The sequence below is a fragment of the Diadema antillarum genome, unplaced genomic scaffold (assembly GCF_040938485.1).
Source record: "Diadema antillarum isolate AM-2024a unplaced genomic scaffold, OU_Dant_1.0 seq00002269_RagTag, whole genome shotgun sequence".
Lineage (NCBI taxonomy): Eukaryota > Metazoa > Echinodermata > Echinoidea > Diadematoida > Diadematidae > Diadema > Diadema antillarum.
Genome location: NW_027272897.1, coordinates 210,656 through 271,920, shown reverse-complemented (window position 1 = coordinate 271,920; position 61,265 = coordinate 210,656). Strand labels below are relative to the sequence as shown.

Here is a 61,265-nt window from a genome sequence, read left to right as displayed (position 1 = left end):
GGTGAGTCATCCAAACCCTCCGAAGCTGTATTTTTCATCAACCTTCAGGAATTTGGTGTGCATGAGGGAGCAAACAGCAATGATATATCGCAGGCCATTGTTGGGGCCTTGGAGGATACTGTGAAAGCTGTAATACCATCAATAGTGGCAGCCGTCAAGGATGCCTGCATCCAGGCAGTGACAGTAGTTGAATCCGACTCTCCTAAAAAATCAGAATAGGCAGGATCAATGACCTCAACCAGCACATGCAGAGGGAGAACCTGCAGATAACCCACCTTAATAAGGGCAGGGGGGGGGGGGGGGGGGGGGGGGGGTAGGGAGAAGAGACCGAAGATATGCTGGTCAACAAAGTGTGCACACTAGCCAAGGAGGTGGGGGTTGAAATCCCCCCCCCCCCCAAAAAAAAAAAAAAAAAAAAAAAAAAAATCATCGCCTCGTGCTATCGTATTGGGAGAAAAGGGTCCTGGAGGAAAGGCCTGTCAGTCTGTTATGTGTTTTACCACCAGGAGTATGTGCAATGAGTGTAGTACTAGTACCTTGACTCCAAGAATATGGACTCACAGCTAACAGGAGATATTGTGAATTTGGAGTTGACCAAATTGCATTCTTCATTATGGTCTTCACAGAAGACAATATTTCTCTGGATCCAAAGAAAGTGGACACTGTCCAGAAATGCACTCCCATCCACAAACGCCCTCAATTCCTTGGTTTCTATGAATGCTGACATATAGTGCATGCTTTATCAAAGACCTTACCAAGATCAGTGCACCCCTACACCATCTCACAACCAATTGCAAGGATGTTGAGTGGAAGTGGGGAAAAGAACAAGATCGCACCTACAACACCCTCAAGGGAAGCCTCACCAGTGACACAACCATAGCGAACTATGATCCGAAAGCGGCACCAGAAATCCTGACTGATACTAGCTCTGTCGGTCTGGGTGCCATCCTTGCCCAGAATAACAGGGTTGTGGCTTATGCAAGCCAGACACTTACGAGTGTGGAGTGTATAGCCAAACAGAAAGAGAAGCCCTGGCGTCATGTGAACATATTGTATATGTACATTCAAAGTGCACCAAGCTTCACTGTACCCATGATCACAAACCCTAGTTAGCATATAGGAAAAGCCCAGACCTCCTCTTGGAATCTAGCCCCGACAGTTCACCAAATCAGCAATCTCCTGTTGTTTCAGCCAGAATTTGTCGCGATAAAGCGGTTTATGGTTCCAATCAAGCGGTAGTAGAGAAGATGATTTTATTACAGCTTTACAGTGTATGCAATTTCAACAACTTATTGAGGCTCTGACAAGGGTGAATGACTTATCAAGTTTTTTGCTTGATTGTGTTTACGCAAATATCTCTTCTAAATGTGTTCATACTGGTACAATATATACTGATATGTTTGATCATTTTCCATTCATGCTATATTTGAGGATGAATTGAAGAAATAAAGTTATAAACAGAATTGAAAAGAAATCAGAAATGATATAATGGATTTAACTTTTGCAAGAAGCTTTCTGATCAAGACGGGAGAAATACAAAAAATGGGACCAATGTAAATGATGTTTATAATCCTTTTTTACATACTTTTGGAACCATTTATTATGAGCATGCTCCAATTTTGAAATGTTTTGTGAAGCAGAAAGGGGCAAGGAATCCATGGATAACAACAGCTATATCAAAGTCAATTAGAATGAAACATATCAAAGCTTGTTTAAGTACTTCTTACCTCCCTCACTTACGATATATCAATTAAATTTCAAAATGTCATTTTTCATCTAATTGCAACAAACACAGTGCAGCCATATGAGTTATTCTTCTCTTCTGCACAAAAAAAAACACATTTTCTTTTAAAAATCTTCTCAACATTGTTGATCAGATAATTGGGTACTCTGCTGTACATTTACATGCGTGCAACATAAAAGCACATCTATCATTTTGGGACCATTTCGATCTGCAGTACCACGGATACGAAGACTTCAATGTTGAAAAGGACATCGTTGAAAAGTAAATGGCATTGACTTCGTGAGGAAAATCTGCCAAAATAAGGCAATATTTTGTTCAGAATACTCTGTGAAATGGCAATGCATCATTCGATCGCGAAAAGATGATTTTACCATGAGGTGTCAAGTGTGGTCATGCGACTTCAGCATTGCCCACGGGGAAGCGTACGACATACAAGCCCACAGAAAGAAACACATTGAAATGGCCAAACGGACTGGGAGTAGCCATGACATTGGGCAGTATTTTCAACACAGAACTTATTACTCTGTAATTAGAGCCGAGACTCTAATGGCTAATTTTCTAATCGAACACAATATTTCAATGGCTGCATCTGATCATCTGAATGACCTAGTAAAAGTGAGTTGGCTTGAACATTCAAGGTATTGGAGTTCATTGGTAACTTTGAGGAAAGTGTCACTAGTAACGACAGTTTCCTCCTATGCATTTCTTTATTTTATTTTTGTGATATGACTTCGCTAAATAACATGCTATGGTGCAAATTCAGACTGCAATCTAGTTCGATACAATCGATGAACAAATCAAGGTACATGCATACAACTCATTTTTATGATACAGGAATTTTTCACTCCAACTACTCTTGCTTACTTAAAAAGCTTTTGTATTTCTCTGAAAAATAATAATAGTAGACATTTTTAGAGCGCCTTTTCCGCTGGATACAAAGCGTGATGAGATGTCATCCCTGGTCGCCACATGAGATAAAATAATATACAAATTACCAGGCAGCGACATTACAAGTCCATTGCACATAAAGGGACATCAAAATAAGTAGGTCTTCAAGTTTTGTCTGAAGTGATCCAGTGTTGGTGATGATTTTATATTTTTGTTCATTTCAAATATAATGAAAATGTTCGAACACAAAACATACAGAGTAATATTTCCTCTGTCATTTGATGTAATATGGAAGAGATTTGTGGAAAATGAGGCACATCATTTTAAGATGAAAACACTACCTTTTTTCATGGCTTTACGATTTACGTTTTTTTTTATAGGCCATATATGGGCCTGTCGTCTCAGCGAGTTACTACCCAGTGGACCATATTTTGGCCTGTTGCAGCAGAAGCGTTTAAGTGTGCTGAGAATGTTCCCTTTAGCATCGGAATAACATTTCTATGTAAATATATTTGAATATGCTCATTAATCTGATGAAGTGTATGCAAGAACACTTCCACCTCAATTAGCCATGAAGAAAACTTTTTCATGAAGAAAACTTTTTCATGACACAGTAATGAACACAGGTAATGCGATTGTTAACTTTGCTGCCGCACATGCATGTGGGAGATGTTTGTCATTTTTGTAAATGGCACTGTGCACAACATTACTGATTTTGACTTCAAATTACTGCTTTTTAGCTTTAGCAATACTGATATGAGGTCTGAGAGGTTGGCATCTCTGCGTAGAGTATCATGCTCTTCACTGTCCAGGGAATTTCACTGTTCAGGGAATCCCGCCATGACAGTCTTGTAGTCCAGGAGACAGGAATCCCTGGAGTAGCTTCCTCTCTCATGATGAGTGGACACTGGACACATGTCCTGGAGGCACCATCTGTGAGTACAAAAAGAGAATCACAATGACATCAGCTCAAAGAAGGTCCTCAAGGAAACTTCTTCCTGGGTTTGTTCGGGGAGGAGTGGGTTACTCAGAATAATCCTGTCATTGGAAATGAACAAGAAAATTAGTATTGCATAAGACAGATATGCCGACTGTTACTTTTTAGCAGTAAAATTTTTGGTAACATTTTGCTTGATTTTTTTTTAAAACAAGTAATGCACTGTGCAGGTTTTGTGGAAAATACCCCAGTACTGTTTTTCCAAAATTGTATAACGACACATATCTATCATAGGAAAGAAGAAAATGCTGGGGTTGTTTTTCTACCAAATATACACTTTTTCAGTCCTCAGACTACTACAATGCTGTTTACAAGGCTAGAATCTCTGACAAGAAGTACAAGGGGGTACACAACTTGGGAAATGTCAAGCAATGTTTTCTGGAGGGGAGAGGGGTGCTAAGATGGAAAATGAAAACTTGTGGAAACCGGACCTGGAAAGGTAAGGAACTATTTCTACTCCATGAAAGAGCAAACATTAAGAAAGCTATTGACAACCCTTTTCAACCATACAGGCCTTTCTTATAGGCCTTGGAATTTAGCATGAAGAACGCTGAAACCTTTCATTCACTGAATTAAAAAAAACACTACAGCGATCACTCCCTACATACCACTAGGTGCCTAACCATCAGACTTTTGCTTGAAAAAAAAACACACACACACACACACACACAAAATCAGGTATATTCATTCATACCTCCACTGACTGTAACACTGAAATTATCAACACTACCGTCATTGCTTATACCCATGCAATAACAAAAACCAAAGATAAAAAAGTAACGAATAGCAAAGTGCTGTAACCAAGCTTCTACTTTGATTTATGACTGGGTGCAACTAGGTAATGCAAAAATTAGGTTAACAATTACAATAACTGTGCATTGATACACGTTGTTACAGGATACTTTGATAGAGACAGAAATGGCCAGATTGGCTGCCATTGGTGTGCCATGATGTATTGCTGCTGATAAGCCAAATTTACCTCCTTGCAACAGCAACATCCTCTTCTGTGGCATGTTCCCATCCAGCTTGCTCCAACAGTAACAGACCAATGTAAATTCTGCTGATACTGAAGGCAAAGTCTCTGGCAGCGACATTAATGTAAGCTTCATCCTGATTGGCTGACTCTGATAAAAATCCCTGCAGAGCATGACAGGCTTGTCCAATGGCATCAGCCGTTGCATGGAGGTCCTGATTGGCAGCATCCACATATGGGGCAATGCGTGTCTGGACCTGACTGACAAATGTCTCCATGGTTTGACCTTTGCTCTTCAGAATTGACCTCAAGACATCCAGGGATAGGATATTGGTGGTTCCTTCCCAGATTGGTAGCACCTAGATGACAGTGTGCAAAGAGAGAAGAAGAGAACATTCAGGACACTGTTTCTTTAAAGTTGTCAGCCCTGACAAGGAGCCAGTATCTGACAATCACCATTGTATCAGTCAGCAACCAGCAAACCGATATCCAGAATTTTACTCAAATTGTCCAAACTGACAGCTTGTCAGGGCTGACAACTTTTATGAAACAGTGTCCAGACAGCAGGCACTTCTACAGAGTGTACATAGGAACAACCAGGTCTTGAATCCAGTACCTGGTAATCCTGGCACTGAATATCAACTCCTCACAATCATGAATTCAGGCTGACCAATCAGTAACCATATAGATACAGTTTGTCACTGGTTGCCTGCTTTCACATGATTACATCACATTATATCAAAACAAGGTCCACAGATATTGATACTTCAAATTTCACACAGTACCAGCACCTTACATCAGCAAATTACAGTCATTCTTACAATCCATCTCTGTGGAATTTCCAATATCACATCTTCAAAGCAGTGGAAGGGTTCAACATGATTATATGTCTCTCTTTAATAATGGGAATTTCTCATTGTTTCTTGAGAGCTTAACCCTATTCTAACTGGGGGGGGGGGGGGGGGGTCAAATTGACCCCCCCTCGACGTTTCGCGCCACGATTCCGCAACGCGCAAAGATTTTGCCGCGTCGTTTCACGACTTTTTTCATTGAAGTCTCCAGCAAATTTTGAGACCAAATTTGCGACGTCCGAGGACACCGTTCTGAAGTCACGTAATGTTTTGCATATGCATGTCAACCCAAAAACAGCTCAAATTCATGATATCGTGTGCAAATCCAATGCAAATTGTGTTTTTTGGTTCAATTGATATAAATTAGATTATTTGAACTTTTAACCATTGAAATAAATCAATTCTAGTGTAGATAAGCTTAAAAAAGTGCCTGCAACAAATTTTGGCAAAAAAACAATAGAAAACAAAACGACGAAAAAACAATAAAATACATAAGAAATCAACAAAACAATAAAAAACAAAAGAAATTGATTTTGATTGCGCTATTTTTTTTACATGAAAATTGTTTGATATGTCTTGAGGAATTCTGACACAAAATTTAGCAATCCTTCAGTCTTTTTGATGGAGTATTAGGTGAAAATATGATTTCATGCACAAATTTGCATAATTTATTGAAAATAGAAAGGAAATATTTTTCTATTGTATGACCATGTAATCTTGTAGTTGACATCCAGCTCTATCTTTAGGCAAAATTAAGCGGCTATCGTGCGATCGGCGGCCGAGATCTGAAGGGGAGGTCAAATTGACCCCCCCCAGTAAAAACTTGGTCTCAAATAGCCCAGTTAGAATAGGGTTAAAGGCAAACTTCACTCCATTTTCAAATGCACTTATGACAGGCTTGTGAGGCTGAAAAATTCTAAAACTGTTAAGTTCCATTGTTCTCATATTTTGTTTGCTATTAACCATCACTGATCTGTTTGGTTTTACTCGGCCAAGATCCCTCATGATGTCTTACTCTCAAAAGCTATGACAGTATTTGTAATACAATGTGATATTTCAGTATGAGTCAAACCATTCTGTATGAGAGCAGATACGATACATCAAAAAACCATAAGGAGAAGTTTGCAGATAACTGTGGTATCCAACTTACCTGGGCATCTCGGAGGAAGACAGGCAAGCCTGTATCTTCAATGTAGCCCTGGCCCCCAAAGCTCTCTAGTCCTTCAGAACACACACTAACAGCCTTGGGTACGGATTGGACATGGAAGGAAAACAGCATTTTAAAGTTTATGGTACAGATTGATGTTATAAGTACCCAATGGTTGACTGGGTCCATTTATCAGCCAAAATAGAGTTTCTGAAAATCTATTGAAGACAACTAGGTATAGCATAAAATTGAGACATAACATTTACCTATTTCAAGTGTAGATAAATACTGGTAGAAAAAAAAAGACTTTAAAATAGGCAATGAAGATTTTTAAACACAATGATCAAAGCTACCACAATGGATCCATTAATGTATTTGTCTACAAATTTTTAGTACATTGTACCAATGATATTCAGTGAATTCTGTGATTTCATATCCAGTTCAAACAAATGCCTGGTAAAGCATGGTATTTTGCAAATCCAATCATTAAGACTAAGGTTAGTCAATATCTTACATAAAAGGTGTTCCACTCTGATTTTCTATTTAAATCTGGGCCATTTTGCATGAGACTGATCTTTATGGAGGCAGATAATGTTAATTTATTCATTCACAATTGTATAAAAACTGTGGAGGCAATATTCATGTTGCTAAGCAACAGATAGATCTTTGTAAGCATTTTGGCAAAGGCTAGCAGACAGCAACCTCTGCCTTTCACTGTAACATCAACCTTTACCCAGATTACACCAATGGCAACAGACAGGAAAGCATCATTACACCCCTCACCTGTTTCCCTGTGTACAGTTTGAAGATGGGCGTGGCAAGCCTGAGCAGGTTGGTATCTTCTTCCGTTGCCAGGCCATTCTCCTGCCTGCCCAGGAGACGAGCAGACTCCATGAGAAGTGCTAGGGCTCCTCGTGACTCAACCTTGGAAGGAAAAGTTGGACTCTATCTCATTGCAGTCTAAATTTAGACACACTTGTACTTTGCAGTCTAATAGGAAACAAACGCATACAACTGTTTTTGTTTGTCTACGTGATGAATACTAAATGTTCCACAAAAGAAACACAACAAATGAGAGAAAAAAAAGACTTTATAGGCCATTGATTGTAGGGCTCCATTACAGAACCCCAGCTATTTTGAGTGAAAACAACTCAAAGACAAATCAAGACACAAAAAATGCATCACTCATACATCCTTTTGACTGCAAGTATTTTATTCTTTTGTTTTGTTGTTTTTTGTTGTTGCTTCTTTTTTTAAAGAAAACATGTACTACAGGGACATAATGCTTGCAAAATTGTGTGACAGAAACATTTTCTTAAAATGGGTCAGGAGAAAAACAGGAGAGAGAGAGAGAGAGAGAGAGAGAGAAAGGAGAGATGGAGAGAGAGAGGGGAGGGAATGGGGAAAAAAGAGAGAGAAAAAGACGGAGAGAGAGACAGAGATGGAAAGAGGGAGAGAATAAGACTTAAAAGCACTCAAGGACCACCAACCTCCATCCGGCTCAAAGTTTGCATGTGAAGTGGCCAGTCCTTTATCAACCTTCCAAAGGCTCTTCTTCTCTGGGAATAGTCCCTGGCATAGTGTACTATCCTGGGTGTGAATCACAAGAACCACAATAGCAATAAATATGCTGTCATATTCAAAATATTTCTCTCAGTTACATAGGAAGTACATTAAGTGCAATGGTTACCTAAAGGCTGAAGGTTTGGGATCTAGTTTGCAATCCATCTTGGCCCTATAAAGAAATTCTGTTTCATTCGGATTTGTGGCAGAGCATTCTCTCCCAAGCTGCAAATGTGGCAAAGAAGTATCTCTTGCCATTTCTTTTCTTGCTTGACAAAATGTTATCAGCATCTTCGTTTTTTGAGAGGCTTCAGACAAGCATATCTATTCTTCAAGGACATGCATAAGTGTAGCAGCCTCTTTCATTTACCCTCACCATCATCAGATTGTGCTTTTGTCTGGTACCCTTTAGATGTTTGTTAGAAACAGGTCCATTACTTCTATACACTCTTTTACTGCTAAAAGACACTGATGTTTTTGACTAAAAGGATGGGTATGAACATTGCACTATGATGAGATCACAGACTGGTTTTAATACCTCCTCATTAAACTGGCAGCAAAGGCCCCTGTGTGGTAGCGTGAGAGTGTCAGCATGGGTACAATGGATCTGATACCTTCTCCTTCCTCCGAGATCTGAAACAAAAACCAAAAATAAATGAACAACGACGACATACATCCACTTGTCATCATTTAGGATTTTCTAAAACTGGGCGAGGTTTGCTTCATGAAAAGTATTACATGGATACTGAATAAATTTGTGATTTCAACCAGGTATGCAGTGTAATGTTTGTAACAACATGGATGTTTGGAGATGGAGTCACTACATAAATGAAGAGTACATACAAGACATGCTCCATTAATGACAAGATACGTTACAAAGGAATTTGACAGGATCTGCAGTAAAAGAAGATGGAAAAAGTAAAATGGCATCTATGGAAAGCAAAAGGGGGGGGGTGTTACTAGTACCCAGTGGTAATTCCACAGAAGAATATTACAGTCCATATGATCTGCATGAGTTTTTTTGTGTGTGTGTGTTTTTTTTTTTAACTTTATTTCAATATTTCACGAGGCTCGTGATAGAAAGTCATACTGAAGTCACATTCCTGCAGTGCAAGACTAAGTTTTGCTAAACATTATATCACATGACACCCATGGAGTATGAAATATATACACGATATGCTTTGGTCCCATCCAGAAGTAATTCTGCTGTGGGGAGTTGTCTGGTGCCCAGTTTGTTCTTCAGCTGCTGAATCTCAATACCATTCAGTTTACCATCTGCATTCCTAGTCTCCAGATAGAATAACGATATTCCTTTTGTTCCCTGTCAGAAAGATAGGGTTGGAAAGGAACAGCATGATAAGAAATAGGATGACATATTATAGCTTCCTACACATCTTTCTGTCACATCAATGCATGAAAAAAGGAGATAGTTTTTTGTTTGTTTTGTATAAGAGTTTTATTTCACCTTACTAATATGTTGTGTCATATTCATCATCCTCTCATTCAGTCATCAAATCAAGTTCACTGATACCAAATATTTGTAAACATGTTTTGTTTTTTATTTATTGTTTTTTCGGGGGGGGGGGGGGGGGGGCAAAAATGTACGCTTCAAATGTTTTCAATTAACACATTAGTGGGGGGGTGGTCTTAGAGCACTTTTCTCTTGTAGACCTTTGTTGCATAAAAATTAGCACTTCTGATGTGGAATTCTTCATGTGCAAATGAGCCCACATATATGTGTGCGCTATCAAATGTAAAGTAGGGCTACACCAGAAATGACGGCATTTTATGACAGTCCGAGAATCCTTTTCAAATCATGGCAAATTACCTCGGTAATGGAGTCGTGCTCATCTACCACTCTTGCCAGGGCGATGGCCATGTCACTGTCGGTGGCTGAGGAGAACCACTTGTAACCATGGAGATGGTAGGAGCCATCAAGCTGTGGATATGCCAATGTCTCCGTGCCTCCAGCTGGCGTGTCATTAGGAGGATATGGAACATGAGATCAACCTTCATAAAATACATCTTGTTGGCTCAGAGGAGTTCAGACTGCCCTACGTGGACCTATACAGACAAGAATGTCTCTGACAGTGTAGTCTATGTAATGACTACCTTCCTACAGCAAGCCTGCAATAAAAGATGGCTGTAAGGACTGTTATGATATCTGCAGGCTAAAAAATATAAAAAATATAAAAAATAAAAAATCATGTTCATGTTCGTGTTCATAGACAATTGACGCAGCCTGCAATTATGACCAGGATTATTTTCATATATGTGCAATAGATTTCTAACAAGTTCACTGTATTATTGCAAATCAGAACATATTCCTTTCAAAACAAATTACACCTTTTGTATATACATGCATAACATAAACACCATATCTTATGATACAGGGTATATACCTAGCTGACCTACAGCCTAAATATGACAAATAAAGTTATCTTCTGTCATCAGTATATACTTCTTTTTAAATGGATTTTTCTTCTTATCCCTCTGCTCCTTTATCTAATACATTTATCAATCAAGCCATCTACCAATCAAATCTCAAATCTAGACTATCCATCTGATGTGCATACACACTTACCTACATCTGATCCTCCTTTCATCTCTGTCATCCACTGGCCAGAGGTCCAAAACTTGGCGGGATCACGAGATGTCAGATTACTGTACGCATGAGAGAGGAGTTCAGAGTCGGTCCTTTCCTGTGACGGGTAAAAATCAATTATGAATGAAAAAGTTAATCTAAAACCAAAACATCTGGCTTAAGTAATGACATATTGTGACGTTAACAAGAAGATATACATAATTTACATGAACATTTTACAATAAATGTGGTACTACTAGTATCCCACAAAAATGTTTCACTGTCAAGACTGTTTCCAGGAATTATCTACAGTTGGTGACTATGGGACAGTCAGAAAGACACCATGCTTTGTTCTGGAGGAGAAGGGGGAGGGATAGAGGAGGAGGGATGGAGGAGGATGGAGGAGGAGGGATGGAGGAGGAGGGTGGATGAAGATGGAGGAGGAGGTGGAGGAGGAGACGGAGGAGGGATGGAGGAGATGAGTGAAAGGGGAGGAGGAGGGATGGGGGAGGAGGGGAGGGGTGAAGGAGGAGGAAGAAGAAGAAGAAGAAAGAGGAGGAAGAGGAAGGGGATGGAGGACAAGGAGGATGAGGATGAGGTGTGATGGAAGAGATGGAGGGATAGAAGAGGAGGAGGAGATAAGACATATGACTCACTGACCTCACTTGTGATTGGACTCATAGACGGAAGCTACTGGGGATGGAGGAGGAGGAGAAGAAAAAGGAGGAGGAGGTATTGAGGAGATGGAGGGATGGAAGGGAAGAGGAGGGATGGAAGAAAAGGAGGCTAAGGAGATAAGAGCTATATGACTCATTGACCTAACTTGCTATTGAACCAGTAGACTGAAGCTTCTCGGGATGGAGGAGATTGAGGAGGGATGAAGGAGGAAAAGGAGGAAGAAGATGAGGAAGAGGTGGAGGGGGCTGGTAGACGAGGAGGAGATAAGATATTCTCATTGACCCAACTAGTTATTGGACCAGTAGATGGAAGTTACTGGGGTTGGAGGAGGAAGAGGAAAAGGAGGGATGGAAAATGAGATGGAGGCATGAAAGGGGAGAAGGAGGAGAAGGAGGAGGAGGGGGAGGAGGAGGAGATAAGATCTGCATGACCTAACTTGATATTGGACCAGTAAAATGAAGCTACTGTTTATCTAGATCTGGATTTCAAAGGGAAAAAAAGAAAATAGTTTGAATGTATGCAATATAAGTGGCTTGTTATTCATTAAACAAACAACCAAACATGTGATCTGACCATAAGAAGTTTGGCAGCTCCATCAGTCATGGCCAGTGGGCAGTAGTAGAGGCCTGAAGATGGGTAGTACATCAACAGCTTGGCAGCCTGGTACAGTCGACTGGATTAATGTAAACATTCCAGCAGAATATCTTAATTTCTGGTTCAAACTACAGCTAAATATTCAACAGACAAGGTACCGGTACATCATAGAGATTTAGAGAAACTCTGTCAAAGCAGCTTCTCTCTCATCCCAACTTGAGGTATCAAAATCAACTTCTCATAACTTTCACACTTACCATGAGTACTTATAATCTCACTAACGTTTTGGCATTGCATAATCACATTGACATATTATCATTGCATGACATCTAATCATCTCCCATGAACCAGGTATTGCTTTATTCTTGACCAACCTTTGTAAGCATATCACTGAAAGACATCAGGTGGTGTAATATAAAACAAGAATAATTTGCCAGAATGCATATTTCATACAGTTTGTACATCTTGATTGCACTGGCAGGAATTATTTTGAACTATTCTGGGCATCTGAGAAATTATCACATTATACTATTAAACAACAAGCATTAATTGGCTTTCTCTTTCATGGGAGTTCAATAATTTATTATAGATTAAATAATAAGAATGAAAAGAACATACAACAACTCAAGATAGGAAATCCTCTGGTCTTCAAAGCTCACAATCCACTGCATGGCATAATTTACTTATGTCCGAGGAGAAGCTCTCTGATGCTCAAATCTTGAAGCAATATCTTCCATGCTTCATCTTGCAGAAATTAGATTATAATAAGCATATACCTTCTAATAATTCACATGGTGCAAATATGGTGGTGTACCAAGTTAGCTTTAAAACAATGTAATTTGAATATGTCTGACATTGGAATGCAGTGGCTGAAGAATGGGCCACTGGGGGGAAAACAAAATAGACAAAAAAAAATTTATTCAGCACTTTCAACTAAGTAAATCATTGCATACTGTACCTCCATTCATGAAATTTATTCTCATAGGGGATGGCAACCATTCCTTCTTCCGCAGACAAAACTCTTTGCTTTTTCCAAGCATCGCTGGTGACCAAGTCATCCACCCAATTGCCCCAGGCATCAAAATGTTTGACATGTGGTGGGTTCTCTTCACACTGGCGAGCTAGATCAGTGATTTCATCCTCAACACGCTGGCCAAACCTATGGAGATCTGGTGTTATAGCATCGAGAACCTGTGAAGGGAAAGAATCATTTAATTTGATCAGTCATATTTTAGGTTACGACTGCCTTGTTAATCATTTCATGTTTATCAGATTGGCTGTGTGTAATAATTCATCTTGTCACTTGCTTTTTTGTTTCTCTATTGCTTTGTTGTGTTCTCAGTGAGCATGCGGCTTATAGGGCATAATCTAAGAACTTGCCAGCTTCAAAATATAGTTCTTCAAAATCTTCAATATAGAATCTTTTAAAAAAATAGTCAGATTTTGTTTTTATGTGTAATAGCAATCAAGACAAAAAAGAGTACAAGCAGACCTACAATCCATTTTTATAACTAGTTGTTTCTCCATATCTGGTCAAAATATTTGTATTTGCATGGATATACACCCTGAATATATGCATGTTCTCTGGGCTTGGGAAGCCAAAAGGAGAACATTATCAGGGTGGTCCACAACTGGAAATTTGAGCTTGTTGCAAGCTCAGAATCTGAGAATATTGCAGAAATTGTAAGTGCCCACAGCGCACACATCATGAGCACATAGTATGAAACATTGTGCAGCTTTATAGGCCCTATGATCTTTCTTTTTGCTGCTTACATCTATGTTCCCGTTGTTTTGCACACAAATATCTCTGTAACAGATACATGTAGTTTGATGTTTAACTAGTTATGTTTTTCACATGTGTGAACACACATTTTATTTCAAGCTGGTTTCAAATGTTTGAGGATGTTGCACAGCATGTTGCTGGCTTTTGAGGATGTTGCACAAGAATTTGAGCATGTTGCAGCGACATGGTGAAACCCCTCGTGGACCATATTTGAGTTCTCATCAAAGCTACTACCTATCTAACACAACAGCTTGCAATTGGTGGCTTTATCTCCATCGGTCTGTTGTAATTTTACAAGAATTTTTGTAGTGGCTGTTGTCGATCAGTTCACTCTCATGTCATTCAACTCAAATAAAATTACTTACAAATTGTAAAGACCGTTGCTTTCTTTGAAAAAAAAGTAGAAGTCTACATAGGCCTACATAACAATGGAAATTAATCAAATGTGAATGTACCTCAGCTGGAAGTAGACGTCGCAGATAAGAGCGAAGTGGCAAGTCCTGTGAAAAGACGTTTCCTATCTGGGGTTTACTCTGAAAGAAATTGCCACGCTGAGCCCTGCGAAACGTAGGGTGTGATTGGCCGTCAGCGCCCCGACCGCGACGCCGACGGTGGGTTTCTTCCGCTCGCTCTTGCGTTTTTCTGTCAGGTGCATCATGCACCACAGAACGTGCTGCAGAACTCTCAAATCTCGGACGAATGCACCTTGACAATCTACACGGCGAGCCAGAAAGGACGACACATGTCCCGAAATTCATCCTGATTTAGCTCTTACGTCTTAGATACTATATATAGCAGAATTTCTAACAGATGCATTTGTTCGTTCACTTGCAACGTTACCTGAGACTGAGGCTGACTGCACTGCTAAATGTGCGTCCGTAAAGCTAGCTACGACTGGTTACCACCACAGAACTCTTACACAGTTCTGTGGTTACCACCAGTACCATTGAGCGTAGATTTCTACGCTAGCGCTCTTGTACACCATACTACTGAAATAGAGCGTGACATAACACAGCGCAACAACAATAACAACCGATGGGAACCTCCCCTCCATCATCTCCGCAACTCCATCTCCCCCCCCCCCCCCCAGCCCCCCCCCCCCCCGTTCAAGTCACATCCCTTCTTCATCACCAATGAGTCGTTCTTCATCAGTTTTTACAGTCTTCTCTTCCCCTTTCCTGCACGCTGTTACAATGGCATATCATTTTTTCATTTCATAAAGTTGTGTTTTGTTTGAATTTGTTTTAATTGGTGCCACACCTCCTTCAATATGTATAGCGTTGCATTTAAATAATTCTTGATCGTAATGACTTGATATATCAAAGAAAATAATTGTGTTGTTTGAATTGAACTGAAAAAAGAAGAAAATATTCGTAAATGACTATATTACAGTGATATGACATAATTATATTTGTAATGTAAACTTGGCCAAATCCAACAAACAGCTGAATTGGTCTATGTAGTGGCATTCTATTTAGATACTATGCAGTATCCTCGCCACCCTTTAGTTCAACACCGAGATGGCTTGGAATTTTCTCACGCTCTTAATCTACCTGCACTAAATCATATCCAAGCAACTTCCACTTGCTGTATATTCAACAGTGATTTAAAGAAAGAAAGAAAGAAAGAAAGAAAGAAAGAAAGAAACGACCAGTCTGCTCCTCCCAGTGTTGCATGTTGATCCATTGACTTGAGTGATATATATTCACTAATAACTATATGGCTAGCTTTCTTGCTAACTTTCTTTATTCTTCAGCGCACTATTGACAAACCCCACAAATACAGAACAAACAGCCCTCTCACAGAGTAAGACAATTGATTCATGATTAATTTTCAAACAAAATTACAGTGTGCACATTTGTTTGATCCATGCTTAGTTGCCATAATAATCATGAATCTGTTCGTTATTTCAAGCTCAACAGAGATTGAAAAGACATAGATATTACAGGGCCGGCGGAGCGTTTTCAAAAGCGTGGGGGCCCACTTCCAAATTTCTTCAGCTGACAAGCAAAAAAAAAGTCTTCAGTGGAAAAGCATAACTTTACCGCGCTCACACTTCACAAGATCTTTATCTATTTCTATTAGTGCCAGTGGCGTATCTAGGGAAAACGGCGCCCGGGGCAAGCGCGAAAATTGCGCCCCTAATTTCTGAAAAAGTGTTCAACCTCAACCCCATCCCGGTAGGGACTTTTAGAAAAAAGGTTCACATATGCTTTTTCAAGCACTTAAAAGGGGTCTTTTGAGGGTGATTTAAATGTAATAAATTTAGATAAATATTGGCGAGCGAGCGCAGCGAGCGAGCCGAAAATTTTTGTATATTTCGCGTCATCATCACGTTTGGTTCTTATCTTCTTCTCTCTTTTTTTTTTTGATAAATTGGGGCGAGCGAGCGCAGCGAGCGAGCCGAAAATTTTTGTATTTTTGCTTACAATACATGGAATTCTTGTCATTTTTTTGCTTATCAAATCTTACAATTCTAATCAAGATATTGTGACGGCCTTATAGATAACGATTTATACCAACAAACTTAGGACTTGAAAAAATACTCCAAATTAGTACGCACGAGTGAGCCGAAATTCGTATATTTCCGCGCCATCATCACGTTTTGTTCTTATCTTCTTCTCTTTTTTTTTTTTTTTTGATGAATTTTGGCGAGCGAGCGCAGCGAGCGAGCCGAAAATTTTTGTATTTCAGCTTACAAAACATGGAATTCTTGTCATTTTTTGCTTATTAAATCTTACAATTCTAATCAAGATATATAAGTGACGGCCTTATAGATAACGACTTATACCAACAAACTGAGGAGTTGAAAAAATATTCCAAATTAGTACGCACGAGTGAGCCGAAATTCGTATATTTCCGCGCCATCATCACGTTTTGTTCTTATCTTCTTTTTTGATTAATTTTGGCGAGCGAGCGCAGCGAGCGAGCCGAAAATTTTTGTATTTCAGCTTACAAAACATGGAATTCTTGCCATTTTTTGCTTATTAAATCTTACAATTCTAATCAAGATATAGTGACGGCCTTATAGACAACGATTTATACCAACAAACTGAGGACTTGATAAAAAATACTCTAAATTATTACGCGCGAGTGAGCCGAAATTTGTATATTTCCGCGTCATCATTACGTTTGTTCTTATCTTGTTTGATTTTTTTTGCGCCCCCCCCCCGTAATGTTCGACACCTTTTGTGCCCTCGTTTGATCCAGCAGGCGATCGCTTCAGAACGAAAGAAATAAAATTGCAGCCGCTGCTCCGTGTAACATTTTGCCTTCTAACAATGGCATGTGTGAACACGATATACATTGTCATTTTGTCCGCGTTATCATCACGTTTTGTTCTTATCTTCTTTTCTATACATTTTGTCGAGCGAGCGCAGCGAGCGAGCCTAAATTTCAGCTTACAAAACATGGAATTCTTGTGTGAACACATTCAACATTGTCATTTTTTGTTTTTATCTTGTTTGATTTGGTTTTCTTCCCCCCCCCCCCCCGCCGCCCCCAGTCCGGGCGAGTTTTTTTTTTTTCCTTCTTCTTCTTCTTCTTCTTCTTCTTTTTTTCTTTTTCTTTTTCTTTTTCTTTTTTCATTTTTTCGTTTTCGGCGCCCCCAAGGAGTGGCGCCCGGGGCACGTGCCCCCCTTGCCCCCCCCCCCCCCCCCCCCCCCCCTAGATACGCCACTGATTAGTGCCACTTACGTACTTCCGGATTAAAAAAAGTGTGGGCGCCCAAAGTGATGACACCTTATGTATTCCTTTGTCGGTGCACAAAAAGTGTGGGGGCCCGAGCCCCCACGGCCCCCACGGTTCCGCCGGCCATGGATAATAAGTTGTAAAGAGAATAAAACAAATCTTTGTCCAGCCATCGGCCACTCACAGCTAGAGAATCTAGCAGACGACATCAACACATCTCGATCCCACAATGCAATATTGCTTGGCTACCACCGGAAGTTTTCATAGTGGAACTGTCGTCCCACTCGCTCGAAGTCGGGTGTGATACAATTTCGTTATTTTTCTGTTTTCTTGCACATTTTTGAGAAGATTTTCGTCTTGCCAACTGCCTGATTCCCTTATATCATCTCACTGAACTTCAAAGTATACTCCAAAATGCCGGGAGAAGTGCCCAAAATACCTCAGGTAATAGAACCAGCGGTAAATTTCAGTCTGTGTAGTCCCATACATTTGTTTACATGTTATAATGGAGCTGTGTAGCTGCGTGGAGCCACCTTCTTCTTCTTGTCAGTAGTCTGCTTCCTTCAATCTTGAAGATTCTTGCAGAACTTGGTGACATTGTGTGTCATAAGGTGCATTTGAAAATAATTTACAGGGTGCAAGTAAAAAAAACTGCCTCGAAATTAGCTGCTACTGCCTTTCATTCGTCAGAAGAGAAGGAGACGAAAGGTGTTGACTGAGGAGGCTGTCACAACATCAGTTCGGGAAACCCACTCACAAGGGGGGCCCCTCCTTATAAGTAACCTGTCCCCCTTATAAGTAACCCCGTCCCCCTTATAAGTAACCCCCGGGGCACCCCTTACAAGGAGTCTCCACGCTTTTTTGCAATGCAACGCGAAAGTGAAAGGACTGCGGCAATTCGCTTGATTATGTCCATAAAGCTTCACAAGTTTCCTAGTTACTCACGAAATTTGAGCAAAATCGGTTTGAGGCATCATATCTAAAATCATGGATTTAAATGCGATGTCAAACGACCCATGCGAATGCTGAAATGCGAGCGATTACTGGCGTGAGTGTCGCCAGGCGCGGCGGCGCGGCAATGCTCGAGTGCAGACGTGGTCTGCGGTCTGCACTCAAGCATTGCCGCGCCGCCGCGCCTGGCGACACTCACGCCAGTAATCGTTCGCATTTCAGCATTCGCATGGGTCGTTTGACATCGCATTTAAATCCATGATTTTAGATATGATGCCTCAAACCAATTTTGCTCAAATTTCGTGAGTAACTAGGAAACTTGTGAAGCTTTATGGACATAATCAAGCGAATTGCCGCAGTCCTTTCATTTTCGCGTTGCATTGCAAAAAAGCGTGGAGACTCCTTATAAGGGGTGCCCCGGGGGTTACTTATAAGGGGGACGGGGTTACTTATAAGGGGGACGGGTTACTTATAAGGAGGGGCCCCCCTTGTGAGTGGGTTTCCCGAACTGACATTGACATTGTCTGGGAGGGCATTCCAACTTCCAAGACCTTTTAACCGTTCGAGGAAAGAATGAGTTTTGGTGTTTTTGAGTCCGGGATGGACGGTTGAGGTAACCTTGCATGTTCACACCTCTGGATGGTCTGGTGGATTTGGTGATGAAAGCCTCACAGTTGAAGGGTCGGTATGGTAGCCTTATGAAACCGACCGCGTAGTTTTGGCGCACAGAACGCTTAGTACGCACTGCACTGCGCGCAGAGCACATAAAAATGTATTGGCTTTTGACCGTTGATGAGGATGGGTAGGAAAACGCGAAAATTCACTGTTTATTTATGGTTTTAATCAAGGACAAAATTTCGAATGAATAGTTTAACCGAATCGTAATGTAATGTCAATGGCATTTTCTAAAAAGCTTCTTACAACACGGTGTTCAATACAACTTGGTTTGTGTGCATTGTCAATGTAAAAACAGCAGTCGATCTCAATAAGGAGTATTACCGCGGGGAGCTGAAACGAGGCCACGCAAGTTCGACGGCGATATTTTTGCACTGAAACTTCGAATTGAAAAGGGAACAATGGCATTTGATAGTGCTGGATTTTCTCAATCACGTAGGTCAAGTTTTTTTTACGTGAATTTCAGTGTTAAATATTCTTATCAAGCAAATAAAGATTAGGCGGTTGATGTGTAGTAGGTCCAACCATACAAGCTGGGTGTGGATCTTGTGAAGTTGTAGAACATCACAAGACGGAGATGTTTACATCGCTGTTGTACTTGTAGTGATGTCCATCCGAGCTTCTGCAGCATTGATAATACACTTGATGTATTCCAGTGTCAGTCCAGGGCATATCTGGCTGCCCTCAGTTGGATCATCTCAGTCTTGCTGATATTCCTTGCAGCATGCAGTTGATGGATCCCATAGTGTCAGATGAGGCATATTCCACTACTACTAGAGCACTAGAGGGGTTAAGGCGCCGCTTTTACCCAATTTAAATAGACAAGACTAGTTTAGATCTAAGGCAGTAATGCAGCGTAGTTATTTTTTTTCTCCCTTATTGATTTGAATTTGTTTTCTTTCAATGAAAACAAGATTATGTAGAATATTAGGCGTAAATATTCACAATTGACACGCGCCTTAAAAATCAAAACAACCTAGATAAAACAGTCATTTTTACCAAAGTATGGGGGGGGGGGGCTTATGTGTGAAAATGAGAGTTGATGGGAGGACCTAGACTGTCCAAAAATATGATTGGAATGCCATTTTTTATAGTGAAGATATTGTGATGACATTAATGCTCTTTCATTTTCTTCCATTTTTCCACTTTAGCCCAGAGATCACAAGGCAAAGATCTGTCTTTGGTGAGTTTCATATGAAGGAAAATATTACTGTTTGATTATCATTATCATCCAGATATATTAATACAGCTGTATACCTATTACCAGTAGGCACCTAAAGTTGTTGTTGTTGTGGTTGTGGTTGTTGTTTCTTTTGTTGGTACTAAAGATATCTAAACCTCTATATGTCTGATAATATCTAACCTTAGACAAGAAGACAAGAGTTGTAAGTTGTTACAGATTTGATAAGTTTAGCTTGTTTGTTTTTGTAATGTCTATGTGTGCGTGTGTGTGTTTACCATGTTCTTGTGAGAGGCTTGAATTGGGATATTTTCATGTGTCTCTTCAGGCAACTGGCCATATATTTCATACCAGGCATATGCCCGTTTGTTCAGAATATTCAAAACAAGTGAAAAAGTGCCCTCTTAAGGCCCTTACGGCACCTTCCGGGTACATAATGCACCTCTCCGTCCTGCATACCTAGTGCCTGCATGTTGGCAACTAGTGCTTCACACCATTCAATTGTCAATTTGGGAATTTCTAAAATGTAATACAAATCTTTGTTGTGTATACACCTATACACCGCATGAAGCCTAATTTTTTTTTTTTAGCAGCTAAACTTGATTTAGATATTATTTTCAGATGGTGTTCAATTTCAATTAATCATTTTATTGGAATAAAGAACTAGAATAAAGTGTTAGAAGCAAATAATGGCATATGTCCGATTACCTTAAGCAAACCATCATATCCCCAGTTGAAGCATCTCATAAAAGGTGTTTGTGTTTGCATGGGTGTATGTGTGTGCAATTTTCAGTGCCAGTATGCAGACTAATACTTTAGTAATAATACAATACTAAAATGTTGTTTCCTTTCTTGTGACTTCTTGATGTCAATGATATATACATCGTGTACATGTTCATTAATGGATTATTGACTGTCTGCACATCTGCTATATTAATGGTTCAAATAAAGTACAAGCCTAGCCAGCCTCTGACCTGTTAGCAATTTTGCAGTCATCTGTGGTAGTGGTACAGAATATCTGATTAATTCACTGAACATAGATCAGGATATTCATTTCCTAAAACTTTGTGCTTTGATTGACAGGGCGGATTTGGATGTCCACAAATCAGAGGAGATCAAGGAAGCTGCCAGCATGGAAGAAGTCAAGATGTAAGAATTTCTCAATGTCGGATTGCAAACATGAATTCTTCCAGTGAGGTTGGTGTCTGCCTCAACAGAAATGGTGACTCTAATCCATACACTGCTAGCTGTAGGACATTAAGTGGGTCAAAGCAGGAAAGTTTTATCTTTACAAAATTTGTACTTACAATTTATTATCAACTAGAAATCATCAGATTTAAATATTTTGTGTAACATATCAGTACACTAACAAAAACAGAAATGGTAAATCTCTTAGATTTACCTTCTGCCTTTACCTTCATATTCCGTTTACACCGAGTGTATTAAAAACTTTGAGATGCTGATAGCACCAGCCTTTAGAGGAACATTATGGCATCATAATTTACTGGTATGAATTTTTTTAAAAAGCTTTAAATGGTCTACCTGTTTTCAGTGGAGATCTCAGTTCCCAGTCCCAACTATATGAAAACAACAGCTCATTGCTGTAGCTTCTTTTTTTAATACCAGATCTTTTCTTGTTTGTTTGTTTTTTTTGGCATTTGTTTGAAGATATTGTTTTATCTGGATGTGTGATGCATTAGACAAGCACTCATACAACTCAACTTGTTAAGTTTGTACTTCAGTGACAGCAAGTTAAACATCTACATGTGTATAACCACTTTCTCCACAAAAACTAATTGCTCCGATCGAAGAAAAAAGTTGTTTCAGCAGTAATGAATCACGTGGCCAAAACAAGCTAGTAAACAACAAGCATATATGTGAGTATAAAGCTTAGCCAAGAAGATGAACCTTTTGACAATGTACTGTTTCTTTTTTTCCTAGCATCTTAGCAAATCACTTCAGTCTGAGCGACTACAAAGAAAACCCCCGGTCAGCTGCCTTGCTGGACTTGTACTTCTACGCCACACAGCATGCACTCAACCACAACTTCTCCAAAGAGCAGCTATCTGCGTTCTTTTCCATTGTGAAGAAAACTCACATGGTTTGTGTGGGTGAGTATTGTCATCAAAGACAAGCTTTAACTCAGTAATTTGCTCATCATGATTCTTTGGAAAAGTATAATTTTGTGTGTATCATGTTTGCTGTTGACTAGTTTAACAAACCTATGAATTTGGGTTATTACCTCCGCCGAGGTAGGAGGTTATGTTTTCATTACCGGTGGTTTCTTTGTCCATGTGCAAAATAACTCAAAAGGTTGTGAATGGATTTGGATGAAACTTAAAGGAAAGGTTGAAAATGACACAAGGAACAGATGATTAAATTTTGGTAGTGATCCAGGAATTTCTATGGATTTTATGTAGGATTTTCAATATTTTGATAGGTTGGGTCAACGAACTTCATGAACTTAGGAGTTCAAGCTGCGCATTTTGGAGGTTTTCATACGCGCACTAAAGTGCATGCTCTAGTTTCTGCTAGGGCGAGGCACGCACGCGCACGGTGCGGCTGGAAGCCGATGATGTAACAAAGAGCTTCTATATTGGGAAATCAGGTGATTTCCAGCATGCATAATCTGGGTGAAAATCACTGATCTCTATGGAAGAACAAGATCATTGGTGGAAATTAGCTGCTTGGCGGAGGTCTGCGCTCTCAAAGTGCTTCTCTAGTTTTGCCATGTAAAGCAAGCTTTACCTCTAAGTATTGTCTAAAATTGGGATGCAGTGGTACTCCACCTCATGACTGTACACAAAATAGTGTAAGTTTTTGGTCAATGATTGAATAACGTCAGCCTCTTCCCCCTGAACAGTCATCACAGGTAGATTATCTCACCATTATGTGAAGGACACCAGTTTTTCTTTGTGATTTCATTTCAAGAAATGAAATTTAATTAAAAGTTTTTGCAGGCTTGTGGGAGAGGTGTGAGGGGATAGCATCATCACCTACTGTGTATGCCGAATATTTCGCGAGGTTTATATTTTCACGAATTTCACAAGTCAGATGCTATTCATGAATTTAAAGATGCACAAAAAATATTGACGCCGATCCTGATATGAATGTGACGTGCCCGTATACATTCTTCGTTCAGTGATATACTCCTTTGTCGCGAATATTACCACTTGCAAAATTGTCGGGAAGTCCCGATTCGCAAAAATTTAGACTCGCTAAATATATGGCGTATACAGTATCTGATTTGAATATGTGGTTGCAACTAATATCACTCTTTTATGGTGACATTGGAATTGTCAACAGTTCTCTGACTTTATTTGATACCCTAATTTGATGAAACTTCTTTCATCCTGCGTGCTTTGATATACCCGGCACTCTATTCATTAAAGCCAACAAGGACTTTAAGCATTATGTGGCTGGTTTATAAGTAACTTTTGTCCTTAGATGATTGCATTTCACTTATCCTGCAGAAACCCCATTCGGCAATGTGGAGCAGTGTTATGACTACTTCAGGGAACTGGTGCTATGCCATGCTGTGCTGGTAAGTCTTCAATGTGTCCTGTGATTCATGTATGTACTATATCGGACAACCCATATACATGTAATTACGTATAATGTAGGAAATCAAGGAGATGTACATTCTAACAATGAATGGCTACAAGTTACATAATGAAAGGTTGTGTCTACTGATGGGACAATCTTCTTTTCTTATTAATACGATAGCAGCACTCTAAATTTATATGAGTTGTTCATTGAGCATGTGGCCTTCATTTTATGATTTTCAATGCAAAGTTTACTATACTTGTGGTAGTGATTTGATTATCTATTGTGTGTACAAGTCAATATTTGTACAAGAGTACATTATAGGTGCAGTTCTATAAATTTTAAGAAAATATGAACTGTTAACTTCCTCAATATGTAGAGACCACCTTGGAGTGTGAACATTTTCACACATGAGCACGTTCGGCTGATCATCGACTATGTGGTGAACACATACTTTCGTCACTTCAAGCTGTACAAATACGTCTTCACGCCACTGGTGCGACTTGACCTCTCCATGACCTATGATGGGATGCCAGAAGAAGAGCCCCAGGCACAAGGTAAAGACTTCTAAACCTACATAAGGTGGCAGCAAGCACATGTGGGCACATGAATACATGCACAAATGTATTGCCACATTATGTAAAGACTTCCACTGTAGCATTCCTTCATTTTGCAAATCTCTAAATTTCGGGGGGGGGGGGGGGGGGGGTCCATAGACCGCCAAAGGCCTTAAATTACTAGTAGTCTGTTTACTGTTTAGTTAATGAATTGCTCAACTGGTTTGGTTCAAATCTAAATTGTAACAGTTGTGACAAAAGCTTTGTGTATTATGTAGGTGATATTTGTTATATGTAAGCTTTGGGTCGCAATGCCATTTACATGTATAATCTGTCTTTCTGCTTTTCACAGAGGAAGAGCTCAATTTGATTGCGGAAGAAACAGAAGGGGGTGTACAGCAAGACCAGGAACAGCCTGTTACAGATGGAGGAGATCCAGAGAAGCCACCATCCCCTGAAGGTATGACTATCATTGAAGTGTCTCCCCACTAGTACTGTCCATCCATCCTAGTGCATCCTTGTCCCTATTATGATGATGATGATGATGATGATGATGATGATGATGATGATGATGATGATGATGATGGTAGTATTGATAAGTGATGATAATGGTAATCCTCATCATAATTACTATTGCTAGTGCAGTGAAAAGTTATCAAACAGGTCTTTTCGATGTAACAATGACTCAGTGCTTGCAGATTTGTCCTTGAGTATATAGTTGGCATATAATGTAAAGAGAAGCAGGATTCAAATGTGAAATGCCAAAATTTGAAGTAAAGGCTAACTTCGTCAATGATTTTTTTTTTTTTTTTTCATACTGAAATGAACATTAGACCTACCGGTATCTACAAAATGAAATGATTGTGAGAAAGCTTAATCTCATTCTTTTGTTTGTTTTTCAATTTGCAGAGGAAGAGTCAGAGACCACCAAAGAGCTTCGAAAGTTGATCACAGCACAGCTGAACGAAGAGCTCTCCAAGCTCCGCATCTCCCTGTCAGATCAGATCCAGCAAAACAACGAGTCCCTCCAGAAGAAGCTATCCCTGGCTGATGCCCCTGGCAGCGGCAAGGGGCGGACGTCTAGCAAGGGCAAGAAAAAGTAGATGGCACCCACTACTGCAGAAACTACTTTCTTGAGAACATTATTGAGGATCAGCAATGGGATACAGTAACGTCAGCTTTGATTCTTGGATTTGGACTTGTGAATTACATGACTGGCGGTTTGAATGACGAAAAGATTGATCTCAAAGGGTTGACTGGGTTTAGACCTTAAGGCATGTGTGTAGCAGATTCGATAAGGATGGTGTGTTTGTTTAACCCATGGAAACCCTTGATAAATTGTCAATACGTGTCATACAACATTGCCTCATGACATCAAAACTAGTAGGCTTCTTACAATATCATGCATTTGCTTGTAGTACACGATTGATATCAGACGACCTGTATATTGTCAGAATCCATCCAGTGGCAGGTTCCATCTTAATAGATGGGTCAGTACACCCCTAGTTACCTCCGCCAAGGGGGGACGTTAATGTTTTCGTTACTATTGGTTTGTTCGTTCGTTTGTCCGTGCGCAAAATAAATCAAAAAGTGGCTAACGGATTGGGATGAAACTTGCAGGAAAGGTTGAGAATGACACAAGTACCAAGCGATTAACTTTTGGTAGTGATCTGAGAATTTTGGGGGAATTTATGAAGGATTTTTGATATTTTAGCAGGTAGGGTCAATGAACTTGCAAGTTCAGGCTGCGCGCATTTGAGGTTTGCATGCGCGTATTAAAGTGCGTGCTCTAGTTTCTGTTAGGGCGAGGCGCGTCGTGCAGCTGAGGGTTTACGACGCAACATAAGGCTTCTATATTGGGATTCGGGCGACTCTGCACACAATGCAGTATGTATGGATGGAAATAATAGAAGAACAAGATCAGTGGTGGAAATGAGCTGCATGCTTGGCGGAGGTCTGCGCTCTCAGAGTGCTTTTCTAGTTCATCCTGGAACATCTTTGGCAGAAAGTTTTAAAACACTTAAATGTGCAGATGCTAGGCCCTGAATGATTATCTTACATTATGGAAGCATGCACTTAATGACAGTTTTTTCTATTTGTATCCATAGACAAGGTTCCAATGATGTTATTAAGCCATGCTTGAGGGGCAAAAACTGCATATGGGGGCACACATACATGTGGGCAAGTGTCTAAGCATTACATCCCACGTCCCATGATAGGCACGCAGGTATACAGTTCGCATACCGCGCCCTAGAACTATGTGCCTAATACACACGATTTGCTTTTACCCCTCAGGCAACGCGTCATTTGACGTCGCAGAACTTCGTCTATCCTCAGGAAGGTTTTTCCCCCTCTGCTTCTGCAGACTTAACACTATTGCAAGGCCATTGCCTCAACAGATTTAGGGCAAAATGATTTACAGGTTTATGTGATGTGCACTTAAAATTACCAGTTCTTTTATACAACAATGTCTGTGGAAGCATGCCAGTCAGCATTGTGACTGTGATTCTCTCTGCAATTATTTACTTCACTTTGTCAAATCTCAATTTGCTTGCATCTCCTCTTTGCAGTTGTTTCCTTTTTCGGGGACAGCTGGAACAAGTCTAGTATCAGTATGTATCTACAGGTACCAGATACTGTACTTTAAATTATTCATTATTGTCAACATTGTACTGCTTTTCCAAACCCTACATCTTCTTCAGTTACAATATGTTTCCAGGCATTTCCATGCTGTGCCTCTCTGTTTGTTTGTTTGTTTTTGTTTGTTTTTTTTTTAATCCCTAGTTAATGTGGAGAATCAAACACAAACTGAACAAGAAGCAGGGGTGCCTTGACTGTAGACACTGTCACACACAAACATACACAAATTGAGTGAAGCATACTTTATCACAATGCAGAGCAATTTCACTTTCCACAGCCTTTTTTCCCCCATCACCTGTGGATATACCCAGTTGTGGAAATATCTACTGACTACTTTCTCCAAGCTGATCAAGTTGTATGTACCGGTAGACTATCATAAAGTTTATTAATGTATCCATTAATATCAGTTATTCCTCTCTTTGTACAAAGAATGTGCTGGCAAATACTCTGTAAATAAACACACACAAATGTTTCTGAAGGTACAGTGCATCAATCTGTATTTAATTCATTTCAAAGTTATGGTCTGTGGCTCATATGTCAAATACACAAGTTTTAAGTGGGTTTTAGACTGTAGTCTAAGAGTAAGTTATGGCTGTTTCTGTTCCAAATGTCTGGTGACAAGCTTTCAATTTTGCCCATTTCTTTCCATTTTATTGATTTATAGCTATTGTAGTGGTGGAATACATTGGTTCTTGCCAAGTCAGTGAGCCCCTGGAAAACTTCAGCAATATTGCCCTAGATAAACGTAGCACTGTAGGCATAAAATCTGAATACACTCTAGCTTGCCCACAAACACTTCCAGAAATGTCTTGGCTTTACTCTGAATCAATATATGACTGCACATATGAGTTCAACACTGCTTACATACAAACCTTCCTACGGTCCACTAGAAGTTGGCTTACCACTACACAAGATTGTCTAACACTGGCAAGACATAGAGCGTAATAGTCCGGGAGCCAGCGGGGGTCAGCCTAGCTGAAAAGGTTACCAATTTTTATGTGTATAGCAATTTAGTACATATGCCCCTGAGTATGGAAATGCACGTCTGGCTGGTCATTGGTGGTGGGTGTGGCCAGGAGGGCCACAAAAAGGACCCCCCAAAATTAGGCTAGCCTAGCTGGAAAAGTAACCCCATGAAAACAACTGGAACTTGTTCGTTACACTTACAGGATAAATGAATGACCATTGCCAGACGTTTTAAGTGGTGGGGGGTAGCCGCCAGACGCTCTTAAAGGCCAAACTCCAGCTAGGCTAGCCTAGCTGAAAAAGTAACCTCATGAAAACCACTGGAACTTGTTCGTTACACTTACAGGATAAATGAATGACCATTGCCAGATGTTTTAAGTGGTGGGGGGTAGCCGCCAGACGCCCTTAAAGGCCCAAATTTTTCCAGCTAGGCTAGCCTAGCTGAAAAAGTAACCTCATGAAACCCACTGGAACTTGTTCGTTACACTTACAGGATAAATGAATGACCATTGCCAGACGTTTTAAGTGGTGGGGGGTAGCCGCCAGACGCCCTTAAAGACCCAAATTTTTTCAGCTAGGCTAGCCTAGCTGAAAAAGTAACCTAATGTAACCCACTGGAACTTGTTCGTTACACTTACAGGATAAATGGATGACCATTGCCAGACGTTTTAAGTGGTGGGGGGTAGCCGCCAGACGCCCTTAAAGACCAAACTTTTTTCCAGCTAGGCTTGCCTAGCTGAACAAGTAACCTTGTGAAACCCACTGGAACTTGTTCTTGTGATACACTCAAAGGATAATTGAATGATTGTTGCCAGACAATAGCCGCCAGACGCCCCAAAGACCAAACTCTTACCAGCTAGGCTAGTCTAGCTGAAAATTAGGAAAGTAACCCCATGAAACCCACTGGAACTTGTTCTTACACTTACAGAATACATGCATGACCGTTGCCAGACGCTGTAAGTGGTGAGGCGTAGCCCCCAGACGCTCTCAAAGACCCAATTTTACCAGCTATAAAGTTCACATATTTCAGAAATGATAGCAGTGTAATTCCATAACAATACCGCTTGCTTGCGAGTTCACCAGTCTATAATCTATGCATGCCTTATTCTTTTGTTCTGCTTCCTTGACCCCCACCTCATGCATTCTTATGGTGACTCTCCCATGTCATCATCCTTTTTCATTGCAATTTGTTCTATTTTTTGAAAATATTCTTATTCTTCATCCCAATTATCACAAATTCTGAAACTCTGTCCTCAGTATAACTAATTCATAGTTGTACAAATGTAAAAATCTGAATCACCCGGAGGTCTCCTTTAATGGGGGAGTTTCTTGAGCGCACAGGGAAACATGCTTTGAAATATCAATAGGGCAAGTGTTGAGACGAAATACTGTAGAAATATGAGAATATACAGTGCTGTGGTTTTGGTAGAAGAAATAGGGTATCTGTATTTGTCCTCAGTGATAACCAAAAAACTTATTTGGAAAAAATAATAGACATAAAAAAGAATTGCCCCAATCAAACATGTCGGGATTTTTCTCAAACATCAGTGTTCTCATTTTCTTTGCAGTGTAAAAAAAAAACAACAAAAAACAAAAAAACAAAAACAGGGCCGGATACAGTTATATCCGGATGGAAATTGGTGGGATGGGCGTAAACCCGCGGGTATTATAACATACTGACGTGAAAAAAAAAAGACCAAAAACTACTTTCTTTCTGTGCCCTGGGGAGAAATATTAATCAATTGCATTTTGGAAATGTTGAAAATCACAACTTTTGATGAAATTGTCAGTATCTCTTCTTATATGAAGGCTTTTTTTATAATTAAGTTTCTTTCCTCTATGACCATGATAAAACAAACCCCTGATGATTAAAACAAAAGACAATTAAACTTGGCAAATGAACTCTTTGGACATTAGCAAAAGGGAATACATTAACAGTTTTTGCAAACACTTTATACAATTGTCTAATACTCCATCAAGCTCATAAAAAAATACAATTCTACTGCAACAAGAAATCCATTCAGTAAGACTCGTCCTCGGTGTACATAGCTTAAAATGCCAACTTTTTAAAAATAATGCCCCAGCTCTTAAATTTACTTTAAAAAGGGGAAGTAAAGCTCAACACCTTTGGCCTATGACTTTTTAGGTACCGTATCACCTTACGGTTGAGGAGATGGGTAAAGAAAAATTATTAACGAAATAAAACTTATAGGAACATGCTTCACATGACCTCACCGTTTTCTTCTCTTAAGAAAGAAACGAAATCTGAAAATTGTTTAAGAGTGTTTTTGAACATAGTACATTGCAAAAGCAGAAAAAAATCAGTGTTTTTAAGAAACATAACTCACAACAACAAGGAATTCCTGTCGTATCTAGTATTGCACGTTTTGGGTTTGGAGGGTTTTGGATGCTAATATTTCAAGACAAGTTTATGCTCCGGCACTTCAATAAACTTAAATGTAAACTAATGATCAACCTCTCTTGCCAATAAACTCAACATTTGCTGTTCTTCAGTAAAGCATATGACAGAAATATATGAGAAACATGTCTAAAATTCATATGAATAAGCTCACAGCAACAACAAAAATATTATGTTATCTATAAACTAATACTGCATGTACTTGGTTTCGAGGGATTAAGATGCAAAATGTTATGACAAAAGCCCCTACGTGGCTACCAGCAATTAAACATCCTTCAACTTCTTTAGCAAATGAGCTCATGTGTATCATCTTCTTGTTGAGAAGACGAAGATGAGTATTGATAAAATAACCAAACTATCAACTTTCCTTAACATGTTTTACATGAAATCATTATTGCCTTCTCGTAACGAAATTGAAAAAACCAGAACATCTGAAATTGTTCAAAATCGCTTCTTGATAACGAGGAAAGCAAAGGAAACTTCGTGTTTGTAACCACTATGACACGTGTCTACAGATCTGTCATGCTCATAAGAAACGTAACTCACAGGAATATAATTTTATACAGTAAGTACTTGGTTTGGAGGACATTTAGATGCCAACTTTTCAAGAATAATACACCAGCACTGACATTAACTGATGAAAAAAAAAAGCCAATGCTCAGCTTCTTTATCCAATTAGCTCATAGGTAATTCCTTGTAGTTGAAAAAAACGAGTACACATAAAAATATAGACTTCCCGTAACATGTATCACAGGTCATGATCTCCACATTTGCTCCTCTTAACTTAAAAGAAATAAATATATATTTAGATTTGTTTTAAATGACCTTTAAACAATATGAAGAAAAAATTCTGTGTCTGCAAAGGCTTGACACGTGTCTAATGCTGGGTCACGCTCATATTAAACGTAGCTCACAGGAACAAGGAAATCACGTGTGTATAAAATAATACTGCAGAGAGGGTGCAAAGTTGAACCCTTTATTGAGGGTGCGAAAATGTTCCCTTGGGTACATCTTTCCACCCACACTAAGTGGTGCTAGATTGCACCTCTTCTTGAGGGTGCATCTTTCCACCCACACTAAGTGGTGCTAAGTTGCACCTTTCTTGAGGGTGCGATCTTGCACCCTTTACCTTTCGGCGCACCTTTACACCCCGTGTAGCCTTTACATCTTGGTGCAACTTTACATCCTTTCGTGAGGGTGCAAGGAAACACCCAAAGTTCAAAGATTGTGCCTTGTTTTGAGGGTGCAATCTTGGAACTGTGGGTGCTACTTTGTACCCGCAAGAAAGGGTGAAAGTTACACCCTCGGGAGCAACTTTGCCCCCTTGAAAAAGGCGCAACCTCGTACCTTTAGGTGCAACTTTTCGCCCGAAGGATGCAAGAATGTACCCTCTCTTGAGGGTGCATTCTTGTGCCTTATTGGTATGATGTTGCACCTATGTGGTGCTTATTTGCTCTATGACTGCTGCAAAATTGCTCCTTTAAAGAAGCAAGTCAGTGTCAATGCCTGCTCCTTTATAGGGACAATATTGCCCATCATCTCAAGGTGCAACTGAGCATCACATAATCGGGTACGATTTAGTTCCTTAACTACTCTAAACCTTGAATAGTGCGAACTGATGTAAGCCTATTTGCTCAGTATATAACTTATTTTGTTGTTGCACTCTGCAAAGTAACTAGGATTAGTGTAACTTGGATCTTGTGAATCATGAAACTGTGTGCGTGTGGAATTTGTGAGTTGTGAAAATGTTGATGTAAAAGTTAACTTAGTTGTGTTTGAATATTATACTGAAACCAAAAATTTTACCCAATTACCTTTTCAATAAGGTGAGCATTATATCTATCAAACAGTTAACCTTCTCGGCAAGAGTATACATCTGCATGAAGGAAGAGGTGAAAATATGATATGCAGTTGTCTGGATACGTTTTATTCAAAACGTTCTTGAATGCGTAATTATTCGTTCACATAATATATAAGAATAACATATGCTTCTTACCAGTACTCAAAGCCTCTAAAACAAGAGCATGCTTCTTACACTTCTAAAGTATACACCATATCTTAAAAACAAAATGTAAGAGGATTTAAGAAGCTGTTTGTACGCATTCAAACGAATCCATATTTCTATCTAAAATCTGAAACGTGTCTTGTAAAATGGGAATTCGTTTTATAATGACGATGCCAATTGTCTTAAAGTCCTTATCACGACATGTCTTGGAGTTCACGCTTATTGAAAACATGAGATTCTTGGCACGTAGATTACAACTATGGTTTAAAGAGTTAACTGAGATACGCATACCGTATACGGGCATTTAAATACAAGTTACTGTAAATAATATGAAAATCAAACTTGATACCAGCCCTTATCGGCAACCAATACAGACTATGGAGGACTGCAGTTACAATTGTGTTCAGATATTGTTTTGGGTGATACACGCATGCCGACTGATTTGGGATCAATTCGAGTCCCTCGAGCTGAGATTCCGGAACTGCAATGAGCAAACCATCATTATGCATAACAAAGTGACTGAGAATAATGCATGCACCAGTTTCTGTTTCGTTGTTCTATACACAGAAAGTTGTTTCGTTTTCCAATCCTGTGCAGGCACACAGAGATTTACAGAATTCAATCATCTTTGGCTATAACGCCATGGTCGCGTGCAAAATGAATGCAGCTTATCTAACTTAACCTGTAGTTACTGAATAGGGGACTACTGTATATTCAATTTATACACTACAATGTATTGATCGGATGATAGAACCTGTCAAAGAGTAAATTGCGGATATCATATACCATTGTCAAATTCACTTTCTGTTCTATACATAGTATCAATGGAATGTTATGAACCACTTCAGCATTACCAATCATCATAATTATTTCACTGAAACGGCTGCATTTGTATGAGCGGGAAGAGTTTGGCATCATACATAGCAAGAGTCGTGACTACAAAACTAAATAGGGCCTACATGTATTATACAAGGTTTTAGGACACTTTGAATCATGCCCCCCCCCAAAAAAAAAAACAACAACAACAACTTAGTGAAATGTTGTACAATGTATGCCCTACTTCCATTAACCTATGATCTTTGACCTTTGAATACATGACCCGCATTTTTTCAATAGGCATTTGGATGCAACGTAGGTATTATATAAAAGAAAAAAAATGTTTTAGGAAAATACATTTAACCACTTCAGAAATAATTATGAAACAAATAGCAAAATATTGACACGTTTACTTCTTCCGTAATGACATGACAGAAAACTTTCCTCACCGAATCGTTCTGCCGTAATTCATGAGCAAGTCATGGATATATACTTAGTTCGATTAAAAGTATACATTGAGTCATTGCAAAAGCATTTAATGAAAAGTATGCTTCAGAACTACATCATTGTCATTTATTCTATAACACTGATAATATAGAGCTATTGGTCCGCCATATTGCCTAACAGGTCGTTGTCCTCCTACCACATTAATTGTTTAGCAAATAAGGCACAGAATTTAATCTTGCACTTGTTGCCAAAGACTCTAATCTTCTTTACCGCTATTCTCAGACATGTATGCTGGTGCTGTATGAATTAGAAACGGAAGCTTACAAATATTCACCATCTAACAAGGCAAAAGCGAAGTGATGTCTCGTCCACGTATCGACTTTGTGATTACAGAGATTTTCAAATGGCATAGGCCTAGTTCATTGACTTTTTGACTGTTGTCGTAGTCGGACTTCACCAATATTAACACTTGACAGCAATCATTAGATGATCTGAGGAGTGAATTTGGTGGTCATATAGCTCAAAAGTGTGGAAAGTTATTGAAAGAACACCAGAATACTATGTCGACAGTGTTTATCAGGTGAGATACAAACATAGAACAAGTTCCAGTGGGTTTCAGGAGGTTACTTTTCCAGCCTAGGCTAGTCTAGCTGATAAAACTGGGTCTTTGAAGGCATCTGGCGGCTACCCCCACCACTTAAAACGTCTGGCAACGGCCATGCATTTATCCTGTAAGTGTAACAAGTTCCAGTGGGTTTCATTAGGTTATATTTTCAGCTATAGGCTAGCCTAGCTGGAAAAAGTTGGGTCTTTAAGGGCGTCTGGCGGCTACCCCCCACCACTTAAAACGTCTGGCAATGGTCATTCATTTATCCTGTAAGTGTAACGAACAAGTTCCAGTTGGTTTCATGAGGTTACTTTGTCAGCTAGGCTAGCCTAGCTGGAAAAATTTGGGTCTTTAAGGGCGTCTGGCGGCTACCCCCCACCACTTAAAACGTCTGGCAATGGTCATTCATTTATCCTGTAAGTGTAACGAACAAGTTCCAGTGGTTTTCATGAGGTTACTTTTTCAGCTAGGCTAGCCTAGCTGGAGTTTGGCCTTTACGAGCGTCTGGCGGCTACCCCCCACCACTTAAAACGTCTGGCAATGGTCATTCATTTATCCTGTAAGTGTAACGAACAAGTTCCAGTTGTTTTCATGGGGTTACTTTTCCAGCTAGGCTAGCCTAATTTTGAGGGGTCCTTTTTTTGGCCCTCCTGGCCACACCCACCACCGATGACCAGCCAGACGTGCATTTCCATACTTAGGGGCATATGTACTAAATTACTGTATACATAAAAATTGGTAACCTTTTCAGCTAGGCTGACCCCCGCTGGCTCCCGGACTATAAGTTCTCCTTGTTTTGTGGTTGTATTTATACTGTGCACTTTGACCTTTACTAATTAGTTGATAATAACTTACCAGCTCCTGTTGCATGCACAAGCTAAAGAGACAACTCACTTCTCAGATATCTCACACCATGGCCACAAACAACATGCTAGGACTTGGTTTCATGATGAAGAATCACTTTAAGCCATGTGGGAGACAGTGGACTCAAACCAGCATAGTGAAGCATTGAAGGCACTGTTGTGATAGCTCTGTATGTAAAACTGGGCTTGTTTGAACAGGAAGTGTAGTTATCAAAGATGCCCTGGCAAATAATACTGGCATGAAGTATAGTACTTTTCAAACATTTACCAGCTGCTTTCATGGAATGGAAGCATCATAAAATTCACCTGTACCATAAACAGGGACATGGCAACAAATTTAGTTCTTCCCTCCGAGTACTGCCTGATTCGTTGAAAGGCAACACGCTTGATTACGCATCAATATCATGTATCTTGTGCTTCAAGTTACATAATTGTCCTGACGAGGTCTCTTCCTAGGATTTCCTGCATCCTCCACTGGATGCTGATTGGCCGCCACACTCTCAGTATTCTCATTTTGATGAGCCAGTACATGACTCTCTCCAGCAGGTCCCATGGATGAGGCCTGCACAGTTCTACAAGGAGAGGATGGCCTCCCAATGCTTCGAACTCCAGCCAGCTGTCAAAACAAAAAAACAAAAAGCCTAGTAATTAAATGCTATTTCTGCGACGAATATTCTCTTGATAACTGACTCCCAGCCAAAAGTCATGAGCTATATTATCACTTTGGGGAAAAAAATGAATATAAAAATAGAAACCAGAAACTGTTCCTTTCCATGAGATTTTGAAGTTGCATTTGTTAGAAAAACTCACACACTCACATGCATACACTTGTTATTAGAATAGTACTACAATAAAATTCTGGGTTTTCTCATTGGATTAGGGTTTTTCAATGGTGGCATTTTCTCTCGATTTTTTTTTCTTTTTTTATTCGTGGGAAATTTTTAGTCTTGACATGCAAAACTACAAAACAGCAACAGTACAAAACATTTGGGCAAAATCATCATCTGAATTCGTCAGAGGTAATTATGGTACCATCTGGAATAATTCATTGAAAATCATTTTGGCTGCAAGAAATATATGGAGAGAAACTGACAACACAGAAGTGCAGAACTTACTGTAATCTGGTAGGGGATTGTGGCCTCTCTCTTGGAAGGAGACTTGTACAAATTGGCGTACCTAGAGAAGAAAATGGGGGAAGAGAACCTTGAATAATTGTACTCCACACTCTTCCATCATTTTAATCCATAAATCTCAATCTGCTGTCCTATGAAAATGAATGAAGTGATCATGGCAACCTTGTGAATCAGTGTAGCAATATGCCTCATACACAAGAAGAACAATGGGAACTAAATGAAAAGATGAATGAATGAATAGGAAACTTGTTTACCACACAATAAGGTGATTAGTGCAAGTGGCATTACAGTACCATGAAAAAGACATTAAATTAGATTTTGAAGCACCAAAATAATGTCACATTTGATGATTAGAAATGTTCATAGGTAGACTAGGCTCTCAGACTGCACCTTTTGTTTCCAAAGAGAATATCAATGAATAACATCACAAAGTACTCAATCACAAAACCTGATGATTTTACTATATAAATGTAACTGTGTAGCATTTCAGTGGTCGCAAAAAACACTGTCAATGTTCCTTCAAACTTTCAGAGATGTTATGCTTTTCTGTGACAATTTTTACTCACAGCTATCCAAAACAATTTTCCTTCCAGACTGGATGTTTTTTTCCTGTAAGTCTAGCCATGTTAAGCCCCTCTTGCCTTTCCCCATCATCTAAGCTACAAACCCTTACCTCTGAGCCTCCTTCCAGTAGAGAATCAGTCGAATAGTACAGGCATGACCCCAACTCTCTCCCAAGGCAGGGACGAGGTGGGACGTCCCATCCCCAATCTTGGTCGTCATCTGATTGGTCAAGACAACCTGGTCATTGCAAGACAAGGAAAAGCCATACATGATTAACATGATTAATCAGTAATTCACATTCCTTGAGCTGTTGAGCTTTCTGTAATGAACAGAGTGTGAGAGAACAAATCAAAAGAAATGTGTTGAAGCTTCTGACATCCTAACACAAGTGTACAAATACAGATATTTATCTGCCTATAATATGTAGGCTTTATTGCTACAGTTCCAAAAAATGATTCTCTTTAGGCACGACAGTGGTGTCTTGCCATGTAATATAAAATATTCTAAATTATCTTCCATTCTACCCCCTTAATATAACAAGAAATGTCGCTACAGCGACTGGTTATACCCCCACCAAACAACATTTCATAAGCTTTGGTCAAAAAACTGAGGAAGTAGTTAAATCCGCAAGATCTTTCCTTGATCTTCTGCCATTAATATGCTGTTACCATGGCAACGTACTTTCGGGTACTGTCAAAAAATGCGTCTTGCACATCTACAACCAAAGGCACACATCTGTACCAAGTTTCATGGAAATTGGGCAAAAACTGAGGAAGTAGTTTGCAACACAAAATTTTCCATCATTTTGGCTCATAATATGTGAGCTGTTACCATGGCAACATACTTTTTGTCACTGTCAAGAAATGTGTCATGCTGACCTATATCCTAAGACAAACATTCAATATGAATTCCATGAGAATTGGAAGAACACTGATGAAGCAGTTTTGCCATGAAGCATTTTGCCCTATATTTTACCAATAACATGCCGTTACCATGGCAACGCACTTTTTGCCACTGCAGAAATATGTGTCTTGCACATTAACATATTCAGATGAACATCTGTACCTAATTTCATAAAAATTGATCAAAAACTGTGGGAGGAGTTCGCGACGCAAGATTTGTACCCATTTTTGCCCATAATATGCCGTTACCATGGCAACGTACTTTTGGGTACTGTCAAAAAATATGTCTTGCACATCTACAACCCAAGGCACACATCTGTGCCAAGTTTTATGGGAATCGGTTGAAAACTGAGGAAGTAGTTCGCGACGCAAGATTTGCAACGGACCGACCGCCCGACCGCCCGACCGCCCGACCGCCCGACCGTCCGCTGATTCCTATATACCCCCTTCAAACTTCGTTTGGCGGGGGTATAACAAGGCAGGTGCCATAATGTGTCTCGCCCATTCCCGTACAGAAAATTGTACGCGAATGGGATATAACAGATAAAGAAAAGAGATATAACAGATAAAAAGAGATATGAGAGGGTAAAAATTTATGGCAAAAAAGAAATGTGCCATAAAAACTTAACATTGGGCCCTTAAAGTTCATTGACCCCTGCCTGTGACCTTTGACCTTGCGGTGACCATCCACTCCCCAAGGGACATCTACCATCCAAGTTTGGTCACAAACGGACCTATGGATCAAAAGTTATGACCCATAATAGAAACGCGCCATAAAAACTTAACATTGGGCTCTAAAAGTTTGTTGACCATATGCTTGTGACCATTGACCTTGTGGTGACCATCCACTCCCCAAGGGACATCTACCATCCAAGTTTAGTCACAAATGGAGTTATGGATCAAAAGTTATGACCCATAATAGAAACGCGCCATAAAAACTTAACATTGGGCTCTAAAAGTTCGTTGACCCCTGCTTGTGACCTTTGACCTCGTGGTGATCATCCACTCCCCAAGGGACATCTACCATCCAAGTTTAGTCACAAATGGAGTTATGGATCAAAAGTTATGACCCATAATAGAAACGCGCCATAAAAACTTAACATTGGGCTCTAAAAGTTTGTTGACCCCTGCTTGTGACCTTTGACCTTGTGGTGACCATCCACTCCCCAAGGGACATCTACTCCCCAAGGGACATCTACCATCCAAGTTTAGTTACAAATGGAGTTATGGATCAAAAGTTATGACCCATAATAGAAACGCGCCATAAAAACTTAACATTGGGCTCTAAAAGTTTGTTGACATATGCTTGTGACCATTGACCTTGTGGTGACCATCCACTCCCCAAGGGACATCTACCATCCAAGTTTAGTCACAAATGGAGTTATGGATCAAAAGTTATGACCCATAATAGAAACGCGCCATAAAAACTTAACATTGGGCTCTAAAAGTTTGTTGACCCCTGCTTGTGACCTTTGACCTTGTGGTGATCATCCACTCCCCAAGGAACATCTACCATCCAAGTTTAGTCACAAATGGAGTTATGGATCAAAAGTTATGACCCATAATAGAAACGCGCCATAAAAACTTAACATTGGGCTCTAAAAGTTTGTTGACCCCTGCTTGTGACCTTTGACCTTGTGGTGACCATCCACTCCCCAAGGGACATCTACTCCCCAAGGGACATCTACCATCCAAGTTTAGTTACAAATGGAGTTATGGATCAAAAGTTATGACCCATAATAGAAACGCGCCATAAAAACTTAACATTGGGCTCTAAAAGTTTGTTGACATATGCTTGTGACCATTGACCTTGTGGTGACCATCCACTCCCCAAGGGACATCTACCATCCAAGTTTAGTCACAAATGGAGTTATGGATCAAAAGTTATGACCCATAATAGAAACGCGCCATAAAAACTTAACATTGGGCTCTAAAAGTTCGTTGACCCCTGCTTGTGACCTTTGACCTTGTGGTGATCATCCACTCCCCAAGGAACATCTACCATCCAAGTTTAGTCACAAATGGAGTTATGGATCAAAAGTTATGACCCATAATAGAAACGCGCCATAAAAACTTAACATTGGGCTCTAAAAGTTCGTTGACCCCTGCCTGTGAGCTTTGACTTTGAGGTGACCTTCATAATTATAAAATGTGAAACTTTGTTTGACCCCTCTTCCCTCAAAGTTTGATTGCAATTGAAGTCCAGAGTAAAGAGTTATTGAAGTTTTTGTAGCATTACGGACAGACGACGGACGGACGGACGTACAACCTTACGGTGATATACTTGTGTGTCTACCCCTTTGTTCTCCCTTTTGTTAAAATAGACACACAAGCAAAAATTTTAGCCACACAAGCCTGACGGAATAAAGGCCATTTATTGTGCACTATTGTTCTCCTAGCCACACAAGCATACTCTCGTTAGCACGGACGGACGGACGGACGGATGGATGGACGATCCCTTAGTCTCCCCACACCTCCGGTGGGCTCGACAAAAAGGAGCAAGACAACTACAACTCCAAATTTGTCCTCTGAATTATGCAATTTTTCATGGAAGCATTCAATCTTTTGGTCAATACGTGGTATGCATATGGGGCATGTCATATCTCTGGTTTTAAAAGATGCTATAAATGTAATCAAGACTCCTTATTCCTTTCTACTCTGATACAGTGACTACACCATGTCCACCTTGGAGTGCTGACTGCACCCTGGGGTCACATTAGACTTACAGCCAAGCTGTTTTGAGTTGCAATCCGGATCAGGCTCTGCGCGAGGCCATTCAGCAGCCTGGTGCGTAGAGACATGTCATCAAAGTCGTGTCTGAAATGGAAGGCGATGCTGTCCACCACGATGAGCTTTACCTAAAAGCAATCAATGGATTAAAACAAGCATACTTCCCTGTGTGAACAGATGTATACCAGCACAACCTAAAAGGTTGAAATACTTATTTTTCTCTCAATCCAACAATATTACATCACTTTTATTTACATGTTTCATATCGACGCAACAGTATTGTATCATTAATTAACTTGATTTTAAATGAATTCATTTCAGAAATCCAATTATACAGCATTGTAGATTATTTCCAAGGCAATATGCACGCAAAATTGATGGCTGTCACATGCTCCATAGCCAAGATCTCAGGGGGCAGATCCCCCCCCCCCATTCTTTCTTCACTTATTAAATTAATCATTACTTGGGTATTTGATTGGGCACTGGTAATAACATACTACACTCATACTCAAAAACTGTATCAACTTTATACCCAAGTCCTGGTACCTACTGTGTTATGCTGAGACAGGAAGTCAGGTAAAAGGTTGACGAGGGCAAGGAGCTCCACGTGATTGTGACAGCGGAAATAATGAATACCAGACAGAATCTTCTCAACAGTTACAGCTTTCAACTCGTCTGCATCTGCAAAGGGTGGGAAGGAAATGAAGTCAGAAACAAGCATGGTACACATTTGTTACAATGTCAGATTCACATCTCTCCACCAGATTCAAAGCTGCTTTCCTGAAAAAAAGTATGAAAGAAATGGCACAGCAAGCACAACACAATATTGAGTACTGCCCAAGTACTGTGCAACTACCCAGTTACACAACCAAGCTATTGCAGAGACTCCAACTCTCCCGCTTTCGACGGGAGATCTCCCGCCGAAAGCCCATTTTTGCAGAATCTCCTGTTCTCCCGCTTGAGATTTAATTTCTCCCGCTTGAAATGATTTCTTACTTAATTTCATTGTATGTTGAAAAATAAGCCTTAAATAGCACGAGAGAGCATCTAGAACCCTAGACCGCAAGGGACTTTGCGCTCGTGATGTGTGCCTCGCACACATCAAGTTGGAGTCTCGTTTGTTAGGGGTTTCAGGCGGGAGAATCTCCAGATCAGAAGGTGCTTGTGGTTGAGTCTCTGCTATTGCCCACTGACCAGTATGTATAGATAACCAATGACATTTCTTAATCACTTGCCTGCTGATCAGGTTTTCTTCTTCACTGTTACCCACAGGAATTTTGTTGCTATAGCTGTTACTCAGCAAATCCGAGGCTTGTTCCTTCTTTTTCACTTGGTGTTCATAAAAGCACATATTACGAAGAGTAAGAGCAAAACAAAAAAAAAAAAGCCCTTGAAACTACATTCTTTCAAAAATACATATCCCCTTCATTCATTTCCCTGCTGTGTCTCAAACTCTCATGGACTTGTCTCTTCTGTTTCATTGTGATATCTTCTGTGGTACATTTTGATTTACATCAGCATTTCTGCATTTTGATGCATCAAGGCATAATATATTGTAATGCTGAGTAAAAAATAACAACAACAACAACAAAGATGAACAACAGCCATGTACATGCACACTACTGTAAACACAACTGGAATTCTATCAGAAAATAGATGACAGCGATATATACATTGACATGCAAATCAAAGTGCAATACCGAAACATTACACATATACAAAGGACAATTAAAACTATAAAACAACAAGAAAAGATTATGCGCAAAAAGATATGTTTTGAGAAAATGGACAATAGTACTGTATCACAAATTTACAAACACAACTGTATAAACTAGATATATCACGAGAAACTGGACATTATTCACACAAACACTCACACACACACACACAAACACATACACAAACACAGTAAAAAAAAACACAGACCTGCTGCACTCCCCGCATCCAGCAATCGCTGACAGTGCTCCGCTGCGGCTTGCCCAATTTCCCAGGCCCGCTGTGGAATGAAGCTGCCCTCAGTGTCAATGTAGATGGCCTCCCCTCCAGCACCTCCTAGACACACAGGGATCTGTGCATCCACAGACAGCTGAATACTAGGGGTCAACATAGAGGTCAAAGGCTCAAGTTTGTGAATGAGGTTCACATACACAATAGAACACAACAGAACACAACGTGGGCTTTGATGAAACATAATCCTATGAGAAAAGCCTATCAGAGAGAAGAAAGTTTACAAATTTCTGCGAAACCCATAAAAATTTTGAATACAAAGTACATGCTTTATCCCTCAAGTTTTAAGGAAGTATTCTGCTATAAAACAATGTCTAGACATTCTTGGAACCAGACAACATTTAGAGAGTGTGTTTTTTGTTTATCCCCCCCCCCCCACACACACACACACACACACCTCTCTACTAGAAAATAACATGTTTCATGATTCCACATGAAAACAAACAAATATTATATCACTTTGTGATAAAATAAATGTGCAACACAGGAATTCTGTTCCCTAGCTCTGCCAGTTATCAAACACTACCGATACCAGGGCAGGTGCAATCCCACCCCCCCCCCCCCTCCCCCTGCCACTTTTTTTTTTTTTTTTTTGCATAATACAGAGGAGTACATAGGGTCTAACCACTTGCCCCCCCCCCCCTTCTTTTTTTTTTTTATCCGGAAGTGGCACCAGTTTGTTTTGCTTGTTTTAGTGGATGTCGATTGGAAGCTGATTAGAAGTCATACCAGAGGTTTTATTTTATTTTATTTTACTTTTTATTATTATCTTTTTTTTTTTTGCTTGTCAGCTGAAGAAACCTGGAAGTGGCACCATAAAATTGCACTGAAGGCCTTTTTCTTTTTTCACTTGTTAGCTAATGAAACCTGAAAGCGGCACGAGAAATATAAACTACCCACTCCCCACTTTAAAAAATGTGGCACCGGCCGTGGATACATCAGCAACTATCAAAGAGATACTGCAATACTCACCATAGCTGTGTCTTGCCCACCCCAGGGGCACCGCATATCTCTGTGATCTTTCCCATGGGCACCCCACCCCCAAGTATGTCATCTAGCTCCTCACAGAATGTGATGATCGGTGGCTTTGACTGGTCCTGTCGCAGCATTTCAAAGGCTGTAACCGTTCTCTGACTCTTATCGTTATACCAAGCTGCAGGAAATCAACCACAAGTTTGACACTTTACAGTTTCAAAGTCTTCATACCAAGGTGAGAAACAATACTGAGTAATCAAATTTGTTCAGCTTCTGCATAGTTACAAACACATTACAAGAATGATATAATCTTACACATTTCTTTACACTTTGACAATTAGGATGACCATTACTGATGTTTCAGTTTCCTTTTCATTCGTTATCAAATTGGTTTGAACATTGTTTAATGAATGACATCAACATTCTTCACATCTCCTTGTCAATTTTAGACAGGTGGGGGAAAACTGTACTACATCATTTTTCACTTATATTATGTATAAGTATTATGGAAAAAGTTGTAGCCACATCAGAATTTGATACCCATTGCGAGGTCAAGCCTAAGTTATGCAATGTATTTTGGTATCACAGCCAAATGCACAAACTGTCTTGTTACCGGTACCTGGACTGCATGCATGTAGTCGTGGCTGGCTTGGCGTTTCTCCTGAAGTACTGGTGCCAGATGCTGCTGCTTGGCAGCTTGTGGTTGAAGAGACAGGCGGCTCATGTTGTTCAGCAGAATTTCTACCAGACTTGAAGGTTCTCAGTAATTCCAGAGCATCTTCTTTACTTATGCCTAATTCTGTACAATGCAAAATATCAATGTTTGAATGCCAAATTTTACAAAATCTTCTGTGTCCATTCATGAATGAGATAAAATGGCATCTGTGGCTTTGACACCCTTTCAATAAAACTGAGAAGAAAAAAAACATTTCTTTTAAAATTACTAAGTTTATTTCTCACCATCAAGGGGTTAAAAGACAAAAACTAAACCTGCACAAGCAATTGCACAAGCAAAACTTATTGCATATCAATATGTATACATTATATGCCCAATAATAGTCAATACCTGGTAGTGCATTTTGTTTCTTTTACAACTGCACTGTGCTGTGCATATCAGTCACAACACTCATGATGTGCTGTGTATATCTGCTAGCTAGTCCCATACATAGATATTTGGCAATAAATGCACTCCCTCACCCTAAACAGAGCTAGGAGGAAGGCTGATATCTAGATATTTCATCACCTGGAAGATGGGAAACGTACTTGGAAATTAATTACAAAACATGCAGTGTTCATGTTTTGTTTTTTTCTTTCCATCCTAATGGAGGCACCAAAGGAATTCTTTGCTCTTTTTAGTAGAAAATTAGTCCATTAAAGTTTTCAGTCTTGAACACAACTGGACACCACAGATCATCCTTCTCAATGAATAAATACATTTCAGCATTGCTCTTAGTTGAACTTAATAAAGGGATGGTATAGTTCTGGTTGAGATTTCGGAATCAGGTTTTAATTTTTGTGAGACTGTTGGAAATCACTTAAGTGAAATATTGGATAGCATATGATCCTTAGTCAGTATAAAGTTTGTTTGGTGAATATCAGTTTGAAATGTCTGAGATAATCAAATACAAAGAGGCCAGGGCTAATAAAAGGCGGTGGGTCTCATCTTTTATAAGGACCACTTTGAAAATACTTTGTTTTTGGATATCTCAGCCATTTTAACAGATTTTCACCAAAACATTTCATTTAAGTGGTTTCCAATTATCTCACAAAAAGTTGAAACCTGAAATATACTCATCTCAACCGGTACTGTACCATCAATTTACAGCAATATAGAGACTACCGGTACATTTTTTAATCAAAATTATACTATTTTATAGAGGGTTTGAATACGCGAGGCGATTCAATATGAACTAGAGAGTCCATCTGAAATGATAGCCTTTAGGCCTACACGAAAAACAGGGAGTGCATTATTGCCTCCTGGATTCATAATTTATTCAGACTTCGAAGTTCAAACATGGTACACTTTATGCAGGCCATTGAGTTGACCAAAAGATTAATTGGTCTGTTATCTTGTCGGTGATACGTTCCGCGGAGACTGCGTCTGGCTTCACGGAATCCTAAATGTCAAAAATCATAAAAGATTCCTCCAGACAGATGGATCTTTCTGTCTGTGTGGCAATCTGGCTTAACAGTCTAACATACATTTTATCACACAATATATGTACTGGTACATTACATATTTAACAGTTTATATAGATCTACTGACACTGTACAGGGGGGTTTGGGAATATGAAACTGTGTTGACCAAAAGATCGGTCTGTATTAACCCCGGGACGCTCCGTATACAGTTACTGTGTTGGGGCTGGTCGCAGTTAGGTCTGTATCTGGTCGTCGGGGAAATGTTCCTGTTGGGGAAATGTTCCACAGAGACTGCGTCTGGCTTCACGGATCCCCTCCTATAGTTTTTGTCTACGCCCCTACGGAGGAGAGCGATAACATCAAAAAATATAAAAGACTCCTCCGGACAGACGGATATTTCTGTCTAGAAACTGTGTTACTGTTTAGACCGATCGGCGATGGTATCAGTCTTTTCACGGAGGGCTGACCGTAGGGCCTACATGTTCCAACATCATCAGATAAGAAGTCCACCGTGAAATTACAGATACCATCTGTGCACAGTTCAGGGAACATGCATACACCCGTCCAGTGCCAGTGGATGACCTCAACCTTGTTGAATACAGATCTTGAAGTTGAATATTATATTCATAATTACCTCATGTTTAAGTAGTCTAGTTTGCTAGTGGCACAATTAACAATTATTGACTTCATTTTGCAATGGTGCTACTGTCACAACTAAAACATGCATCTTATAATACTATGAAAGTGGTCTTATTCGCATCGTACACTGACCTTTGCTCAGTTCAGATGGTTTTAATTCTAGAACATCAGAGACTGCACTGAATCCTGCAGCTTTCAACTTCGTTCTGTACGAAGGGGGAATAGGAAAACTGTGAAGGTCACGCTGCATACTCGTTTGTTCGGACTATCAGCTACCCACCAATCAGCTCAGCAATGATATGAAGACAGTACGGTAGTATAGTACTCGTAGTAGTCTTCCGTTTGATCTCGTCGATGTAAAATCTGGATTACACTTTCAGTTACAACTCTCCTTTTTCAAATCAGCGCGCTCCGCAGACCGCTGCAGCCCTCACTGCCAGGCCGGCCTGCCTAGCCTGCATGCTGAGCTGAGCTAACCTCCGTTGCCTAATTCTGCTAGCTGGGCAGCAGCAGCAGCAGCGCACACACACCGTATTCTCATGGTCGGACATCCGGGTATTTTGCGTGTCACGGGGTCATGGATAGCGTTGGAGTGAAAACAAACCATAGTCGTATAGTCGCGTGAGCCTGGAGGGGTAACGCTGTACGTGTTTTCTGCCGGGGCGCCCCGCGAGCATAGCGCTAGCGCAAGCTGTACTACTGTAGCTGTGCGGGCGGCAGGATTAGGCCCTAGGCCTACCCTAAATTAGGCCCTACCCTAAGCCTACTACAGTACTAACGTTAGGCCTATAGACCTACCTGAAGTTTCTATGAGGTACTAAGTAAGCGTAGATATCGGGGTAGGGCCTACTCAAAGAGGTTCTACTGCACATCTGGCCATTTTGTCGGGTCGTTGATCCAGAGTCCTGCCGCGATTTCATACGGGCACACTCCAGTCCGGCTGCCTTCAACTTGGCAAAATACCGGGACCGATCGATCGACAGGATCCAGATTTTTAGAATATTGCTGGCAAGACATGATGCATGTATCTAATGAATGATGGCACAAATGACAAAATGAATAATGAAAAACAGTCCCCATGTCTGCGTAGAGTTGCACACATATACGCGTCGCACATGCACAGCATGTAGTATATGCGCATTATGCAGGCTTTGTGAGCGCTTGCAAGCTGTTTGTTTTCACTCCAGTCAACCGGAAGTGACGTGTAGCCGACCGCAAGAATCCCCGAGGCCTCGTACCGGCAGGCTCTGCCTCACTAGCTACCTACTAGTACCTAAGCTCGCCAGCAGTGTGTATGCGCATAGCAGCCGGGCCCCGGAGCCAGACGTGACACCGACCGGGCGGTCTTCCCAGCCAGCCACACGGCGATGGCTCCGATCGCACGGAAATAACACTTCGCCTGTGTGCTACACGATAATCCTTTCCACGCACTGCGTAGGAGCACCACATTCTGTACTAGACTTTATAAACTATTATTGTCTTCCACCGCCGTGCAAAGGGGATATAGCTCAGTGGTAGAGCGCTCGCTTTGCATGCGAGAGGCCTCGGGTTCGATCCCCGATATCTCCAATGCCAATCACTTTTTTTTTTTTTTTTTTTAAAATATCAATCAATTTTCTTATATTTTTATATGTATTGATTTTGTCTTTTTTTGGGGAGGAGGGGTAGGGGTTCTCCACAAGTCTGTATGTACATATCTTTGCATGCATGTGTGATCATTGAACTGATTGACTGATTGATTGATTTCATCTGAGCTTGATTAATTTTTTAGCGGGGATGATATTGTGTGCAGTGTGTCTTATTCTTGCAAAGCACTGGCTCTCCAAAATTTGCTGTTGTGACATAGCAGACTGTACAATGTAGCAGAATATCTTTGCAGGAAAGGGGTCAACTGATTCATGTGCATCGCAAACTTACAAAATCCATTACATCATGAAAGCCTACAGAGACAAGTTTGGATTGGTAGAAATTTCTAAAGATTTGATTGTTCAGGCATATGCAGTGACAATAGGAAACATTGAGCATTGCAAAATGTTATTTTATATTCAAAAGTTTTTACAACTGAATTGCAAAATAAAAGAGACATAAACAAAGAAGATCCAGCACAAGATCTACCCTTTATTGGCACATTTCAAGCTTCATCTTCATGAAATAAGTACTTAGCATGTAGTTACATTTTTTGTGGAAGCTGAATTAAGGTCATGCAATTACTAGTTTAAAAGGCACCCTAGAGCGGTACACAGCAACTTGTACTGAGGGGTGTCTGAGACAAAACATTTGACCATCTCTAAATTGTTCCTTCTATCCCTGTTATACATTCAATGAGAAAAAAAAAAGATTAGTGTTAAAATACAACTATGTATAACATTTGTGGGCAGATTTTTCAAGGAGTTTTTGGTAACCATGGTTATGTGCTTGTTATGAAGAGAAAAATCAAACTCGTTAATTTGGCAGCACCTGGATATCATCATTTGATTGGTAAACTTTTTCAATCAAGTGCTAAAGAAAATCAATCAATCAATCAATCAATCAATCAATCAATCAATCAATCAATCAACCAACCATTCAATCAAGCAATCAAGCAAGCAAGCAAGCAAGCAATCAAGCAATCTAACAAGCAGCCATTCAATGGTGTCAATTCATAGGGACAATTTGGTGTGCCGCAAAGTTTCACTCAAGATTCACATTTCTCAGCAGTCATTTGGGAAGTCTATCTTGGAGGGGAGTCTGCAGCACCTTTGATCTTTCTTTTAATAGATATATGACACCATACAAATACACATGTACTGTGAATAATCCTTATCATCATCATCATGTGCACACTTGACTGGCATCATACTATTACAATGCACAAGATTTATTACTTAAAATATTGTTGAGGTGTGAGTTTTTCTTTAATTTGTCTCCTACAAATGCTATCTCACAAATTCCATTTGTAGAGGATGACAAATTGAAGAAAAGCTTACACCTCAACCTGGGTGACCTCTGCTTAATATTCATAAAATATTGTTGTTTTCACAGGAACAGCTCATCATAAGAAATCCTGGTATATGAATTGTGGGACATCATCACACATGTTGTCAAATGAGACACGTAATTTCCACAAATGCATAGCTGTGTTTGTAATCTGGCGTTGAAAATTGTAAATTGGGTCTCACCATTCATCCCTTCACCATTCGTGTACTTGGCCAGCGACATGGGTTAAAACAAGGACATGCACAGAGTAGCACTGTAGAGTACACACTTCCATGGTTTGCACTTTGTGAATTTAATAAGCATCTGTGATCTGTCATTAGAAAGAATCATTACAAATACGCTTGAAACAAGAATATAGTGAGTTTTACATACAGAAAAAAAAAATCTGAAAGAAAACATCTTCAACTATACAAAATTGTATTTACATAACTCGCTATCTCACTCTCTCTCTATGACTGGGGAATCATATGTCAAGATGTAAATACTGTATTGTATGCTTCATAGGAAGTCCTCTCTGACATGAAACACATACTAATTTACATCTATTATATAAGAACTTGGGCATGTGTACAAACAGCACTGCAGTACACATAATGTACTTGGTAAGCCTGTTGAACCCCAGCTATTATGTAAATACATAAAACATGATTGCATTTGACATACTGTACACATGTTGTAAATTGAGTCCAGAATCTTTCACTCTCGATGACAGACAGTATGAACGATGTCAAATGGACAATTCCGTAAAGGGTAAATTAGGAGCTCCCTCCTTGTAACTGTGTATCTTTGTATGTGTCTGTGACAGATAAGATACGAGCAAAGGATCAATACACTTAGATAGGTAGATAGGATTGACAGATGAATGGGCTGAACAGAAGAATGGAATATAAAGATGAATGGGGCATACATACGGATTACATAGAAAAAAACAGAGAGCTGGACAGACAGCAGGAAATGTTTTCAACTTGCATAAATAATGAGGCACAAGTTGTCATGGTGTTCTAGACGTATAATCATGAAAGCAAAGATGAGTACAATTTTGTGTTAAAAGTGATATGATATGGTGGTGCAGTGGTGATTATAGAAGAGTCCTAGAAATATGCTAAATCAACACCCATGGTCACGAGACCCTGAATATGCCTGCATGACGGTCCTCATCTGGGGTTTTCCCCTCTCATTTTACATGGAATGTCACTAAAGTTTACTCTTTTGTCTATTTTGCTCAAGAGAAACTTTTTTACTCCGTTATTCTGCGATCATTTTCTTTTTCATTTGGCATTATGTTTAAACAAGCTCTACATGAGACAGATATAATAATTTTTGTTTAACTAAACAACAACGATATATTCCATATACTGTAGCTTGATCATTTTGCATATAAAAGTAAATGAAACAGTATTCTATCGCACACATCATGGCTAGATGTCATGGCACCCTATACTATGCCACATCATATGGGACTGTGACATTAAAGTTCCTGGTCATTTGTCTTGCTTGCAGTTTCATGGACTTCATAGAAACACCTTCCTGGACTACATGTCCTTCTCACAAGGCCTAATGCAAAATTTTGAGACAATTGCATGGTGATAATTGGGAGACAAACTTGAGAATATTTCTCACTGGAAGGAATATCTCTGCATTCATGAGAGGCAACAGCAAAGTACCCGAGTTCAAGAATACTGTATACAAGTGTACGCTGTTATTTTTGCGTAAAGATATTTTCGCGATTAATGAGGTCGCAGACATTTTCGCGATTGATGAGGTCGCAGACATTTTCGCGAGATGTTGTTTTCCCAAAACGACGCCGATGTTTACGTTAATGCTCTATTAACAAAGCGCATGGAGACAATTTCGCGTGTTGTTAAATTCGCGATGCAACTGTGATTCGCGAAATTCGCGAAAATTAAACCAACGCAAAAATAACAGCTTATACAGTAGGTCAATTAATATCTATACTGTTTTTGTTGGGTTTTTTTTTAAGTTTACCACAAATTTAATGATAAAAAATACTTCTCATCATAAGAATATCTAAGACTTAACCATAATCATTACTTCATTCTACCAAAATTTTGAAATATCATGATTGCAAATGTGTCAATATGTAAAGAAACAGTGGGTTTTTAAAGATGGGCTTACTCTATCACTTTTCTTTGCCATTCTAATGAACTGTGTAATATTCAGTCGCTATGACAGGTAATGCCCCATATTACAAAAAGAAAAAAAAAATGTCAGAGAGGGTAATATCTGACTAACCAGTATTCCAAATACAGTTTGCCTGACTTATGGAATCTTGACTACACAACTACATACGGTGTGGGCATAGAAAAGACGAGGAAGAGTTAGACTACATCTTGTTCATTGGCCGAAAGCTGATAGGCTCTTGTCCATGAATTTTCTCTTCACGAAGCACATCCAAAACTTGGTGGGCTTGTCCGTGGCCGGGTCAAAGACTTTCTCCACCAGACGCTGTCCAGTCTCCTGCCGGATCTGCTGCAGGTAGGATCGCATTTGCTCTGAGGAATTGGAGGGAGATGACGATGAGATGTTGGAGAATGAGAAAAACGTATTCTTGAGGGCGGAGGTCATACCATCATGAGAAGAAAGTGAATCATTCAGTACACCCAAACATTTCTTAACCATGTAATTTCCTCTCTGACTTTATAATTCAAATACTCTTGAGCTAGATATAAGGTTATTTTCCTTTTCTGGTTTATTTTTTAACAACATTGGTACAAGCCTGAATAACCATTGACAATGCTATAGACACACGCACACAACACATGCATTTTCACTGTGAAACTTAAAATGATGGATGTAATTGTGAAATGACTACATCGAGTGTTTTTCTCTGATTACAGAGTACATCTCTCACTTTATCACACATTTTTAGACATAAATAAAGTTCTACCTTTTCCTTTATTTCCAATGTAACCAATGCAATCCCAAAACATCTATAAATTCTTGCCTCAACATGTATTTTATCGCAGAGAGCCCATTCATTACTTCTTCCTTTCATCATTCATTCCAATCATTGCATGTAATTTCTTTCCTCCAAACTTCCTCGCCCAATATTCCCAATTTCCATTTTATCAGGCTGGATGTGACAGTGAAAAGGAGAAAATTTGCTGAGTATTGTAAACATCAAGATTTTCATGCAATTAATTTCTTGCACTTTTTGGCTTGAAAACATATTCGCTGGTTCTTGAAATCACTGCACAATTGCTTCATACTCGTACATGTATGTTTTCATCCAGTTCAGAGAAAATGCATGAAAGTTTGAAGAGCTGCCCCAGCCATTTGAATGTATGGCATGCACAGAAACTACTGCATACACCACATGCACTCAAATGAATACTATTAACAGTATTGGGGCACATGTATACATAATACACACCAATACCAGAGAGGCATCACTGACGAAGTGCACAATTCAACCCCTTCAAAATGGGCAGAGAAAATTGTGAAGATATTTACCCCAGTTATAGAGTTCACACTAGCCCACAATAGCACAAAATACATGAAAATCAATGTACCGCGAGTATTTCCTCGTTTACGCTCAGTAGCATTTCCTTACCTTCTTCTCCCCTGTCTGCAGGTTTTGCATACAGGGCATTGAGTGGGAATCCTGCCTCTCCCGGTACACAGAACTTGGCAATGGCAAGGGATGTCATCTCCTTCTGACCAGCGTTCTTGGAAGAGCACTGCATGGTTAACATCACACAAATAAACACACATAATGAATATACATGAGTTAGTGCTCACCAAAGATATTTTTTCTCACTACCTAAAGAGGGCAAACTACCAATGTCTGTGATCATAGGGAGCCACACATGTTACCCACTTAGTAATGGCGGACTTCACTTTGTGTATGAACTGTTCACATGCTCAAATAACATTTTAACAGGGCATATTTGAACTTTTGAACTTTTATGTGAGTCTGCACTCCTTGATATGGCTGCTCCTTGGTTGCTCATATATGCTACCATGCTAGCCATGAGGTGTAAGCCTAGTGCCTTACATCTTTCTGGGCAATCACAGAGCAATTATACAGGGTGTATGGCGAGTAAGCACTCCAGTACCTAGTCACATAATACAAGCTCTTATTTGGTGCAAACTGATATGTTTCCTAGCAGTTTGTTCTCCTACCAAAATGTAATTGTGTGGATGACTAAACCTGTTACTGTATAAGATTTGTGTGACCGTGTTTCTGACTGCTGGAAGAATGTACATCAAAGCAGAAACCAAACAAGCTTATGAACACGTGTAGGTACAAAGGTACCACTTCACAGTAGAGACACAAACAGGTCGCATTGGGGATCAGAGGAATGCTTTACAGGTTTCCAGCTTTCTTTCCCTCTAAACATGCAACAAAGTGCGGCTATAAATCATCCCTACCATCAAATCATGGAAAATAAATGTGAATTTCGAAATCTTTCGGTTTTGATAAGCCACAACATCCAGTCTCAGAAAATACACAGTACAATGGCTAGTAGTTATTCATTTGACTCCTTTATTCAGCTTGATGAGAAGAAAAGGAGGAGTAATGGAAGGAGAGAGAGAGAAACAGACAAAGAAAGAGGGAGTAAGAAAAAAAGAAAATGCTAATAGAGGAACTTACCCTTTGTAGTTTCTTGAGACACTCAGTGATGTACAGTGTGATGTAGATCAAGACCCTGTCACATTGATTCTGTGTGACATACAGTATGAGAAAGCAGCAATAAATGTACACATGCTGTATGCAACATCAGCAGAGTTTTAACAGGCATCAGTCTATATGACAGGCATTGTACACTTAGTTCTCTAGTCTGCTGTCATAGTTAGGTGCCATTCGGTTTGGCATGTTACAAACACAGCACAAGATTTGTATCTTACAAAAGAAACAAAATGTGTAGACTTGTGATGTGTATGAAAGATAATTTCCTGCCACGACAAATGTGCGAGACAGATTGAAAGCCACAAGAAGTGATCATTCCTGGCTCAATCATATGCACTCCACTCATGATTCCTGTTTTAAACATGTTGTGACTCACCTTGATTTCATAGTTCTTGAAAAAGACATTTGCCTTGAAGAAGTAGAGAGCCTCATCTATAATGTCATTGCCATCACCTATAGATAAACAAAAACAAACAAACACACATAGAGTTACTGGGAATTTTCTCCCATATGGCTCAAACAACAGAAATTCAGTAAATGCTGTGATTCATACAGTATTTCATCATGTGACATCTGTTCTTACGTTTCTCTTTCATGTTTCCTGTGTACATACAAACTTCATGCTGAATGTCACTAGAGATTTTTATTTGTCACATTACAGATACAACTGAGTAAAAAAAAATGAAAGAAAGAAATTGTATCACTTTCATCTTCTCTAATTCTCAGTTAACAATCTGGTTGACCCTTACAAAGGGTCTATATGTGAAGCAAAGAAACTCATGCCAAATTAAAAGCAGTTATACAAAATGCACAGAGAGAGAGAGAGAGAGAAGAGCTGCACCTATCTTTTCTGGCTGCTATAATAATATTTTGAACACAGGAGATAAATTGGGTGGTCAGTATAATATGTGCCATGTGTTTAACATAAATAACTTCTCTTCAGGAGAGCTTGTTGTGGCTTGTGGCCATATTGACCAGATGGCTGGCTGATACAAAAAGTTTTATTGTATCTGGTACAGTCAAACCTGTCTATAGCGGCCACCCAAGGGAAACAACAAAAGTGGCCGCTATAGACAGGTGGCCGTTATAGACATGTTGGCGGCCATTTTGAATTCCATTACTTGCATTTTATAATAGCCAAAAATACCGCATGTTATTCTTTAAAAAACAACAACAACAACAACAACAACATATAAGTTTGCATGTGCAGCAGTGCTATTATGGGGGTTTTCGTTGTACAATTCACTTCATTTTTTTTTCATTGCCTCCTTCTATTCTTTTGATGTAAAAAAATAATATTTCGGGCCTGAGAAGTGCTCTGGTTCATCCCTGCCGGTTTGCATGAACGGGGCTCACGAGAGCTGAGTTCGATGGAGGATTGATGATGTGTAAAATTTACGTAAACTATAGAAACAATACCCTGACAAGTACCATGATGTCCTTATTCAAAGGGACTTGAACACTAATTAGTCTGCATTTCGGTAACAGTCTAAGTTGTCAACACTTTAGGAGTTGTCTTTGCCTTTGTAGCATCTATTCAGGGCTGCATTACTGAAGCCTAGATCTAATCTAGTCAAGTTGGTGGTAAGACGGGTTTTCGTGGCAAAGAGCTGCATTAATATTTTGTCGATCATGTCTGAGTGATTGTGACTGAGCTAGGACTCGGTAGAAATCACGCAATGAACGTAAAAGACTTTGTACTCATTGCCGATTTAATGGATCAACTCAATTTTTGTGGCCGCTATACGCAGGTTGATATTCACCACGGGAGACAAAATGAGTGGCCGCTGGCCGCGTTAGGCAGGTGGCCGCTATATAAAGGGTCTATAATACAGCAATTGCGTTCGGGGGATTTTTCAGTGGCCGTTATAAGCAGGTAGCCGCTATAGAGAGGTGGCCGCTAAGACAGGTTTCACTGTACATGGGGGGATTCATCTCTAAATTTTCTGTTGTTCCACTCATTGCTACCTTTAAAAAAAAAACAATGTTTTAATTGATATGATAATTTTCATGCTTGTATCAATACGAGAAACAGATGTGCATCAACCAGCTGACTAAATCCAATGCAACGAAGATAAAAGTTTGAACAGTTGCCTGGAATATAAATATATAAAATCTCAAGCCTGGAATGAACACACAAAAATGACGCTAATATATATATATATATATATATATATATATATACAGCTGTATATATATATATTTTTTTTTTTGGAAAAAGCATTAAAAGTTTATTCCTTTGTTACTATTTTGAATAAAAATCCAGCATTTTCTGTTCATCAAATCTTACAGATATTCATTCGTATAGAGTATAAAGGTTTTCTTGAGAGATAAAACCACAGTGCGGCATTTGTTTGCCACACTGTGGTGTTATCTCTCAAGAAAACCTTTATCAGCTGTAATTATGGACTTACACTTTGGGGCTGGACCTCTGAATTGTGTCCTCAGTGGCAGCAATGACATATTCCCAAGAGAGAGGTCAGCTGGAGGGATTTGTGAATGATATGCCTGGGGGACAAAAAAAAAGAAGACAAGACAAGTATGAGACCTGAGGAATACTTACACTGGTCAAGCTTACATAAAGTGACTCCACCTGATATATTTTCTATTACATGAATTCTTTGAAAGGTATCAAATTATGATTTGCACAATACTTCTGTGAAAATAAGAGAGTGTCATTTCTTTTCTTGTCAAGCATCAACTGATTACAACATTGAGCACAATGAATGAAACATGTAATACTATGGGCAGTAAATGTAAAGCGATGTTGACACTAATTCACTCTTGTTTGCAAAGTCGAAGACAAAACAAAATATCAACTGATCAACCAGATAAAATTTAAAGAGATTTTCATTTACTAACACTATACCAGGACTACAAGTCTACATGCATCTAGAGTCTACACTGCACTGCAGCAAAGAAGTCATAAAACATATCACAGGGGAAAAAAAAAAGAAAAATGTAGTATTTCACCAATTAAAGGTAACACGTGGTACATGTGAGCGTATAAGTAGCAGTATTTCTTTAAACGTATGTAGTCTGCAATACCACTAAAATTTAGACGAGTTTTCTTCCTTTTTCCAAGAAAATCCAATCTGTCATTTCTCACTCCCATGGTTATGACTTCCTCTGGAATTTTTTATTTCCTTGTCACCTTCTTTCTATAAAACCTTACACCCCTGGTGATAGATTTTTCTAATCCAAATAAGTTTCTCTCGATACAAATAATCTCCCTTTATAGAAACTGGTGATGATAAGTATCTAACTTTAACTTAAGAATGTCAGTCATCAAATTGCACTCTCATTTCGTGGGGAAACGGATAGCCTAGCCGCTGCCTCGGCTCCGCCTCTCTCAGCTCCGTCCACTCTGCACTGTAGAGACTTGTCATGGCCAACACACTCAATTCTAAGCAGGTGGGACTATGCACTATGTAACAAATGAAGAGGAAGCAGTCATGTTTAAACAGATATAACGGGTCTATGTTTCATCGTATTATACATCAATCAATTAATTTTGCTACAACATATATTTTTACATTCTTACCGGCATGATGATTAAAATGGGGTGAGACGAAAGGAGACTGTTGAAGCGTGTTTCCTGGGAGGATTGCAGTGGTAACAGCAGCGAAACCCCAACCTCACGAGCGTAGTACACTGTACTGTAGTACTTCCGCATATAAACGTACGTGTACGTATGTGTGTACGTACTGCGAAACAACGTGTGTGTATAAGGTGTGAAGGTATGGGTTGCTAGTGTCTAGAGCACGTACTTCCGGACCACAGCCCTGAAATTCTCATTCTCTGGACCTCGACTACTGCGTGCATGAGTACAGTTGAAAGAAAAAAAAAAAAATCAGAAAAAGAAAAAAGAAAAAGGGAATGAAAAAAGAAAAGAAAAGAAAAGTGTGGGTAAGAGCAAGGAAGTATGTGATTACCATGGAGGCTCACGGAAGAGATGGAGTTCCTGGTAAAACTGGTCACGATTGTCAGTTTTCTATGGATGCATAAAATTCCACAGGTGCATTTGTGATCGGGGTTCGATGCCACCAACTTTCTGATTACGCGATAAATATGAAGATATCACATTTATTTCAAATATAGATCAGGGATCGGGTATGTTTTGCTTGTATATTAATACAATTATGACACTTCACATAAATGATACAGCATGAAACAAAAGTCAGTCTCGTCCAAAAATATGAGAAAGTGTAAATCTGAACTATATGTTGTGAAAGTGTTTGAAATATGGTACCCTCCTATAGTTATGGAAAGTCGATTTAATCACTTTTCTGATTATTTCCGACAAGTTAAACTGATATGGTATCTTGGGATATATACATGTAGTTTTATTATGTCAGATTGATGTCCAGAGGGATATGACAGTCCCGTAATTCTGATTTTTTTTTCTTTTAATATCAGCAGCATTTGCGCAGTTCCTATAGTCGTGCATCCCCGTGTCTTACCATTGTCTAACCGCTTATCTTTTATGAGTAGGGTCTATGATATAGGGATGACGAAAAAGTACCATCATAAAGACATAATTGTCTTCCTTAGAGCATGCATATGCTAGAGAGGAGGTTGTTATGCAATGAAACGGGAATCGGTTTTCTTCCTATCTGTGTAGTGCATGGGAAGAGCAGGGTTTGGCACAATACATAGGCCTATACTTCAAATATTCTTGAATGGTGGCATCGCCAATGAGATCAAAACACTCCATCTCTTGAAACCTCCTTTATGAAATTAGGTCCAAATATGGTGATACCTCCTCAATCCTTGCCACGAGTAATGTAGAGGAGGTTCGCTGCGAAGATCACAAATCGCCTGTTATTTTACTACACGTCGTGTGGCGGGGCGTGTATATGGTGACGGAATCTAAATCATCAAATCGCTACTAATCTCGTCTGTTTTTAGAAGTACCAAGGAGGTTCGAGAGATGGAGTTACAACTGACTATAATCATTCAATCAGCTGTCAGTTTTCTATTTGATGGACAAAAGAATTCCACAGGTGCATTTGTGCCTTCTGATGTTCGATGCTTGAAGCCGCCATCTTTCTGAGCAATCTGAAGATTCATTTTTAACGCTAACATGATATCGGGTATATGCTGCTCGTTTATATATCAAATGCAATGAAATTTCACATAATGATAAAGCATATAAAACAAAGTCAATTCCGTTCGAAAATATGTGCAAAAGTGTAAATCTGAGCTGTATTTTGTGAAAGTGTTTGAAATTTTACCCTCATGGAAAGCCGGTTTTATCACTTTTCTCCTTATTTCCGCCAAATGAAACTAATATGGTATCATCTTCAAGTATAGTTCTTTATAAATTAATATGTCAGATTAGCGTACAGACACGTACAGTCGAGTAATTTTGATATCTATTTCAGCAATATTTGAGCAATTTCTATTCGCGCACCCCCGTGCCTTTACCATTGTCTACCGCCTATCGTCTGTAAGTATAATAGGGATAGCGAAAAGTAATTACCATCACAAAGACATAATTTTATCTTCCTTGGAAAGTGGCTGGTGGTTATGCAATGAGACACGAGTCAATTGTCTTCGCATCTAAGCGGCAGATCCAGTTTGACACATACTTCAAATATTTTTGAGTGGCGGCTTCGAGCATGGGATCAAAGCGAATAAGACTGTTGTGACTCCATTTCTCTAACCTCCTTGGAAGTACTGTAGTTGCAAAGTTGTATGATGTCATAAAGCGTTGGTGCAAACTAACAATAGACTGCTATACGATAAAAAATACCTCTCGAAATTATTTGTCAACATGCTGGGAAACAAGATATTGATTATAATGTATATAGTGTTCGAATGTTGATGGCACATTTTGCTCGTGGCGACAGTTACTCCGGTCTTATTTTCTCCATGGACTTAAGGTTAGAATATTAGGGCGTAACAGGGGTTTAGGTTTAGTTTGATATGTGAGGATGGTATAAGGGTTCGGGTTATGTTATGGATAAGTTTTATGTTTGGCTTAGCGTGTAGATATTTTATATGAGCAATAATTGTCGCCGGAGCAGATGGCGTGCATGGAACCGTTAAGGCGGAAACCTTTCCAAATCTCTGTTTATAACATTGCCAAATACTGCAAAATTCACAGAAAAACCACACTATTAACAATGAGGAATATGTCACCGGCACATTAAATAGAACATACCTAAAGTTTTATGTCGGGTATGTGCAAAAATAATGTATCGCTGAGTAATAATCAAATTCTCCTTATTGTATTCCTGTCGTACTATGGTGTAATGGATACGTCACAATACAATAACGCTTATTTTTCATTGTGACGTAGGAGCACTTATAAATGTATTATCTGCAACCTTATAAAATCTCTTTGTCTGCACCACTGTGACGTAGACATCTCAACGGCGCATAATTGCCATAATGCGCCTAAACATTGTTACCAACGATACAAAAAAATGAATAATGAAGATATAACAAGTCACGGATCACCTATATAGCTAGATCAACACATAAAAACATATTAACAGTCAATCGAATCTGCAAGACGTACGAGAACAAAACTTTGGCAACTTTGAGAGCATAATTAATTATTGTAATTTATTATAACAATCGGTCATCTTGATTCGACGTTCTTATTTGTTTAGACCATTAAAAAAAAAAACGTTGTACACATCATCAGTAAGCTGCCTGGAATCCATCGGTGTCTCATCATCCTGCACAGATGGTTGTTCTTGAAGATGTCAACTGATGTCTAGTGCATCCTACCTGAACATTACTTTCTTTCATCGCATGTTCGACAGGTGAGCACAACATCCCATCCCTTGCCGCAGTCCCACAAATATTAATGATCTATGAACATCTATTGCTTAGACTTCTCACTGGTTTCAGTCACCTCCCTGGTCAAACTCAGTCCAACGATTACCTCCTCAAATTCCTTTAAGAAATCACTGAGACGAGATGGGTCGCCCCTTTCCTCTATATTTCGACAGTAGCCCAGGTGGAATTACACTGCCGAATCCCATCACTTTGTGTAAATGCTCTCGCCAGTGTATCCTCATTGGATAGCAACTGATAATCACCCTCCTCCGTGGAATTGTGATGCATGTAGGCCTATACTGTGATATTATAAACTCTCACATCACTTAATACTTGTAATAAAGTTCAAGAGCGAGGTAAAATAGACTAAGTTAATGTTACGCAAGAGATTAATGTAATGTAACGTGTTAGATTGTCAAACAATTCGATAGAATGTTCAGACATACACCCAAAGCACAAAATAGATCAGGGGTCTAAGTTATAATGTCATTATGCGATCTTACAATCCTTTCCTTGCTTTGCATTTGGGATTGTTTTAGTTCTGTCAAGATCTATCCATGGCCACATACACGCCCGCTTGCAGGCGA

The 61,265-nt window shown here is 39.6% G+C and overlaps 4 protein-coding genes and 1 non-coding gene across 5 annotated transcripts; 2 read left to right on the top strand and 3 right to left on the bottom strand.

The window, feature by feature from the left end:
* Positions 1-3,450: 3,450 nt before the first annotated feature.
* On the bottom strand, positions 3,451-14,560 carry LOC139714429 (acyl-CoA dehydrogenase family member 11-like). Its single transcript, XM_071626137.1, has 12 exons — positions 14,258-14,560; positions 12,978-13,210; positions 11,999-12,098; positions 10,748-10,865; positions 9,992-10,134; positions 9,335-9,484; positions 8,702-8,796; positions 8,091-8,190; positions 7,384-7,524; positions 6,604-6,696; positions 4,609-4,961; positions 3,451-3,565 (listed from the first exon to the last, which is right to left on the bottom strand). Exons 1-12 carry the CDS (start codon positions 14,558-14,560, stop codon positions 3,451-3,453), a joined length of 1,944 nt encoding a protein of 647 aa, XP_071482238.1.
* Positions 14,561-17,906: 3,346 nt separating this feature from the next.
* LOC139714431 (cilia- and flagella-associated protein 119-like) lies at positions 17,907-25,504 on the top strand. The gene is made up of 8 exons (XM_071626140.1): positions 17,907-17,936; positions 20,270-20,301; positions 21,382-21,447; positions 22,240-22,409; positions 23,772-23,842; positions 24,224-24,401; positions 24,754-24,861; positions 25,311-25,504. Exons 1-8 carry the CDS (start codon positions 17,907-17,909, stop codon positions 25,502-25,504), a joined length of 849 nt encoding a protein of 282 aa, XP_071482241.1.
* A 9,630-nt stretch (positions 25,505-35,134) lies between these two features.
* On the bottom strand, positions 35,135-46,503 carry LOC139714419 (DNA repair protein RAD51 homolog 3-like). The gene is made up of 9 exons (XM_071626128.1): positions 46,386-46,503; positions 44,095-44,274; positions 43,473-43,653; positions 42,420-42,586; positions 41,044-41,174; positions 40,490-40,621; positions 36,971-37,098; positions 36,280-36,340; positions 35,135-35,780 (listed from the first exon to the last, which is right to left on the bottom strand). The coding sequence occupies exons 1-9, from the start codon at positions 46,501-46,503 to the stop codon at positions 35,583-35,585; spliced, it is 1,296 nt and encodes a 431-aa protein (XP_071482229.1). The 3' UTR covers positions 35,135-35,582.
* Positions 46,504-47,750: 1,247 nt separating this feature from the next.
* Trnaa-ugc (transfer RNA alanine (anticodon UGC)) lies at positions 47,751-47,822 on the top strand. The gene has a single exon. It is a non-coding gene; the product is annotated as a tRNA-Ala (tRNA).
* A 1,680-nt stretch (positions 47,823-49,502) lies between these two features.
* LOC139714432 (actin-related protein 2/3 complex subunit 3-like) lies at positions 49,503-57,532 on the bottom strand. Its single transcript, XM_071626141.1, has 6 exons — positions 57,428-57,532; positions 56,298-56,391; positions 54,260-54,336; positions 53,848-53,916; positions 52,804-52,930; positions 49,503-51,742 (listed from the first exon to the last, which is right to left on the bottom strand). The coding sequence occupies exons 1-6, from the start codon at positions 57,431-57,433 to the stop codon at positions 51,585-51,587; spliced, it is 531 nt and encodes a 176-aa protein (XP_071482242.1). The 5' UTR covers positions 57,434-57,532; the 3' UTR covers positions 49,503-51,584.
* Between the last annotated feature and the right edge of the window lie 3,733 nt (positions 57,533-61,265).

Excerpts from the sequence above, each read along its gene's own strand:
- LOC139714419 (XM_071626128.1), bottom strand. The coding sequence starts at position 46,503 with ATGCAGCGTGACCTTCACAGTTTTCCTATTCCCCCTTCGTACAGAACG. Across the intron at positions 43,654-44,094 it reads ACTACATGCATGCAGTCCAG|CTTGGTATAACGATAAGAGT; the intron begins GTACCGGTAACA and ends GATTTCCTGCAG. Across the intron at positions 42,587-43,472 it reads GTGGGCAAGACACAGCTATG|TATTCAGCTGTCTGTGGATG; the intron begins GTGAGTATTGCA and ends GTTGACCCCTAG.
- LOC139714431 (XM_071626140.1), top strand. The coding sequence starts at position 17,907 with ATGCCGGGAGAAGTGCCCAAAATACCTCAG. Across the intron at positions 17,937-20,269 it reads AAGTGCCCAAAATACCTCAG|CCCAGAGATCACAAGGCAAA; the intron begins GTAATAGAACCA and ends TTTCCACTTTAG. Across the intron at positions 20,302-21,381 it reads AAGGCAAAGATCTGTCTTTG|GGCGGATTTGGATGTCCACA; the intron begins GTGAGTTTCATA and ends TTTGATTGACAG.
- LOC139714429 (XM_071626137.1), bottom strand. The coding sequence starts at position 14,560 with ATGAATTTCGGGACATGTGTCGTCCTTTCTGGCTCGCCGTGTAGATTG. Across the intron at positions 10,866-11,998 it reads GAGCTGCCAAACTTCTTATG|GAAAGGACCGACTCTGAACT; the intron begins GTCAGATCACAT and ends TACCCGTCACAG. Across the intron at positions 9,485-9,991 it reads AGCACGACTCCATTACCGAG|GGAACAAAAGGAATATCGTT; the intron begins GTAATTTGCCAT and ends TCTTTCTGACAG.
- LOC139714432 (XM_071626141.1), bottom strand. Across the intron at positions 53,917-54,259 it reads TCAAGAACTATGAAATCAAG|AATCAATGTGACAGGGTCTT; the intron begins GTGAGTCACAAC and ends TATGTCACACAG. Across the intron at positions 51,743-52,803 it reads TGCAGACAGGGGAGAAGAAG|AGCAAATGCGATCCTACCTG; the intron begins GTAAGGAAATGC and ends CCAATTCCTCAG.